The following is a 72,089-nucleotide window of genomic DNA, read 5'->3' on the forward strand; positions in this document are numbered from 1 at the left end:
AAGTAGAATTACTATAATGCACTATATGGGAGATGGCCTTCCTGTAATTCAGAGCTTTCCTGAAATCAGGTTTCTGGCTAAGGCTTCCCATACCTGTGCTATCATTTACTTATTTTAGGATTGGACCTCAGACAGAGCTGGCGTCGGCCTTTGCCATCCTCCAGTTGAGCCTATATACTGTATCTCTGTAATGTAACTGCTCGAGGGTTGCATTTAATCCACTAAACTCATCTGTAGTGTAATATAGTGATCAAGCAGGTACTGTTTTTGGTTCATACTGGTCACATTCTGTGTTTTTTCAAAATTTCAGTTTTTTGAGAATTGAGCTACGCACATATGGTTCTCAAACACAAATTGCTAGCTATAAAAACAAGTCAGCAGGTTTCTTTTTTTATGACTTCAGCAGAACAAGACAAGTATCAAAACAAACAATTACACTTTGCCAATAGTGTCTGGAGGTTTTCCCATTGTTTATTGGCTTTGTGTCATGTTAGGCATTCACAGGAATTGTCAGCTGGTATATTTCATTCTAATAAGTCAAATATCCAGGGCTTGGTACCAGCCACCTTCCAAAATTTTTTTTACAGATCAGTTGGTTTCAATTCACAAGAAATAAAGACTTTTTTCAATTACTTCTATTTGCTAATTGTGTTTTTCTAATATTTAAGTGTTACATTTTTCACTTTTTTATGTCTTTCTGAATCAGCTCTGGGGGGAGAGGGTACTGATTCTATAAACTCCTATGAATTAATAGATAAGTTGATACATTTCTTATTTTTGCCCCTGCTGAGGCAAATCCCTGATTAAAGAATACTTGTTGGAAAAATATATTTATCCCCAACCCCGCAACACTTTGCCAGGCGTAGATTTGCCAGGACAACGCTAATTCACTAAAATCCGAAGTTGCATCCAGGGCACCGAACGCTTGCGAAGTTGTGCCAGCGTTACTGCGCCAAGCGAAACAAAGTTGTGCTAGAATTGCCTAATTTGCATACGGCGGGAAGTTAAAGTTCAATGGACGTATATGTTGCAGCAAATACATTACACTACACAAGCCCGAGAAACATAAAATAAAGTTGTTATATTGCGCTACACATGAGCCCAGTGTATAGTTTATGTGCCATATGTTAGGAAATGTAGGGGGGAAGCCAATTACCCCAAAAAAAATGTACTCTGTTTTTCAGCCTATCACCCTGAAAAAGGAAAAGACACTAGTGTTTTTTAGGACTTAGAAAAATTCTCAACTATTTTTCAGGGACTTTGCCGATTTACTAACGGGCTCAGGCGTCACTTCGCTAGTGATGGAGATAAATGCTAGTGGTGATCAAACTCTAACACCAGGCAACTTTTCACTCTGGCGAATGGACGAAAAATTCGGATTTTACTGAACGTTACCTCTTTTGCCAGACTTTCCTTCTCCAGCTCAGACCAGGCGAAATGCAATGGAGTGTATAGATCTTCCTCAATCTTCAAGTAACTAACGTCATATTTTTTCCAAAACACGCTGGCATCTTTTCCTTTTTTCAGGGTGATAAGCTGCAAAAGTGTTTAATTTTTTTTTTTTTTGTGTAACTGGCTTCCCCCATACATTTTATAACATATGGGAACATTATTTTACACTGGGCTTTTGTGTAGGGCATTATAACAACTCAATTGACTTTATTAGGGTTCCCTTGGCACGTGTAGTTATCAGTGTAAATGTAATGTATTAGATGCAACATGTAACATAAAGAGGGCCATTCAACTTTAAATTCCCCGCGGTATGCAAATGAGCCTGAGCGCAAGACCTCTAGCAAAGTTGCGCTAGTCAGAAATGAACGCTTGCCAGCGTCCAACGCCCAGGACAATACTTCACATTTTAGTAAATAAAGGTGGCCATACACGTGCCGATAAAAGATGCAGACAGAGCGAGTCGGCAGCTTATTGGCCCGTGTATGGGGCTCCCCGACAGGCTTCCCCGATCGAGATCTGGCCGAAAGTCGGATGGGACTAAAAATCCCGTCGGATTGCGGCCGCATCTGTTCATTGATGTTAGGATCTGATCGTTGGGCCCTAGGGCCCACGATAGGATCAGCCCGATATTGCCCACCTCAAGGTGGGCATATCAGGGAGAGATCCGCTCATTTGGCGACATCGCCAAACGAGAGGATCTCTCCGTGTATGGCCACCTTTAGCATTGTCTGAGAGAATCTTTGCCTGGCGAAGTGTTGCGATGGCTGCAAAGCCGTCGCTTGCAAATTTTCGCCGGTTAGTGAATTTACCTCCTGGAGTACTGATTTTTTTTTTCATTCTTGTGCATTTTATTAATTATCATTATACTTTATGTCAGTTTGAGAAAATGTTTTTTGAGTTGTGCAAGGTTCCCATAAGTTTCTACTGAACTGATTTACGAACCCAGCTCAAGAATTCTCGAGAAAATAAAGTTAGAGATAGATTAATCACAGAAAATGTTTGATCTGTGTGAAAAACACTCCTTTTTGTTGAAATCAAGATAAGGGAGATGTCTCTACCTTTGATACACCTGCTCCTAGGTTAAAGGAAAAAAAAAATGTGAAAGGCTACATTCTTTTAAAGCTATGTATAGATCACTTTATTTATAAAGATGAAAAGCAACAGCCAAAAAAATGTCTTACTAAAAGGTATATAGTTCCTCATGCTACATATGTTATGTAAAATGCATATGTAGCTCATAGATACCTGTGCGATCCAGTTAGCTTGTTTACATTGCATTCCATAAAGACTCCCTCTATTTCTATTAAAGGATAACTACACCCTAAAAATGAATATGGCTAAAAATGCCATATTTTATATACTGAACTTATTGCACCAGCCTAAAGAGGTTGTCCTGTGATACAAGCTGACACTACAAGGCTGATTATTAAATTCTGATGCTAGTTGCACTGGTTTCTGTACTGACATGTAGTAATTATCTGTATTACTTACTAATCAGTCTTATATTGTGACATTTCTATTCTATGTGTACTGTATATTGTGAGTGGGTCCCTAAGCTCAGTAAGTGACAGCAGCACAGAGCATGTGCAGTGAATCAGCAGAAATGAAGAAGGGGAGCTACTGGGGCATCTTTGGAGACACAGATCTTTACTGCTAAAGGGCTGTGGTTGTCTGGGGCTGGTACAGAAGCACAAAACATAATGTTCAACATTTCTAGCTACTTCTTTAGTTAGCCTTTAGTTCTCCTTTAAAAGTCCATATATTACCCCTTGTCCCTTTCTATTAGTTCTAAAAGTATTGCTTGCCAGGATCTGATCCTTGGACTCTCTGTGGATTTCTAACTGCTTTATTCTAGTGAGACACTGGCTGAACCAGTCTGTTATCTTAACAGGCATCCTGTTTCCAATCCATTCTGCACAGATATCACCTTCATGTGTCAGTAATCATTCAAGTAAAGAATAATTAAACTTATGTATTTAAAAAAAAACGTTCTTTCTCCCAAAATGACTCCAGTGTCGTAACTAAGGGGCAGATTTAAAAAAAGGTTGAGGTGAAAATTCGAATTTCGAGCTAAGTTTTGTGTACTTCACCTAGGGAATAGTCCAAATTCGATTCGTATTTGAAAATTAGAATTTCGGAATTCATCATGTACTGTCTCTACTGTAAAAATTCAACTTCGGCCGAATTGCTGTTTTAGCCTATGGAGGACCTCCTTAAACATATTCAGAGTCAATTGGTGGACTTTGAAAAAATCTAAGTTTTTTTTTGGGAAAAACTTTGATTCGTACGATCCGAATTCGATCGAAAACTGACCTATTTGGCCAAAAAACCTTTTTTTTTTATGAATTTCGGTTCGTCTTTTTAATTTAGAAGTTATTTAAATTCGACCCTTGATAAATGTTACTAGGCCTCACAGCAAATTAATTTTAGGGCCCCTAGCATATCCAGAGGTCGTCCCTTTTAACCACTATATGTTGAAATTGCTCATTAATTAGGGCCTCATGGGCCCCCCATACCTCCTCTTCCTCTACGTGCCTGCTTCCTCTGTAGTTGTGCCTCTGCTTTCCTCGCAGCTTTAGTCCCCCTGCTGGAGCCAACCTGCTGTACTTCTGAACTTCTGTTATCCCCTGCCTGCTCTCAGACTAAATCTCTGCTAGTTCCCTTGTTCCTGTGCTCTGGTCCCTGTTCCTTGCCAAATCCTGTGGATCTCCTGGTCTGACCTCCATCCTGTTCCTGACTTGGCTTGCCTACTAGCTGCCCTAATGTCAGCCTGTCTTTGGACTTTGTATGCCTTCAGCCAGCCCTGACCCCGTGCCTGACGCTCACTTGAACCTCTGGCCTGTTTTTGAACTTGTTTTCTCAGCTTTTGCACCTGATGCCATTTCTGTAATGTTTGCCATCTTGTTTATTTCATCCTTGTTTTCTCCATATCATGACTTTCAGTTTCAGACAAGCTTTTTATGTGTGTATAAAAGGTTACCCAGCATAGTATGAAAGGTACACACAAAAAAGCACGGTGTGCCCAACCCTTTGTTCTCTGGTGCATTTTTTGGTGAATGGAGGATTTAACTGTCCCAAGAAACTTCTTTGGAATATGTTTTATGACAAAACAAGGTTACATTAGCCTTTATCCATTGTTGTTTCAAGCTGAGCCTTCTTTGTATGCCAAGAGATTGTAAGATAGATACAGTATTTAGTGCACTATTTAAATACACAGATTTGTGTCATTTGATTTTTGTCAAATTACATTACATACATTCTCTTTTTTGAAATTCTCGTTATTGAAACGAATAATGTCTGAAAAGTGTGTCTGAAAAGTCGGATTTCCAGTGAAGAATTCTAAAGTCAGCATGCAACAGATCTTAGATCTTTACAGACTTTCAGAAGAAATATTGTTTAGAGCAATCTTTTTAGAAGATAAAATGGTTATAAATATTCGTTCAACTTGTCAGGACCCCGTTACCTGAGATCCGGATAACATTTTTTTTAACCAGAGATCCAAAGTTTGGCAGTGAATCTGCAGAAAAATGAATGACCGTTTTATAGTGAATACAGGAAAAGACACAACAGCCTATACATTACTACCTACTAATGGGAGATTATAGTTTAGGGATGCACCGAATCCAGGATTCGGTTTGGGATTTGGCCTTTTTCAGCAGGATTCGGATTCGGCTAAATCCTTGTGGCTGGCTGAACCAAATCCAAATCCTAAATTGCATATGTAAATTAGGGGTGGGTAGGGAAATCGCTGACTTTTCATCACAAAAGAAGAATTATTTCCACTTTTTCCTTTACTGCCCCTAATTTAAATATGCAAATTAGGATTTGGTTCGGTATTCGGCCGAATCTTTCACCAAGGATTCGAGGATTCGGCTAAATCCCAAATAGTGGATTTGGTAAATCCCTATTATAGTTATCCACCAATATGCACTACAGTTATCCGTTTAATATGAAGGCAGTTGTGCAGAACAAGATTGCTGTTTTGCTGCAAATTATAAGAACATTAAGAAAACTATTCCATGCAGAAATGTTCTGCCTTGAAGCCCATGTGCATCTATTAAAAATGAGTTCCCTGACCAGTGGTGTAACTATATAGGAAGCAGACCCCACAGTCGCAGGGGGGCCTGGGGAAAAGGGGTGCTGGGACTGTGGGGTCTGCTTCCTCTATAGCCAACAAGAACTCCTCCCCCTTCTCTAGCCGTTGTCTAACCTGCGCCAGGGAAGCAGATCGTGTTGGCACGGGGCAGATAGTGGGTGGGTCTGTGCTGGGAGTGGGAGGAGTCTGGGTGGGGAGTGGGCGGAGGCAGAAAATGGGCAGGAGGATGGGGATCAGAGTGCGCTGGGCCCACTGAAGATTTTTTTGCAGGGGGGGCCTGGCACACTCTAGTTACGCCACTGTCCCTGACTTACCAATTAAGTATTCTCCCTAATTGCTAAAGGTGAGACAGGATATGGGTGTAAGCAATGGTTGCTCATTCAAGTGACTAACACTCATCTGCCGGTGAGATACAGGTACAATGATTCACATGGATGGACGCATAAATGATACTAAATCCAGTTTCCACTGTCAGCATTATTAAGATTTTCAACACTCTGCGTGATGTTCCCTATACTTGCTGTCCCAATACAACATTATGAATTAGACAAACCCCTCGGGCCATGGCATTGAACAAATGAATGCCTTATACAAGTAGGAGCAGCTGCGGCTACCCTAAGACAGGTATGACAAGCCTTTGTTTCTGTGTACTTTATGTAACCATTTATTTACACAGCCCTCGAAGTTAAACACCACTTTTTCTATTCAGTTGTCTCTTTATCTAAATAAACATTTCAAATGCATTTTAACTTCAATTATAGTCATTGCAGGGAGAAGAAACAAACTAATACCTCTTCATGTGAAATATACATACAAAAAAAAAGCTGAATGGCTCCTGATGCATCTCTATTAAAATACAAAGCACGCTCACAAGACAGATGTAAGCCTAGGGGGCATATTTATAAATGTGAGAATTTTACTGCAAAAAAAGCGAGAAATTTGGTGTTAAATTAAGCGACAGCTTTTGCACAGTGTCAATATCATTCAGAGAGAGAGAGTTATTCTACCAAAATTAACTATGCAACTACTTAGCCTGTTTGCCTGGGATTGTGGGTATAATTGGAATAGGGTAAGTACAATTTAATACACGTGATCCCACTAATATATAATGGATAATACATTTCCCTGAATTTACATTTTCTTGGATTTTATACCATTTTACAATTTTTTCCTGGATTTTATACAATTTTTTTTATGGTTCCCTAAAAAACATAAAATGGGGATTCTACTGTACTACATCTAAATATTAAGATGTATAGCATCTGTGGTTTTCGTATATTTTTTCTCTTGAAACCATTTTTAAATATTCTAACATAAATATAGAGTGGGTATTGTTAGGCAGAATATTAGCTGACTGTTCCCTCCCATTGCAGTTCCACAGGAATTAAATATATAGGTATGGGATCCGTTATCCGGAAACCCATTATACAGAAAGCTCCGAATTATTCATTTTTTCTGTGTAATACAGAACCTTGTACTTGATCCAAACTAAGATATAATTAATCCATAAAGCAGAACCAGCCTATTGGGTTTATTTAATGTTTACATGATTCTGCAGTAGACTTAAGGTGTAAAGATCCAAATTTGTATATATGTTATTATAAATGTAATAGACTATATCCTAATGTAAAAAAGGAATTACCCTCGCACACCCTTGCCATCCAATCAATCCGAATCCCCAGTGCTCGATGAAGGAGGAATTGGCAACCTCAAATTCAGTGTAGAAGAAAAGTAAATCACCGGCACAACTTGGGTGATGCTAGCAGGGAGAATCCCTTGCTCATTCATTGCGGATGCAACGTTACATCAGCAATAGACTATATCCTGCCATAGCACACTCTAAAATCCGAATATTTCTGATCATTTTATTTAAAAAAGTCAGAGCAAACTGGAATCCAAGATTTGACCTTATTTATTATTAACAAAGCACAATTTAATCGGATCGGGGAAAAACTCAATAAAATCGAGCGACAATCCAGAATCGATCAATTTCTTTCTTTCCCCGAAAAGGCTGAATTTTTCGAAAATTTTACCTGAAAAGCCCCAAATAGCCGAATGTGCTAATTCCAGCGCAGACCACAGAAACTTCCAAATAGGATAGGGACCTCTCCCATTGATTTATATACAACCTTGGCAGGTCTGAGATGGTGGATTTTCGGATTTGTACTTTTTCCATATTCGGGGTAAAATAAATCTTTCCACTAAAAAATTGGATTTTATTGTAGGGACCCTGAGCTTTGGGTATATTTTACCCAGTTTTTCCTGGGACCTTAACTCACTGTGAGGTATTACAGGTCCAGGTCTGCCAGTGGTAAAAGTTAAAGAGTAATCTAGAATAAGTAAGTTTCTGTCATAGTTGCTGTAGGAGCAAAAGAGAAGCTCAGGGTATGTAGTGAGCAGTTTCTGCTCCAACGAGGTAAGGACCCCGTGGTCCACCACTAGCAGAGGGAATCAGTGGGTGAGGTGAGGACCAGTGAGGGTGTCGAGATTCAAGACCTCAGGTAAGTACCCCTGTGCACACAGCTCTACTTTGTGGGAGGATTTGCTCCAGGAGCGTGGAAACCTATTCTTGCTATTTCACTTCAGAAAGGGGATTCTGCTATTATTATTCTGCTTGACATCAAAGTGCCTGTAAATTACTTCATTACAACTGTTCACTGCAAATAAACCAGTTATTTTGCTGCAAGAAATCATCTCTGTGACTAGATCCTCTGCAGCACGGAACTACACAATGTACCGGGAGTTGCAGGGAGTTGCACAGGTACATGTGGGTCATTGGCACAGTACAAGCATCAGTAGTCCTGTTCACAAGCTTACACACAGCGAAATGCACTCACGGGTGTGTACAATTTCCACTATGATAATATCATTACAAAATAGAGGGCATTCACAAGTACATAAATGAGAAATTACCCCATTCACCAGCCGCAACTATAATATAAAAACAGCCACTCTGAAAACTGTCATTTTGCAAGTCTCCTTAATGTTGCAATCCCGTGAATGAACTGACAAAGGAGGGAACGTTAGACTGACAATGACATGAGTTTTGTAATGACTCACGCGTTTACTCATCCATGAGCGGTGACAGAAATGCTACAGATCAATAGTACAATAAGTATTTCTCCCAGAGCATCACAAAGCTATTGGGGCTTTACTTTACAGTTCCAGTACCGTGAAAATGTGCAGTTCACATCATGGAGAGTAATTGTAGGCGTGACGTCAAGAAGCGACTGACTGCTGATTCCTTGCTGATCTTGTTCCAAACAGGTTCTGAGGCTTCTCAATCAAGTGACTAAAAAGCCAAAAAGGTGAGAACACCTGCGGAAGACTTTTATCTATCAAAGGTGTGTTTTCACCGACTGAAACAATTTGCTCTTTTGTATGCCTTCTAAGTGAATCTAGAGAATGTGAAAATACTATCTTTGCTTATGTTTTCTAAACATTTTCCTTGTCTTACATATTAAGACTAGCGGTGTGTGACCTGTAAAAATGCTCAGGGCCTGGGATTTTCCGGATAAGGGGTCTTTCCATATTTTGGCTCTCCTTACATTAAGGGGCACATTTATCACAGGGGTGCTTCACCTTTAAGGTAACTTTGCATATGTTATAGAATGGCCAATTCTACACAACTTTTCAATTGGTCTTCATTATTTATATTTTTATATTTTTATAATTATTTGCCTCCTTCTTCTAACTCTTTGCAGCTTTCAAATGGGCGTCGCTGACCCCTTCTAAACAGCAAATGAAATTATTGAGATGGGCCACACTGCTGATGATCATATGATATATCACCGTTACGTGGGGGTGGCAATCGGGTAATGGCACTTAAAAAGGCAGAAGTTTAAAGCTTTCCTAACAATTACCGGACTCTGTATTGCAACTTTTGTTATATGTCTGCTCTCATTTACGTCCCCTCATTATAACCGGAACAGATGGAGGGGAAAAAAAGCTGTGATATTAATGTATCCGTATCCTGTTTTTAAATTAAGCTAATAACAACAAAATTAGCTTGAAGTGGGCTAAAAGTTCAATACATGTGAATCCAGTTTGGGCTAGGGATGCACCGAATCCACTATTTTGGATTTGGGCGAAACCCCGAATACTTTGCTAAAGATTCGGCCGAATACCGAAACGAACCCTAATTTGCATATGCAAATTCGGATTCGGTTCGGCTGGGCAGAAGGATTCGGCCAAATCCGAATCCTGCTGAAAAAGGCCGAATCCTGGCAGAATCCCGAACCGAATCCTGAATTCGGCGCATCCCTAGTTTGGGCCAATACTTACCTCCAAGTTTTAACAGTAATGAATTTGGACTAATTAATTTACATGGGACTTTGTACAATATAATAACTTTATACTGAATTTAGATTGATAATGTAATGTGATTTCCTTTTTTTGATTTGATGAATTAATAATGAACTAAAAAACGTTTCCATCTGATTAATTTTTCTAAGGAAACAAATGCACTTTATATCAAATTAGAGTTATTTAATGAGTAATTCAATAGGCGTTATAATTATGTGATTGGTATTTATTCATTCTTTTAGGTCATGTGTATAATTGATTAATTGTGTGATCTCAAATTTATTCATCAATTAATAAAAGTTTAATATATTTGAAGTAAAATTACCGAGTGCGGAGATACTTTTTTTCATCGCTCCAATTATAATTTGTACATCTCACGCACCACCAAATAATAAGGGTAGTGTAAATCTTCAAAATTACTAGTTGCGTGCACCTCCATTTGTAAATGTAGAAACGAGAAAACTTAAACATCATGATAAACATAGCACCATTGCAAATAACATTCTTACTCTGAATTACAATGCATTGAGTACAATATGAATCAGCATTGCAAACCATTTATCTCACAAAGTTTAAGTCATAGATTAGTTCCGGGAAGATAAAATAATATATCTAAGTACGGAACAGCTCTAATAGGAAAATAAAACACTCATGGGTTTGACCAGGGGTCCCCAATGTTTTTTACCTATGAGTGACATTAAGATGTAAAAAGAGTTTGGGAGCAATGCAAGCATGAAATGTGTTCCTGTGTGGATCAAAATAAGGGCTGTGATTGGGTATTTGGTAGCCCCTATGTGGACTGGCAGCCTATAGGTGGCTCTTTTTGGCAGTACAACTGTTTTTTATGGAACCAAACATGCATCCAAGCCAGGAATTCAAAAATAAGCACGTGACACTGGTTGAGGATCACTGGGTTAGACAATTACAGATTGCAAATGTGGCAGTGATGGGGTACCTCTTCAATAAACCATTACCCCGACTTATCTTTCTTATGGGTCAAAGGTGTTCCAAGCATCATTGTACAGACTTCCTTATTTCTTCCTTCTGCTCAAATGCTCTGCTCCAGCTCAGGAGCCACACAATTTTCTTGCATTACAATTTTTTTTTAAAAATCTGTGTGAAAATAGTGAAAGCAGAGATATCAACTAACCCTATGTCATTAGGGTGATAATGATCCATTAATGATATCATGTCACCATTAAGCCTGAAGATGGTCAAAAAACCATGACTAGTTATTCCCCTGTTGACTTGAATTTAATTGACATCTGTGGGTTTGCACTTTAGTGGCAGATATCCAATAATATCCATAATTACTGTACCCTTAATTAATGATTATTGAAGAGTCATGAAACTATAAGCAATTAGTCTTTGCAAAAGTATTTCATTTGTAGATAAAAAGTAATAAATCTAAAAGTGGATAGATGACAGTTGGAGACAAGGAGGTTAAATGGGTATCATGCTTCATAAAAAGATATTGACAAAATAAACCATACATCAGAGTCTGATTGTCAGGCATTGCTGCGTAAAAATGGTGTATTTATAATGCAGCATAAAAAAACATCTTGTATTTTCTGTAATATTCTTCTTTACACTGTTATGCCACTGCTAATTGTAGTTTCTAATTGCACTCTTTTAAGGTGTAATCTTTTGGAGCGTACATAACTATTTCAGATATAAGTTCGAATACAGACACTACGCACTGGCACAAACTATAACATTCATTTCTTCCACTGTTAGAAGTGGTCACTAAACAGTTTCCGGGTTTGCAAAAAGCTACATTATATTTGTACACAGATTTCCATTTTCGCATTGTGAATATTTCCCTATTATCGACTTTAATTACATTCCCCCCAAGTGTAACTGTGACGAATATTTGCCTTGGCACATATATATTAGTAATGAACACTAGATGGCAGCGTCTTGTCTTTCTTTCTTGCACGACTATAATGTGGACATTGTCTCACCCTACTGCATGCTAATCACATTACCAATATAAAGTAATGACATCATTATAAATATGTTTAATATTTGCCCAGTGAATTATTAAATTAAAATTGGAAGTCAAATAATTTCCCTGCAGGTATCTTGCATTCTTGAAACACTGTCATACAATAATACATAAAAATTCAACAGTGATTCCGGAAACTGAATTACTGTTACCTATTTAATTTTCTCATTTTGGGCAACTTGTTGGAGTATTTGAATATCCCACTAAGTATAGGCACTGTGTTGGTCACAGTGTCAGAAAGGGGCATCGAGGGCACACTGGCGCAGGGACACCAAGGCACCCGCAAAAAAGCCATGCCACACACTCCGTACCTCCTTACTTCTTCTTGATGTTGTGAGGGCACGGGACAGTGAGTGTAGGCTGGCAGTTTACTCTCGATAGCAGCAGGTAGTTTGACCCTTATAGCAGAAATCCTATAAGACATTTATTCTGAATCAGAGTGGTATATTTAATAAACTCTTTTGCAACAAAGCTATAATAATAAGACAGCTAACCAAGTGGCAGTAGGGTGTACATGAGTATAGAGGGCACATAAGTCTATATGATTATCCTACCTAAAATTTGGGGAATGGGGGACAGTAACTAGTCTGCTTCTTGTATAAGACTGTACCTTAGGACAGGTGGGCCTGCTTTTTAATAGCTGTATATAAATACTACTATTGTAGTGTAGTAAAACCCTATATTACGGAGTCATTATGACATAATTGCCATTTATGAGGTCTCTGTTTAAAGGAGAAACAAACCCTTTTCAAAAAATCCCCTACCCCACGTACATAAGGGGGTATGTGTCCTAAAATATCTGGACATAGATTTATCCAACATCTTTTATTCCAAAATAAAGGGTGTTTATATTGAAGGGATACTGTTAGGGGAAGAAGTTTTTTTTTCCAAAACGCATCACCCAATAGTGCTGTTCCAGCAGACTTCTGCATTGAAATCCATTTCTCAAAAGAGCAAACAGATTTTTTTATATTTAATATTGAAATCTGACATGGGGCTAGACATATTGTCAGTTTTCCAGATGCCCCCAGTCATGTGACTTGTGCTCTGATAAACTTTCGTCACTCTTTACTGCTGTACTGCAATTTGGAGTGATGTCACTGTTAGAAAAATCTGCCAATGACCATTCAGGGTTCAGAGGAATGTGATAAGTTTTATACTCGCTGCGAGGGGACAAGCAATACAGAAGTAAGCTGCAGGTTGACCAGCTAATACAGAAAGTAGCTGGCTTTTTATAGATACTGTAAAATGTTACAATCTTTCTGCAGCTGATCTGGCCCCACGTTCACGTCATTTATTCAGGGGACAGTTAGCTGCGTACAAATGCACTGTTTCAAATTATCACAAAGACTTGTTATTGTTAAAGAAGCTACAATTATCACAAGGACATGTTATTGGTAAAAGAAGCTACATTTCACATTTCATGCTTTTTAAGTATTAACTCAAGAATTTCCTTACAGTCACCCTCCTCCCTTCCCCCCACCAGCAGCCAAACAACAGAACAATGGGAAGGTAACCAGATAACAGCTCCCTAGTACAAGATAACAGCTGCCTGGCAGATCTACGAACAACACTCAATAGTAAAATCCAGGTCCCACTGCAACACATTCAGTTACATTGAGTAGGAGAAAAAACAGCCTGCCAGAAAGCAGTTCCATTCTAAAGTGCTGGCTCTTTCTGAAAGCACATGACCAGGCAAAATTACTTGAGATGGCGCCTACACACCAATATTATAACTTTAAAAAATACACTTGCTGGTTCAGGAATGAGATTTTACATAGTAGAGTGAATTATTTGCAGTGTAAACAGTGTAATTTAGAAATAAAAACTACTCCATAAAAATCATGACAGAATTCCTTTAAGTTGGCACCCCCTTTGATGTTATATCAAATCCCTCCAACAATGTTCCAGAATCTAGTGGGAAACGTTCCTGGGCTTTCCACTGGAGCAGAGGTCCCCACCGTTTTTTTACCCATGAGCGACAAGATGTAAAAAGAGTTGGGGAGCAACACAAGCATTAAAAATGTTCCTGGGCAGTGCAAAATAAGTGCTGTGATTGGAAATTTGGTACCCCTTTGTGGACTGACAGCTTACAGGGGTTCTGTTTGGCAGAACACATAGTAGTTTTTATGCAACCAAAACTTGCATCCAATCCTGGAATCTAAAAATAAGTACCTGCTTTGAGGCCTCTAGGAGCAACACCCAAGGGGTTGGTGAACAACAAGATGTTCTCAAGCCACTGGTCGGAGATCACTGCACTAGATCATTACACCCATATATAATAAAAGGCACTATTTTTGCCAAGGAGCAGTAACTAATAACAACCAATAGCATATTTGATTTTAAACAGGTGACTAGTAAATGCTACCTGCTGACTGGTTGCTCTGGGTTACTTCACTTGGGCAAACTTAGTGGGGCTCATTTATCAACACTGGACAAATTTGCCCATGGGCAGTTACCCATAGCAACCAATCAGTGATTAGCTTTTTAAAGCCAGCTGCAAGTAGAACAATGAATGCAACAATCGGATTGATTGCCATGGGTTATTGCCCGTGGGAAAATTTGACTATTATTATTATTATTATTATTATTATTAACATGTATTTATATAGTGCCAACATATTGCGTAGCACTGTAAAGTAAATGTGATTATACAACTACATCACATTAATTACATATATAGAATATATGGAGTAACAAACATCACAATCAATACAGGTACAAAGAGGTGAGGAAGCCCCTATGCATAGGCATACAGTCTAAAGGGAAGGGAGTAATACACAAGGTGTGGGCAAAATCGAAGTAAGTGGGTGAGAAATGTGGTACTGTATGTGGTGTTGCGTTTGGTAGTTAAGCAGAGTGAGGGTAGGCTTCTCGAAAGAAGTGCGTTTTCAGAGATTTTTTGAAAGCAGAAAGGTTGGGAGAAAGTCGGACAGACCGTGGGAGAGCGTTCCAGAGGAGGGGTGCAGCCCTTCCAAAGTCTTGAATGCGAGCATGTGAGGAGGTAATGAGAGAAGAGTTGAGTAGCAGGTCAGTAGAGGAGCGTAGTAAGCGAGTAGGTGAGTATATAGAGATGAGTTCAGAGATGTAGGGTGGAGAAGAGTTGTGAAGTGCTTTGAAAGTCAGGGTCATTAATTTGAATTTGATTCTGAAAGGTAACGGAAGCCAGTGCAGGGATTGACAGAATGGTGAGGCAGAGGAGGAGCGGTTGCCGAGGTGTATGAGCCTCGCAGCAGTGTTCATTATGGACTGGAGAGGTGACAGTCTCTGGAGGGGGAGGCCAATTAAAAGAGAGTTGCTGTAGTCTAGACGCGATATGATGAGAGAGTGAATAAGAATTTTGGCAGCGTCTTGGGTGATAAATGATCGTATTTTGGATATGTTCCTTAGGTAGAAGTGACATGATTTAATAAGTGACTGGACATGAGGAGTGAATGACAGGGCAGAATCTAGGATAACCCCAAGGCACCGGGCCTGGGGAGAGGGGGTGATAGTGGAATTGTTAACTATGATGGATACTTCGGGGATGCTACTGGTGTTAATTGGAGGAAAGAGAACCATTTCAGTTTTAGAGAGGTTTAATTTAAGGTAGCGTTGCGACATCCAGGTAGAGATAGCGGACAGGCAGGAGGAGACGCGAGTTAGGAGTTCTGGGTTGAGATCAGGAGATGAGAGATAGATCTGAGTATCGTCAGCATAGAGGTGGTAGTGGAAACCATATGAATTTATTAATTTGCCAAGGGAGGAAGTATAGAGGGAGAATAGTAATGGTCCCAGGACAGAACCTTGAGGAACTCCAACGGAAAGAGGTAGGGGAGAAGATGATACTCCATTGTAGGAGACACTGAAGGAACGATTGGTGATGTAAGAAGAGAACCAGGACAGGGCTGTGTCACGAAGGCCAAGCGACTGGAGGGACTGGAGGAGGAGAGGGTGATCTACAATGTCAAATGCGGCTGAGAGGTCAAGCAGTATTAGTAGTGAGAAATGATTGTTGGCTTTAGCGGTTAAAAGGTCATTAGTTAGTCAAGTCAGGGCAGTTTCCGTGGAGTGTTGTAGCTTAAAACCAGATTGTAGGGGGTCCAGCAGGTTATTGTCAGAGAGGAATGAGGTAAGTCGGTTGTAGACTAGGCGCTCAAGTAGTTTAGAGATGAAAGGTAGCAGAGAGATAGGTCGGAGGTTGTCAAGATTGGAGGGATCAAGAGAGTGTTTTTTCAGAATGGGGGTGACAAGAGCATGTTTTAGTTGAGAAGGAAACAGTCCAGTTGAGAGCGAAAGATTAAATAGGTGAGTTAAGGCTTTGATTAGACAAGGAATGGTATTGCGGAGAAGTTTTGAGGGAATTGGATCAAGTGGGCAGGTGGTAAGGTGAGAAGAGGCCAGAAGCTTTGAGACTTCCTCATCAGTGACAGGGGTGAAGGAGCACAGGAGAGACTGGGGAGTGTGGAGGGAGGGTGGTGGAGGTCTAGGGGGGTTGAGTAGTGTAATGTCCCTTCTGATAGTGTCAATTTTGTTTTTGAAGTGCTCAGCAATATCTTGAGCAGAGACAGATGTGCATGGAGGGGGTGGAGAAGGGGAAAGGAGAGTGTTAAAGGTGGAGAAAAGTTGTGCTGGTTTTTTAGAAAGGGAGTTAATGAGTGAAGTAAAGTATGTTTGTTTGGCTTGGAAGAGGCTGGTGTTAAAGGAGCGCAGGGCAGATTTGTAGCTCCAAAAGTCTGATTCTGAACGGGATTTGCGCCAGCGACGCTCAAGTGCACGTGAGTGTCTTTGGAGCGCTTTTGTATGAGCAGTATGCCAAGGTTGAAGTGGTTTGGGTCGAGAACGTTTAGTTTTTATAGGAGCAAGCTCATTTAGGGCAGTGGTGAGAGTACTATAGTAGACAGAGGTAGCCACATTAGGACATGAGATGGCTGAGATATTAGAGTGAAGAGAGTCAAAGGAAGAAGAGAGATGTGACACGTCTACAGCTTGCAAGTCACGGTAAGTACGTGTTTGGGGAATATGTTCAACTAATGTTGATAAATGACCCCCAGTGCCATTCATTGCATAATCCCCTTAGTGTGATGGGGCACTGATGTTAGGCAATCAAGTCTGGCTTGTTTCAGGCCACAGGAGTGGCCTAAGGATTTGGTCAGGGTCCTGTGCAGCTCAGTCCAGATCCTCCACTCCCATGACAGCAAACCCATTCCGTACATTATTTACTATATCATAGTGATGCAGGAAAAAGTCTTCCCCAAAGTATTGCCATAAACTAGGGAGCGTGGAATATACATAAGGGCTCTTACTCACGAGCGTTTTTACCTGCGCTCCCCTCTGTTCCATTTTTTTTCATTCAGCCGCAGGGGAGCGCAGGAATAGACACATTACATTTTTTCCAATGGGGCTGTACTGACACAGGCGCGTGTAGGCGCCGAACGCAGGAAAAATGCAGCAATGCGTCTATTCCTGCGCTCCCCTGCGGCTGAACGCAGAAAGATGGAACGCAGGGGATCGCAGGTACAAACGCTCATCAGTAAGAACCCTTAGTGTGTGCTTATTTGTCTTTTTATTGTCTACACTGCCTAGATACTTTTTGCACCTATCCTGTCAAATGACTTAACATTTTTTAAATGTACTGCTCTTTAGGGTGCTGGGGCTTTTACCTCCAATGCCCCACAGATGAATATATTTGCAACTCCTGGAGCTTAGCAATGTACAGATAAATCTCACTGCAAATTAAATCTCTCTGCATATGTACAGCCCAGCCTGCTAGAGACTAATTGGAAACAGATGAACCAGTCACAATGAAATTCAAGTGTTTGTGTAATATTTCAAGTCCTTTGAGGTAAACTGCACCAGTATTTCTTAGAAATAGATTTTAACAGAATTCATGCGCCTGCTCATCATTAACCCTAAACATGCAGGAATTAAACCAGTGCCTCCTCCTAATTCCAGGCATTGTTCATAGAGGATCTGTGACACTGATTCACTTACAAACACAGCAAAGTCTAGTAAAAAACTTTAGTACATTTTACCCTGGATTAGTAACCCAAACTAATCATTATTTAACTGACCAGAGCTATCTGCTGGTTGCTTGCTATAAGTGTAAAATAACTGTAGATTTGATTCCCCTAGCAGAGCGCCATGATTATTTAGCAGATGGGTAATAAAATAAAATCTATGTCCCTTAGGAATGCTGCTTTTTAACCTGAAATAGGATTAGGAGAGTGTCTGTTGCCCAAAATGTCAACTATCATTATGATGTAATGTTGCAAACTGATGTCATTAGTCAGCTCTTAAGGCGGATATTTAGGACACATACCTCCTAACAATTTCAGAGGATCTATAAAAGGTTTAGAGACGTAGCTTTCCAAACCCCAAAGCACAAATTCCTCTTGTTTCTACTGAAACCTCTCAGTATGCTTATGTAGGAACCCATAGGTTTACTAATGCCCCTATGGCTTTAAATCACTACATCTCCCTTGTTGCTGGGCAGATGCCCATGTATCTAGTTATCTAATTTACATGTTTCAATCATTTGGCTCTGAGTTTGCTTATAGTAAAGGGACCACAGTTGGATAGGGAATCAGGATTTAGATATATTTCCCCTAATTGTTAAACTGTATGGGATCCGGACCACGCCTGGGCATTTCCTAGAGGTGCATCTTCAACTACTCTATGACTTCCACATAATGTGACCTTGCTGTCTCTACCTAACTGGCCTGGCATATTAACATCTGAAATACTCTGTGGATTTGAGTATTAACCCTGTGGATATATTGTCTGGGACAATTAAAGTTCTTTTGTTTGTTTGCTGCAAGAATCTCCTGGCATCCTTTCTTTACTTTATTGCACAGTAGTCTACAGTATGTGAGTTGTATTTCAACTACACCATTCCTTCCTAACTTCCACATAACGAAGGCCCTGCCTTGTGTATTAGTGTGCAACCCTCGCTCTACTGTAAATAGCCGGACATTGACCTTGTTGGACTAATATAGTCCCAAATAGCTTAAATTATTATTTTAATGGCAATTTTATTAATGTACCAGTGATTTCATTACACTGGAAAGATTTTTTGTCAACTAGGAAACAAGTATAGGGTTCTGAATGTTCACAGGAGGGCCTTGTAAAAGCAGTACAAATAAGAGGTATCATCTAAGGAGATGTCAATATCTCACCAGTGGACCACCCCTTTCAAGTTAGCATACCTTGAGCCCACCAGAGCACTAGAAGGGGACATAGTGAATTGTATGCAAAAAACATTATGGTTTGCAACTGTTCGGGTAGTTCTTACTACGCACACTCTTTGCTACTTATTTATATTTCCCATTTTTCTTATCTATATAACTGCCTTATCTTTTCTTTTCCTCCCTGATAACGCATTTCTGTAATGTGCTCCAAGTTTTTTCGTATTGTTTCATTCTGCCATTTTTTAAGGCTGTCAGTTCCTCCATTTTATTTGTTTCTTCTATTTCCCGTATCCAGTCGATTTTTTGTGGTGGTTTAAGGTTTTTCCAATATTTTGGTACAGTTATAGGATCCCTTATCCAGAAACCCGATATCCAGAAAGCTCCGAATTACGGAATGGCTGTCTCCCATAGACTCCAAATAATCCAAATTTTTAAAAATGATTTCCTTTTTTATGTAATAATAAAACAGTAGCTTATACTTGATCCCAACTAAAATATAATTAATCTTTATTGGAAGCAAAACCAGTTCATTGGGTTAATTTAATGTTTAAATGAATTTCTAGTAGACTTAAGGCATGAAGACCCAAATTACAGAAAAATCTGTTATCCGGAAAACCCAAGGTCCCGAGCATTCTGGATAACAGGTCCCATACCTGTATTACTATTCTAGCTGCTTGCAATAGGTGTATGATCAGCTTTTCTGTATTAACTCACTTGTAAATTGATTTAAAATGTCCTAGGTCTTAGTTTATCAATTACTTCAAATATGTCCAGTACTGTGTGAGTTTTACACATGTGTCCCATATATAGTGAATAAAGTACCCCCTTTTGTAAAATATAGGGATATTATAAGTTACCAAGGAGTTTCATGACCATATAAAAACACGAGGCCGAAGGCCGAGTGTTTTTATACAGGTCATGGAACTCCGAGGTAACTTCTAATATCCTCATATTTTACAACTGGGGGTACTTTATTTATTATAATACACAAATTTCAATGAGTCATGTGACAGAAATGACATCAGAACTCACCGTTTATAACTGATGACATCAGAACTCACCGTTTATAAGGATATAATTTACAGGATATTCATGGCTTTTGTGTATTATATGTTTATATGTGCCTGTTAATTCATTGCACCTCCAACACTTCTCAGATGTTGTATTGAATATCTTGTAGAGTTCACTTGGGGGGTTATTTATCAAAGTCTTAATTTATCTCAATATTTTCTGCTACAAACTCCGATCAAATCTTCGCTGTTTTTTTGCACTTATTTATTATTACATTTTCCCAAAAATTTGCTTTGTGGGAAAAAAAAACAGATGATTTTTTTTGATTTTTCATCAGATTTTCAAGATTATTGTCCCAAAACTCCTAAAACTTCGGGGTATTGCACAAAACCCAGTGCACATTAAAAAATCATTGTGTCTTCTCCCATTGATTTATATGCAACCTCGACAGGTCTGAGATGCTGGATTTTCTAATTTGGACTTTTCCATCCTCGGGGTTTAATAAATTACAAAAAAATTTCGTGATTTTTGCATTCGGAGTTTAGTAAATAACTGCCTAAGTGTTCTATACCACCTGCTTAGCAGTTTGAAATTAGCTTCTTGTATTCTCACTGATCTTGATGCCATTATGTTCTTCCATGTCCAGTCTTGTAGGTTTAGGGCTCAAGCACACGGACAGATTCAGGGAGATTTAGTTGCCTGGCGACTAATCGCCTCTTCTGCGGGGCGACAATCTCCCCGAACTGCCTTCCCCCTGCTGTAATGACAAAACGCCAGCACCAATACACTCGCGACGCTTATATTTCCAAAGTCGCCTGAAGTTTCCTCGTAAAGCAACTTTGGAAATCGAAGCGCCACGAGTGCATTGGCGCTGGGCGTTTTGTCATTATAGCAGGGGGAAGGCAGTTCGGGGAGATTGTCGCCCCGCAGAAGAGACAATTAGTCGCCAGGCGACTAAATCTCCCTGAATCTGCCCGTGTGCTTAAACCCTTGTATTAAGTTCTTTTTCCCATTGTGCCTTGAACCATATTTTATTTTTCTCTTGTTTGTTTTCGATTTTGGTTATTTTTGGTTGAAGTAACAGATTCTCCCAATCTGTCAGGGGTCTTGTTATTTTTGTTATTCCTATTGATTTTATATAGTTGGTGATCTGTATATAATTCCAAGAATTCCTCGGGTGGTTCCCCCATTTGGATTTCTTTAAGCTTTTTATGCATTGCTAGTTACTATTAGAGGAATAATTTCTACCACTTGAAAGCACAGATCAGTTTGACCTCACTGCCTGCAAACAAGTCAGGTTGTTCATTTTATTTAACAGCCTGCAGAAGACGTGAAAAAAATGACATGTGAGGCTTGGAAGAATGTGACCTTGAACATCATGCCTGGAAACTGGATTTTGTCCAGGCTTCGCTTTTGAAGCTTATATGTCCTACCTCAGTAATGAAATTCCTTCCAATGTGCAGAGTTTGGTTACCAATTGCTCCCTAGTTCAAGTGAACAGTAATAAGAAGCATGCATAGCTGCAAGACAGTAAAGATAAACATAATTTTAACCGTTACAGTATAATTCAGTTATACAGGACAATAGTGCAGCCAGAAAATGCAGTTAATGCTGAACAGCAGAGATCTGCCTGGCTAAGTTGCTTTTCAGTGGAACTCATGTATCTCTTGAAAGCATCTTCTAGCCATGCATGAGGCAAACAATCACAATAAATCTTCACTTCACTGGAACGTAAATAAAACAGCAAGAGGAGACAATGCTCTAAAAGCATTTATTGCTAGTATCTGTACATCCAGCATCTACAAATAAAAAAATGTTTGGCAGCAATGGCAGTGTTTTAATTTCTTCCATGGTTAACCACCTACCTGACTTCTTCTGTAGGGTACCCATGTACCACCCATTATTTTTAGTGATGGGCGAATTTATTCGCCAGGCGCGAATTCGCGAAACGCCCGTGAAAATTCGCGTCAAAAACGGGCGCTGGCGTCAAAAACGAGACGCCGGCGCCATTTTGCAAATTTTTCGGCGAAGCGGCGCAAATTCGCCCATCACTAATTATTTTTGCATTTGGACATTTACTGATTTATGGTTATTGTAGGACTCTACCACTGGATTCCAGCACTGCAAGTCCTAACCATCCTATTTCACGTTCTAAGCAAAAAAAAGAAATGTTTCTCTATGCTAATGTCTACACCAGGAAATGTGAAAGATTTTTATCACCCTCAAACCTCTAAATCTATAGAGTTCATCAATAAGAAGCAAGGTGATCCATCCACACATCAATTCCCATTACAATTGGATCAATCAGTTTGACTGCTTCAATTTCATACCAACAGCTGTGGCTGAGGTTTGAGAGTGATGGATGCTTCTCCATAATGCTGAATACATTGATGCATTTTGCATTGTATGACGCGTTTTTGGATAAAAGGACTCCTTTACTAACATTGAACAAAGCACAAAAAAATTGATCCGATTCCAAATCACGATGTTTCTTTGTCCACAATGGCCCCTTTTTTCCCAGCAGGCACTTGAGTTTGTGGCAACTATTTAAGGAGTGGGACATAGGCCTTCCCTTGCATGTTACATATTTGGCCTCATTCACTAAGCACTAGTGTGGATTCATGCTGGATTTATAAAAAGTCATGTTTTGATTAATGTATGGGGAGGTGCTGATGTGTCATTTTTTTCAATTGACTCTTTTCATTGCTCTAAATTTATTAATATTGGTATTGTTAACGACAATTAAGCAGTTGGTAAGTCAACTTTCAAATAGAAACACTTTATTATAGCACATTGGTATTAACAGCAATCATGAGCTAGTGCCTCATCTCCTGGGGCAATTCTCATACTCTTAAAGAGGATTCATGATTTAGGACTGTAATTTGGTGATACTCATTGGATTGCTGACCCCACTAACATTACTCATTAGCACTTTGGGATGTGTGGCTCACTTTTACAAGCAAAGCCTCATGACACTAATGGAGCTCTAGTTTGGAATCTAGCTCTCATGCTGGCTACTACCTTAATTATAGGCATACACCGAATCCAGGATCTGGCCGAATCCCAAAGCCTTTGTGAAAGATTCAGCTGAATACCGAACCGATCTGAGTCCTAATTTGCATATGCAAATAGTGCATATGCAAATTAGAGGAAGGAAAGATGAAAGAGAACCGCGTGTGTAGTGCACCGCTAGCTGATGCGGTACTTGATCGCAGGAAAAATCAAACCTGCCCAATCAATATCAGGCGGATTTTTGGCCTGATATCGATCAGGGAGACCCTTTCAGAAGCCCCCTCACACGCCCAGATAAGCTGCCGAATCAGTTTAAAGGACCGATATCGGCAACTGTAATCTGCCGGTGTATGGCCACCTTTAGACTAGACTAAGATTCTCCATGGGGCTCTAGTATCATTTCAGCACAAATCTTTACCCCTCTTATAGAGGGATTCAAAAGACTGAGTTTATAGATCCACTCATTAGACTTTTCTTACTTCCATATGATTGTATATCTCATTTGTCGGACTACCCTTGCTTTTCCCAACACCTTTCCCAGCACCTCTACTCAAAAGGGTATGCTGTACAAGTGTGTTTACAATTTCCTCATCTCTATGATTGCCTTAGAGCACATCTGAAGGAGAAACAAATTTGAGGGTCCTCTGGTCCCTAGTGGGTCATTTTCCAAATGATTGGAGTATTTCAGTTTAAACACAATCCCTACATACAGGCAGCTTCTAGAGTAAGATACTCTCATGCCCTGTTAACTTTGCATTTGTAGTAAATGCACTTCTGTTTATTATTTTTAGTCCCCCATGTTTTTCACAAAATATAGTTGCTGTTTCCAATAGCTTATACTCCTAGGATTAAACAAGTGGTAACAATATGTAAGATCAGCAGTGTTGCTCCCCAGTAAAAACCCACTGAGCTCATGATTATATAAGGATACCTTAACTGCACCAACAAAATTCATGGTCCTTACTTGTTAACATGTAATAGCAATGGGAGTAGGTTCCAATCTAATGAAATAATTATGACAAAAGCCACATGGGGCATGCAATAAACACAGTCACACATTTACACCAATGTGTACAGCAACTATATGAAAGTTTGGCTGCTGTGTCTGCTTACCTTGTTTAAGAAGACTTCTGGCCCTCAGCACCACAGAAGTTGCCTCTTATATACAAGATAAACTTTTCAATAAAAAACACAATCAGTCAAATAAAGCAAGGCATAGTAGTTTAAAAGTCTTACCAGCATCAATTAATGACAAATAATTTTTAGTAACGGTTATCCTATGTTCATTAAACACAGAAAGAAAACGCCAGCGCTCGGTCAAACTCATGCTGTGATGTTGACCAGCTGCTATAAACACCATTGTGCCAGAGCGTGGTCTAACCCACTCCAGAATGTAGCGATTTCTTTCCGTGTTTCGTATACATATTATAGCCAAATATTGCCTACAGCTTCCATTCAGCCCTTAAAACAGGGAATTACGTATAGATGTATGTTAATTGTCTGGGGCTTAAAAGCTCCTAACTTTTTCACTATTGCCCCTGAGGTAAGAGGAAGTGCATCATGGTCTTATTACTCGGTCACATGTTTACTGGGGGACTTGAGTTTAAATGCACTACAATGTTAAAATGCTAATAGATAGGTGTATGTTTGTTGGCTGGGGCTTAATAGCTCCTAAGCTAAGGGTAAGTGTGCAATGGTCTTACTACTCACATTGGTTGCTGGGGGGACTTGATTTTTAATGCACTACAGTCTTATAATGCTCATAAACAGCGTAGGACTCATGTAATGTGAGGGGCCTTGACATGGCACATGAGCTTGCATATTTTGGCCAAAGTGTGGTATTAACACCTCATCCTTTCCGCAAGCCATTTCTCCATAAATTACTTACATTATAGTTATTTGCATTTCATTGCATTGCAGGTGTTCCTTTAGCCCGAGAGATGACAACTCTGCTCTGATTTTTACAATAAAATTCTTAAAGGGATACTGTCATCAGAAAACATTTTTTTTCAAAACGCATCAGTTAATGGTGCTACTTCAGCAGACTTCTGCACTGAAATCCATTTCTCAAAAGAGCAAACAGATTTTTTTTATATTAAATTTTGAAATCTGACATGGTGCTAGACATTTTGTCAATTTCCCAGCTGCCCCTGGTCATGTGACTTGTGCCTGCACTTTAGGAGAGAAATGCTTTCTGGCTGGCTGCTGTTTTTCCCTTCTCAATGTAACTGAATGTGTCTCAGTGGGACATGGGTTTTTACTATTGAGTGTTGTTCTTAGATCTACCAGGCAGCTGTTATCTTGTGTTAGGGAGCTGCTATCTGGTTACCTTCCCATTGTTCTTTTGTTTGGCTGCTGGGGGGGATAGGGAGGGGGGTGATATCACTCCAACTTGCAGTACAGCAGTAGATTGAAGTTTGATTGAAGTTTATCAGAGCACAAGTCACATGACTTGGGGCAGCTGGGAAATTGACAATATGTCTAGCCCCATGTCAGATTTCAAAATTTAATATAAAAAAATCTGTTTGCTCTTTTGAGAAATGGATTTCAGTGCAGAATTCTGCTGGAGCAGCACTATTAACTGATGAGTTTTGAAAAAAAAATTTTTCCCATGACATTATCCCTTTAATAAAACCTCTTATTTGCCTGTTAATTAGAAAATATTCTATTGACAAAGGGTATAGCCTGAAACATGTTGTGTAACTCTGCTTCCCAATAAAGAATATTGCAGTCGAGTTTGCTGACCTGGATTTGTTCCACAACAATTTGCATTTCTGATACATTGATTTGGGATATCGAACACAGGATAACCCGTGGAATTAAACCAATAAGGACTTTTGGTGAGCCGCACTTATTCCCTTATTTGAATAGAAAATAAGGTCATACAGAAGTGTAGATTATGAACTAACACTATTTACAGAAGCATTTGTCAAATTCTAATCATAAAGTATCTTGCTACATTATCCCTATATAACTGATTGGCAGAAGTTATTTCTGGCGTGTGGCTAGGCCAGTACTGGTACCTGCACCTCTGCACAATTTATAGAATGTAAAAAAAAGTTGATTGATATTACACACCTTTCACCACTATGCTAGTTTACCTTGTGCTAACTCAGGCTATGCTTGGGACATTTGTTTTTTTTTTATATTTTCATTACAATATATGAATTGGAGTGCCATATTGCTTGTCCGGGCACAGGTCGTTTTCAGTTTAGCACCTTTGTTAGTACACCAGTTAAAATTATATCATAGAAGAATAGAGCGTGTTTACTGTGAATCTCTGAAGATAAACGACAGTGAAGATAGTTCTGGCCTGAGATTCCCACATTATCATTTTAAAGGAGTAAATAGAGTAAATCAGGAGACTCAAGTGATCCTACTACTTATAGCAAACAAAGTGAAGATGAGAAACCATTGGATAGAGATCTCCTAAATGAACAGGTCCAGCAGATTGCAGTCTCTTAGCCAGATAAAGAGACTAACTATCAATGCCAGATGTCTCTATAATAAAACAAGAGAGCGACCAGTAAAATGTGTTCTAGTTACCATATGCTGTAACAACACAAAGCAATAAGAATGTTTATGGTGGTCATCTAGATTTGGGGTGTATTGTGTGCTCTTACTAAATACTTTTCAGGCTTTGCTGGGCTTTGATCCTGACAGTTCTTGGTTACTGGCTGCATGCCCTAACCACCGGGCCAGAAAAGCAGCCAGCAAATTCTTATTTATGCTTTGGCTGGGTCTCAGGATTAGCCATCTCACTTCAGCATCCTAATTGGTGGGTTGAGGTCAGCCAATCAGGGCTGACCCTGTCCTATATAAGGCCAGCCCTCCTCACCACTAAGCACTGTGACACCTGCTCCAGACTTTTCCCTTAATCTTGTTCTTCCTTGCCTTCCCTGCCTAGTCTGTATCTTGCTTTGTCTTGCCCTTCTGTCCTGCTCCAGTCCTGTTCCTGCTCCAGTCCCGTTCCTGCTCTAGTCCTGTTCCTGTTCCAGTCCTGTTCCTGCTCCAGTTCTGTTCCTGCTCTACACGGCTCTGTCTTGTCCTGTCACTCCTCTCCATGTCCAGCCTTACAGCCCCTGCCTTAAGGACTCAACCTACATCCTCTGCCTCCACAGTGCCCCCTACCCAATTGTTGACAATACTTATGACTGGTACTGATATACTATAAATAGAGCCATGTTTGTAAATGTAGTGGTGACAAGGACCAAAAGTGTAGGCACTCCTTTTCATACTGAGCAATATACCCCCTTTTTAACATTGGTGTAATGAATATGGCTTGTTACTGAACATACTTTTTGCCAATTCTTATTTTTGCCACATTCTTCTTCCTCATCCTAAAGAACATCATAAAATCAGACTAATCAATAGCTCACTGAGAGGCCACTGTATATAAACTTCTTTATCTAAAAAGATAAAAACGTGTAGTTGGTGCAAGTGAAGACTTTATTTATACAGAAGCTTCTTAGTGGAATTCTAGCTTGTCTGATATTGCTTTTTGGGATCAGGAAGTAGAGTGTGGATTTAGTTTCATTTTGAAATGTTTCCCTGTTTAGAGAAAGAAATGACAAAAAACACTGATATTTGCCTTCTTAAAAGAATTCTTCTTAAAATGATGCCCTATTTATCAGGGTCAGGCCAGCTGGGCACTCCAAGCAACTTGGCTTGCCACATCGCCCCCCCACAAACACGCATACGTTAACGTGGAGGGCAGAACGTGCTCAACACTTGCTCAGCCAGACTAGGGGTAGGCAACAGGGAAGGAACATGCTTGATACCCCCCCCCCCAAGCTTTGAGCTGTATGCATGTGCCTCTTCTGGCTACACCTAGTTCCGACCCTGCTATTCATTGAACCTATGTTAGAAAAAGGGGGTATAAAGTCCCCGAAGACCACAAAAAGGCTACAATTATTGGAACAGCACAAATAAGTATTCTCAAGCTTCAGTCAACTTTAATGAATCTCCGATTACACTTAACAAGGTCACTACACAAATACCAAGAGGAGCTCTGTGCCACTAATGTGCTTGGCCTCAGAAGAAGCTCGTAAATATGTATGTGGTGCAACACAACCAAAAGGGCTTATGTCCTTAATAAAATAAGGGTGATCTTGGTAATTCGTGTTATAACGATCTGCCACACAGTTTAGATTGGAGCAATATCATTTTTAAATGCCTGTAACAATATTTGTTTATACTGCTGGATACCAAAAGAAGTATAAAAAGCCCCAACAATTACACAACCATACATATATTTGTTAGTTAGAGATTTTGTGATGGAATTTACATCACTGATGCGCTTATGTTTTTTTTAGTTTCTGTACAACTGCACTCACTTTAAGATGATTTACATTTCATTTATCTGTTGTCAAAAAGAAGGTTGAGTATGAGTAGAGATGCACCAAAATCAGAATTCTATTTGGGATTTGGCCTTTTTTTTTAGCAGGATTTGTATTCAGGAGGATCCAAGTACCTGGCTACTGGTCTTTTTAACCATTTCTTACTCTAATTTGTATATGCAAGTTGCCATGTTTTTTTTTTTTTACCTACAATGCAGCATATACCCCATAACTCAAGAATTAACTGAATTGGCTAAAGGGGTGCACTTATGTATGCACTTGGACCCAGTGGTGTAGACAAGCCCACCATAAAACATCTTCAGAGGGACCTGGTGGGCACAGCAACTCATACCCAGTCCCCCACCTTTTCACACCCAGGGCTCATGTGCATGCAACTATTGAGGGAGGAAAGTAGCTGAGGAGGGGGTTTTTATATACTGCAAACCCTGTGGTCTGTGCCACTTTATCTCTCAGACCCTGGGTCTACTTCCTCTGGCGTTAATTAATGAAGAAATGAACTTGTTTCTACGCATAAGGCACCTGTGTCCTGATGGGGCACAAATATTTAACATTAAAATGTAAAGTACATTTTAAAAAAGTATGTACAATTACATTACAATTACAATTTCCTCTCAGATAAAATGGCTTTGCAGCAGATCTAAGACTGTTATATTGTTATTGTTGTCAATGCATGTGTGGCGCTGAAGCCCCAAGCAGGACAGACAGTATTGGTTTATTTTCTTTAAACTTTTTGTGTAAACTCATGCCATAAACTCCTTGAAAAGCACCACTGTCTCAGCGGGTAGCAATCATGTATTCCTAAAGCAAATCATACAAATTAATGAAGCTGTCATGTAGGGGTAGAATTGAGGGAGAGCTGGGTGGGCAAGTGATGACATCATGTCTGCCAAGGAAGGAGATTAGTATATGAGTAGAATGGCCTACACACACTCACACAAAGGTGACAACTAAAATGAGAAACTGTTTTACCTTAAAAAATCAATATAATAGCTGACATTTTGTAAATATCCTGTTTATGTTTTTTCCTCTATAAAACAAGAACTTGTTTTAGGCATGGCAGGGCAATGGCATACCCAATAGAAATCAAATGAGCTATATAGGGCAACGAACACTAGTGTGTGCCAGTAGGTGTACTGTAAATAACAATGCCCGTTACTATGGAAGCCATTATTAATTACACTGAAGATTATAGGTTGTAAAGGTAGATTTTATGGGGTAACATGGCAAAAGAAATGAAAAGAGTTTCTAGTAAATCATAGAAACTGCCCCCTAGGCTGTTTGTGACTGGTCCATGTATAGTAAGCTTATGTCCCTGTATTGGCTATACCACAACACAATCTCATTCAACCAGTTTATAAATAGAAATAATAAACACTCCCCTATAAACAATTAATTTGCAGTAATTATCTTATCGTACTGCCTATTCTCAAGTCTTTTACCCATAGAATTGCTAAACCTCCATTAAAGCCCCTCAAAGCACAGTACATCACAAAAATACAAATTTTCCATGAAGTCACATGAAAAACAAACAGACCACATCAAATCTCCTACTCTTGGAAGCCACGCTACTCTCTCTTCTTTTCACTTCCCCTCCCCTATCCCAGAATCTCGAAAGAATCACATGCACATGTCATCATTTTGACACTAAGCACCGGAAAATGATGATGGAGCAATTGTATCCGATTCATATCAGAACACAAGTATAAGTGCACATCAGACAGTTCACCTAGCGCAGCCCCCTTATGCAGCCTAAATTACACTGGAATTGAAGTAGCATTTTTAGCATGGACTGAAGACAAGAGAATATTTTGAAGCACATTTAGAACCACACCTTTAATAGTAAAGGAATTCCTTGCATTAGGAATACAAGAATATATTCATCTTGTACATATTTACATTTAACAAAAAGTTAAAATAAAAAGTACAAGTGTTCGTTTCACCCTGGACAGACAACTAATACTTAGAACATCTAATAACCAAAGAAAGAATATAAGAGATAAATATATTTTGAAAACCAGACTGAAGCAAAGCTTTTTTATCCATATGTCTTCCAAATTAATGTGTGTTCTAATGCACGTCCATAACTGGAGGGCAGATATGTCACATTATACAATACATTATTTGAAAGAACAAAAACTTGCTAATGTTCATACATTAAGGACAACTTATACTCCCAGTGCAATTTCCTCAGGGTACTTTCTGTCTGGCAAAATGAAGGGGCATATGTGCTGGAATAAACATATGTATTTCCAGCACTCCCTTCTAAATGCGGCAATCACATACCTGCAATAAAAAGATTGTATCAGCCACTGGCCAGTGGGTTATTTCTTGTAAAATTAAGATAAGGATTTATTTCTATGGGAAGGTGATAATGATGAAAAGTGACAAAAAGTAGCACAGTCTTACCATACGTTTCATTTATTTGTGGATTCAAGGTCAGGCCTTGATTAATTCGGCAAGGGCAGCTTTGCCTGATATGTTATTTGGCATTACCAAAAGTATTGGCCTGTAAGTGTAGTATATTGGACAATGTCAGCGCTTGTAGCAGAAGCACTGGACCAGCTAGTAATATAATAGAAAGTACTGGAGATACCCACATAGGAGAGCACATGTTAGAAAAGCTCTGTAATAAAAATAAGTTCTGCATAGTCTTGTGTCGGTACAGCCACATTACACGAAGCACTGCAGGTAACTGTTTGTAGTTATTGACTTCTTATACTGTGCTGGGAGTCAAAAAGCATTGATGGCTGCTAAACCTGACTTCAAACTGCTCTTGGTGATTTTGCCTGAATTCAAATTAGCTGTGACTGGTAAATGCTATTTGAAGAAAAGGGAACATAGCATAGAAGGCAGTTTAGGCATCTGTCTAAGGATTCGGAAAGGTCCCACATGGGATTTGAACCCGGGACTACTTGGCCACAGACCAAGCATCATAGGCTTCTGTGCCACAGCATCTTAGCCCACCAGGCCTGCCTTCGAATGCCCATTACAACTGAACGTCCCTTTGTGCCATTAAATAGACAGGCGCTACCGGCAGGCAATCTTCCGCCTAACAGAGTCAGTGGTTAAGGCATCTGCCTACAGTGCCCAAGCTTGTGAGTTTGATTACTGCCTGTGGCCGGTGTAGCCTGCTGGGTTGAGGAAGTTGGTCAGATGGTGTGTTGACTAGTGGAAGTTGCTGCCTGGGACAGAGTTGTCCGTTGGATCAGCAGAAGTTGCTGACTAGCAACAGAGTCCCCAACGGATCATCAGTGGAAGATGCTGCCTGGGGGAAGAGAGCTGCGTGGAAATTGTTGAATAAGGTAGGGGAGAGCTGCCACCATGGTCAAGTTGCAGCCGGAGGTGGCCTGCTGGTGACGAAAGGAAGGGTCCTGCTGAAAAACATGGTGCTTGGCTCTTGCAGAATTAAAGTATATTTGGTTGGCTTTCGTCTTGCAGGGGTTGCCCCCTGCACACTTGCCACTGCATCAACTTGGAAGTTCTCCGTATGTCAAACACCCCTGTCACCCCCCTAATCCCACAACCTCCTGCCTTTTTTGGGGGCTTGCCTAGCATCAGCCCACAGTTAACCTTGGGAACTGCTTACTCAGAACAGTGTTCTGTACAGAGCTTGAAAATAATCCAGAGGTAGGCCCCGGGCCCCCCAGTCTGGCCGTGCTTGGGGCCCACCGGGGCTACTGCCCCAGGGCCCCCCTCCGGCCCTCCCTGCTGCTCCGGCGTGCCACAATTTTGAGTATGTGTGCGGCGCCGGGTCTGTTCGGCCCAGTCCGATGCTGGCCCCAGCCCCCCAGTCTGACCCTGCACACACTTAATTGAATGTCATGCTGACTAAATACAGATTTAAAGAAGAACTGTGAGGCTTTTCTTGCCAAGTACAACAGTGGTTTCCTCATGTTGGACAGGTGCTTAGATCAGACAGTATTGCTTAGTCAAAATAATGAGATTTGCAGCATAGTTTGGCCACTGTGGACAGAGTTTTATTTGACTTACTCAATTATATCTTACAATGAGCAAAATGGCAGATCTCGCTAATCTTAGTAAATCAAATTAAAATAGGAAATTAGACTTTATGTGCAGCATAATCCATGCTTAATGGTCTTATTAAATATTTATTTAAAATAAAAATACAAAGTGAAACATATTCTTACTTATAGATAAGGCACATTTTCCTATAAAATGGATACCTGCAGAAATGTTGCAATGTGAGCTGTTCCATTGTCAATGAGATTGTTATACCGCAGGTCAAGAAAAAAACACGAGATTTTTTACTTCTAGCTAGGGATGCACCGAATCCACTATTTTGGTATTCAGCCGAACCCCTTTGCGAAAATTTTGTCTGAAAACAGAATCCGAATCCTAATTTGCATATGCAAATTATGGGTGGGAAGAGGAAAACATTTTTTACTTCCTTGTTTTGTGATAAAAACTCACGCGATTTCCCTGCCTGCTCCTAATTTGATTATGCAAATAAATGATATAGCCCATACCATCTCATAGTATGTTGTGCAGCCTGTATTGTACTTTACAATAAAAATGTTTAAAAGGGGACAGTGCAGTACCAGTACTGGAGAAGAATATATACTACTGCACTGTTTTATTTGTCAATAACCATTTTATTGACACATTTTATTTAAAGGACTTTCTGATTGTATATTTAGCATTTGTACGTGCCTATTTTCTCAAAGGAGGTCTTCACCATGGACTAATCCGAACTGCTTCCCCCTGTCTTCTGCCTGCTAGAAAAAAAATCGCCTGCGGCATGGCACTTGCGTCGCTTCATTTTCCGAAGTCGCCCGAAGTTGCTACACAAGGAAACTACGGGCAACCTCGGAAAATGAAGCGCCGCGAGTGCCATGCCCCAGGCCATTTTTCATTCTAGCAGGTGGAAGGCAGGGGGAAGCAGTTTGGGGAGATTAGAAAATCTTCCGGGTCCTCGGTAAGCTGACTAGGAGATCAGTATGTCAGCGCATGCGCAGTTGGAGCAATTTGCCGGTTTGCGACAACTGCGAATGCGCCAAAATTGACAGAGATTGCCAATCTCCCAGTCAGGTTTCCTGAAGACCCGGGAGATTGATGTTGTGAAGTCCGCTGCCAGAATCTGCGACGAGGGCTAAGTATAAAGTATGGGGCATTTCTCCGGGGGGTAGTTAGCCTGGGGGGAGGGGTGTCTACGTGGGGTGGTGCTTAGGGGGTTTTTTTCTACAGGGTTTCCTTCTCCTTTAAAGAGTCTACCTTGACATGGTGGCAGGCTTAATAATCCTTTGGCCAAAAGTTACTGTTCAGCGCTCATGTCCAAGTGACCTTTGGTACTGAGTGGGGGAGTTGTGGGGACAGGGACATGGTTGACCCAACTTGCCCCTACCTTCCTTATTACCCCTCACAGTGTTGGCTGGCCTAGCAAACAACAGAGTGTGTCACTGTGGGGGCAAGAAGAAATGAAATACTCCTCCATCACTTTAGCAGGAACCCCCACCCCCACAAGGATGTCTCACAACCTGGACAGAGACATACCCAAAAACGAATCCAGCATAGTCATTCCCCCAATATCAATCACATTCATATACTAAATGTCTGGTATAGTATCAATAGGCTGGTGGGAAGTGGCTGGAATTCCCATATTAAGAAAGGGGACGCAGACTTAGAAATGCTATTGCATTGTGGCCTATGGAGTAAAGCAATATTGTAGTTCCTTCCAGTATGTGTCCCTAGGTCTTTAAGCCCCATCATGTACATATTAATCAATTAACCCTGCAGAAATATTAACCCATTCCCTTCTTCAACTAAACCCCTCTATCAGCACAACCACCCAGTTTTACCCCATGCCGCCTTTGCCCATTTTGAGCAGCCCCAGCAATATTAATTAGCCCGTCACACAACTGTCAGTCATCTTTAATAGAATGAGGCACAGGAGCCCCTTCCCTCAATATTCACCATAGGGATTAAAGAAAAACACAGAGACATATTTATGGGGAAACCAGGCATTGAGCACAGGATTTATTAAATTTAATAGCCAATTTATGTTTGGGCATCCCTAACGGCTGATGATCCAGAGGAAGGAGAAAAACCCTAAAGTGCTTGGGAATGATCTGCACTGAAGGTAAAATTCCTTCCTGACTCCAAACGGCAGTCGGTTTTACTCCCTGGACCATGGCTTTATAAGTTCATTAACAAACAATAATTTAACTACACACACAAACATCAAACCACCATCCTTCCCCTACACAGGCTCCCACCTACTCTTTCTACATAGACTTGCTACCCACACCTTATACTCATGTACCAACCCATCCCTCATACATACACCCTCGATCGTATACACATGCACCCACCCTCCCTCCTGCACACACACACGCACTCACCCTCTCACTCACATACAAACCCACCCCTCATACATACATCTTCCCTCCTACACACATGCACCAGCCACCCTCCCTCCTACACACACACACACACACACACACACACACACCCTCCATCTCTTCTACAGTCAAAAAACACAAACCCAACCTCCTACACACATGTGCCTACCCTCCCTCCCTGCTACACACAAACACCCACCCTCCTACACACATGTGCCTACCCTCCCTCCCTGCTACACAAAAGTACCCACCCTCCTACACACATGTACCTACCCTCCCTCCCTGCTACACAAAAGTACCCACCCTCCTACACACATGTACCTACCCTCCCTCCCTGCTACACACAAGCACCCACCCTCCTACACACACACCCACCATCCTATACAGACGCACTCACCTCCCTCCTACAGACAAAACACACCCACCCTCCTTCCAACACACATGTACCTGTCCTCCAATATACACAGTCACCCACCTTCCTTCCTACAGACAAACCCACTCTCCTACACACATGTACCTACCCTCCCTCCCTGCTACATACATGAACCCACCCTCGTACACACAAAAAACACCCACCCTCCTACACGCATGCACCAACCCTCCCACATACAGTACATACACACCCACCCTCACACACGCACACATGCCCCACCATCCTACACACAGCCATCTACCCCTCCTACACACATTTAACCACCCTCCCTCCTACACATGCACCCAGGTCATACACACACACACACACCCTACATCCCTCCTACAGACAAAACACACAAACCCACTCTCCTACACACATGTACCTACCCTCCCTCCCTGCTACACACATGCACCCACCCTCGTACACACAAAACACACTCACCAACGCTCCTACAAACACACACCCACCCTCCCTCCTACAGACAAAACACACACACTCCTCCACACACGCAACCTCCCTCCTACAGAAAACACACCCACCTACACTCCTACAAACATGCACCCACCCTCCTTCCTACACACATGTACCCGCACTCAAATATACACATGTGCCCACCTTCCTACAGACAAACTACAGATACCCACTCTCCTACACACATGTACCTACACTCCCTCCCTGCTACACACATGCACCCACCCTCATACACAATACAAAACACACTCACCCACCCTCCTACAGACATGCACCCACCCACCCTCCCACATACATACACACACACGCACGCACACATGCTCCTAAACACATGCACCCACCCTCCTATACAGATGCACCCACCCTCCCTCCTCCAGACAAAAAACACACACTCCTACACACACGCACCCTCCCTCCTACAGAAAACACACACACCCATGCTCCTACACACATGCACCCACCCTCCTTCCTACACACATGTACCCGCACTCCAATATACACACATACCCACCTTCCTACAGACAAACTACACATACCCACCCTCCTGCCCACACGCACCCACCCTCCTAAACACATGTACCCACCCTGCCTCATATACACGCACCCACCCTCTTTCCTACATACATGTACCCATCCTCCTAGACACGCACCCCCTAACATGCACCCAAGAAGCTAATGATCCAAAGGAAGGCAAAAAAACCAACCAAGTGCTTAACAGCCAATCTGCACTGAAGGTAAAAATTCCTTCCTGACTCCTAGAAATGGCAGTCAGTTCTACACCCTGGATCATGGCTAGACACACATATACACACACAGTTACATACTTGCAGGACAAGTAAAAAGGATTCAGGTGTTGTCGGTGGATCGATGACAGCAGGCGAGTTTTCTGGTGGAATGCTGAAAAGAAAATGTTTAGAAAGTGTTGAAATAAGAATAAATTACAGACAAATACTTGTTTATTTCTGATATAAAAGGCTTAGCCTGTCTTTAAGAGCATACTATTTGTTAGGCCTGTGGGGACTCTTTGGGTCTCTCTACATATACAATGCCAGGGCCTGTTATGAATCTCAGTTTTATCAATCTCAGTGAGCATGCACCATTTATTCTTTTATACTCTTTGATCACTTGGTGCCAGTTCATTACCCAGTGGCAACCCATTTCTAAAGATGGATATCCAGGCTAGATGCACAGCAGCCCTATAAGAGTTAACTACCTTCCCTCTTATTGGCCTACTATAAAATCAACACTTTATCTGCAGACTTAGATCTCAGCCTCTGTCAGCAACCTTTTACAAGCTTAAGGAAGTCATAAATTGGTCTATCATGTAAGCCCTCAAAGTGATCAGCCTGCGGGCTGAACAGACAGGGTGTATAACTTCAGTGTCGGACTGGGACTCCAGGGGCCACCCAAAAACCTTAGACCAGGGGCCCACCATAAAACCTTAGACCAGGGGCCCACTCTCAGTACTTAATCAACCTATATTCTCCTAGTCTGCTCTCTTTATACTATAATCAATTATTCCATCTATTTAGCCTCTTTTTTCTCATAGAAATAGGGAATGACCATGAAATAGGCCAAATGTTTAGCAGCACAAGGGCCCACTGACATCTGGGCCCACCGGGAGTTTTCCTGGTATCCTGGTGGGCCAGCCCGACACTGTATAACTTCCTTTCTATTGTTCTGATTGAAAATGATCAGAATGGCCGGAAGTAAAGTGGAACTGCACTGGACAACATGGGGCATCTCTAGATGAAGGGTAATTGACAGTAAATAGATACATTACCCAAACTCTCTGTAGCCTCTTCATGATGGCCTTCCTGACCCGTTTTCGGAGGGTCAGCCTTTCCCCCACCGGAGGATGAGCAGCTTCCTGCAGTTTCTTCTCCTTCTCCGAGAATGTCATGCCAAGCTGGAGAAGGTGAGATTGGACAGTCTGTGAGCGAAAGGGAAACACAAGGATAGGAAAGAAAGAAGACAGTTATGATTATGCCCAGGGCCGCCATTAGAAATCATGGGGCCCCGTACAACAAAACTTTTGGGGCCCCTGGCACCCAAGCCCCACCCCTGATCCCACCCACTCCACATCACAGTTAAAAGACCACACAGACATCAGCGCTAAAAAAGTAACCCCCCAAACATACAAGTTATAAAAAGCTATTGATGGTCAGGTCCCCCTTATAAGTTAAAAAAACAAAACGTTGGCACCAGGGCCCCCCATAAAAGTTTTTTTTTAAAAAAGTATTGGTGCCAGGGCCCCCCTTACAAGTAAAAAAAAAATTGGGCCCCAAAGAATATTTTTTTAAAAAAACATTGGCACCAGGGCCCCCCTTACAAGTTAAAAAAGATTGGGGCCCCAAAAAATATTTTTTTAAAAAGCATTGGTGGCAGGGGCCTATAGAATATTAAAATAATTCATTGGTGGCCAGGGGATTAACAAAAAAAACAAAAAAAAAACGAATTGAACTCATGGCTTCAGAAATTCAATTTCGCCTCCTTTCGTGACATAGGGGTCTTTTCGCCACTTCAGGACTTCAATTTCGGCTGTTTTCGTGACTTCGGTCTTTTCACCGCTTCGGGGCTTCGGCTTTGGCTATTTTCGTGGCTTCGGGGTCTTTCCGCCTCTTCAGGAGTTCGGCTTCGGCTGTTTTCATGGCTTCGGGTCTTTTCGCCGCTTCGGCTTTTCGGCACTTCCGCATTTCGGCTGTTCAGGACTTTGCATATGGCTGCACAGCTTAGCCGCTGTCAAGGGGGGCCCGCCCCTCTCAAAAGTGTAGCACTGCCAGGCCCCCCTTCAGGCCCGGGACACTTGTCCCCCCAGTCCCCCCTGAAGGCGACCCTGATTATGCCTGTATATGTGGTGCTAATAGTACTTTATATGCTGAGGCAGTGATGGTGTTGGATTCCCTGCCGGGTGATGTTGTGGTATTGTATTTATGACCATTAATATGCCTTTTCTCATCATAGGGAGAAAAAGACCAATCAAAGTTAATTATCTAGTGGTTGAATATCCAAGAAAAGCATCAGAGACAGTGATCACTTACATTCTGCAGCCGCAGATACTCCAGATGCTGCCTCCATATTTGCTGCTCTGTTGGTGTCTCCTGTGGAAGAAGAGAGTCAATGTTAAGCACTGCTTTGCACCAATGCCATTATTGTGCCCATGTGGCCCCTTGAAACAAAACTCTATGCAGTGTCTAATGACATTTTTGTTGCTGGTGAAGATGGCACTTAGGTGGGTGACTTTAGATACCCCCCAGGGGAGCAGGAGATACAACGAATAATAATGTTCCTCATTATTATAAAGACACACAGTGAACAATAACCTCTGTTATAATAATAATAATAGTGACACTTACAGGAGACAGCGACACATCAATGCAGAGGGTGGCATGCTCCCTCTTGAGCTCTTCCTGTAACATAAAGAAATTAACAGTGTGAGACAAGAGCTGGCAAATTAATATCATTTATTCCATATTTATCTAAATGTCTATTCTGCATTACTTACCAGATAGTAAATCATTATCCAGTAATGGATAATGTTCCCATTGATTGTGCTCGGGTCCAAAAAGTAGAGCAGTATAAACTGATCTCTGAAAAAGAGAAATCCCAGTGTTAATAAAACATTGCTATTTTCCACCCTTACTTCCCTTGCACTTACCCCTGGCGCAATAGCAAATTATTCACAACATTTAATAAGACCATTTTTGTTATACTTACAAGATGACGTTGCTCCCATATTGGACCCGGTAGTGATGTTCTGCAAAGAAAAACACATTTCCATTAAACACTGAGCTAAAGGGGAAAGGAATTGTCATATAATAAAACTAAAGCTGCAACCTCAGCAACTGATAAATAATATAGGATTTTACCGTAATAAGAGGCGAGGGCCTCAAAATCTGTATCCTCCACCCTGAAATCCTCCAGGACGGAGTACAGTGACTGTAAATGAAAGGGAAAAGCATTAGGGACATAATACTAAATGCGTCTAAATGCTACTCACAGTCAGTCTGGCAGGACCGGGCCAAGGTATTTTGGCACCCTAGGCAAGGGCTTCAATCAGTGCCCCCACCCGGTCCTGCATTACCATTTCCCACCTTACTATTCATGTTGCCTCCTGTACCTGTGCCAGCAGCCATTATGTTGCCCCCATTTGTACCAATGCCAGTCAATCAATCAGATTGCACCCAAGCCAAGCCCCCAATCTGTACCTGTGCCAGCATAGCCCAAAATATCCATCATATTGTTACCCCCAATCTGTGCTTGTGCCAGCAGCAGCCAAAAATCCACAATATGTCCCCCAAATATGTATTTGTGCCAGCAGGAGTAAAAATATCCACAATATTGCCCCAAACATCTGTGTACTGTGCCTATTGCCCCATGTACCTGAGCCAGCAGCAGCCAATCCCTCATATTGCCCCCAATCTGTACCTGCGCCAGCAGCAGCCTAAAAATCCAAAATAATGCCCTTAAATATGTACCTTTGCCAGCAGGAGCCAAGAGGGAGGTGGGGAGTACTTCTGCCTGCAGTACGAATAATGGGCAAGAGGGAGTTGGAACAGGCGGTCTATAAAGTTTAAAAACTATTAAAGTAGTTAAGTAGCTAAGCATACCAGAGTTAAAAAACAAGAAATTCCCCTTAAAAGTGCGCCCCCCCCCATGATTGCTCCCTAGGCATGCGCCTACTCTGCCTACCCCTAGTTCCGGGCCTGCAGTCTGGCTTTGAGGAGAATAGAGACAGAAAAGGGTTTCTATGGTATATACATTTTTTTTTTAAAAAGGAAATAAACGTAGTAATTCGATTCCCTCAATGTCGGCTCCCACCTATGTGGAAAAGGAAGCAGTGCAGACAGACAGCTGCTTAAGGGTTAGGGCACACGGACAGATTCAGGGAGATTTAGTAGCGTTGCTTCGTTTTCCGAAGTCGCCCGAAGTTTCCTCATGAGGCAATTTCGGGCGACTTCGGAAAACGAATCACCGCGAGTGGCATGCCGCAGGTGGTTTTTAATTTTAGCAGGCAGGGGGAAGCAGTTCGGGGAGATTAGTCGCCCCAAAGAAGAGACGATTAGTCGCCAGGCGACTAAATCTCCCCGAATCTGCCCGTGTGCCCCAACCCTAAGGAGAAGTTATATAGAAGAGTGATAGGGAAACAAAAGTTCAGATAAGAGAGAGGTTTTTTTTCACTGAGGCATTACCAGGAGTGATGGAATTCTCTCTGTCTTGTTCATCTTCAAAACCTAAAGATACAAATGGACATAGTCAGACAAAATGAAGTCACAGTTAAAGAGGCTGTTCACCTTTAAATAAAAATTTTGTATGATGTAGAGAATGATATTCTGAGATTATTTGCAAAGGGTTTTCAATTTTTCTAATTTGTCGTTTTTGAGTTATTTAGCTTTTTCTTCAGCAGCTCTACAGTTTGCAATTGCAGTAATATAGTTGCTAGGGTCCAAATTACCCCGGCAACCATGCACTGATTTGACAAATAGTAGCAATAACAATAAATGTGTAGCCTTAAAGAGCATTCGTCTTTTAGATGGGGTCAGTGACCCCCATTTGAAAGCTGGGAATAGTCAGAAGAAGGCAAATAATTCAAAATATTAAAAATAAACAATGAAGACCAATTAAAAAGTTGCTTAGCCCACTTTAAGGATAAACTCAATTGATAATGGTTAATGAAAGACTAACCAGTATACGTATAGATAAAAATGAGAAAACTAAGGAAATATGGTAACCGTGTTATCGATATTCCTTCCCAACTACAGAAATCCCAACAATCTTTTTGTAATCACTATATGATAGTAATATATGTTACACTTTATACTTTCTCAGATGTGGAATAACTAATACTTAACAGTTGTATTTCAGGTAATTCCTTCAGCCCATAGAATTATCTTCTATTATGATACTTAAGGGACCTCGTGAAAACCACTCTAGAGCATGCAACGCTCGATACAAATGTTTCATAATACATAATATGCCGTCAAAGTTAATTTCAGTTTATTTCTTTCTCTTTCTTTAATCAGCAGGTCCATTGGATTAAGAAAGGACCGACTCCATCTCTACTCTTCTCTCTCTCTCTTAACTCCTTTTCTCCAAGTAAATACTTGATGTTATTACATAACTGTTATAATTTCTCATTTTTCTTAAAATGTTAAAACTCAATAAAAACTATTGAAAAGAAAAGTTGCTCAGAATTTGCCATACTATAACATAATAAAAGTTAACTGAAAGGAGAACCACCCATTTATTTCCTTATCTATATTATCCTATTTGTATGAAACATTGTTCCACTCAATGACAAAAGCCCATTATTAATGCTGTTGATGGCAATGGATTGGCTTCTTATAAATACCATATACAGTAAACATATGGGCTGATATGGACAAAGCCACGTAGAACTCCAACAAGAGAATTTAGAGCAGACTTGCCGAAGAAGAATTCATGAACTGAATCAATTGTATTTGCAAGATTACCTGTTAAAGGAGCTTTTCAGATCTTGAAAAATGTAGGGGCCGGCTCAAGGCCGGGGTACCCCAAGGGGGTCTCCCTAAGGAGACCCTGGCTGTCTCTTACACTTGTTCAGACGAGATGGATTTATCTGAACAAAGGAGAAGCCAAAAAATAATAAACCCAGATGTTAAAAGGCAGGTGTAGCACCAAGTCGCAGTCCAAAAAGGCAGGAAAAGCACTGTAGCAATCTGTATAGAAAGAGAATATAAAGGCAGGTTAATGAATTTGCACTTAACATTTCCTATATAATACAGAGGGAGGCAGGCAGAGATCTATGTTACCCTAAACTTGAGCTTTGCATCACTTCCAGAAGGTAATGGGCCTCAGTTTATAGAATTAAGCATCGGTGCAGTTGGAATGAGCACACAGTACATTGGTGCCATTCACTCCATGTTTTTTTAAGTAAGGCCCAGTTATGCCCCTTGGGTGACTTGGCTAGAGAAGTGCAGAATTCATAGAAACCTCAAAGCAAATACTTCTGATTGATCTACAGATAGTGACTGGTTTGGTTGATATGGGGAATGACACACATGGCAGTAAATGATGCTTGTTGTCCCCAGTTCATGGAAAGACTCATTGATCTGTTAGATCTCAAACTATTTCATACACTATTCATAGCAGGAATGCACCCGATCTACAATTTCAACTGAACTTATTAACTCTGCAACACATGATTAATATCTAGTTGCTAGGCTCCATGGCGTTAGCAACCAGATGGAAAATATTGCCGTATTTACTAACATAGGTGCTTAAATGTAAAAGAGCACTTGCCAATAGCAACAGATCAGCGATTCGCTTTTATTTATCACCACCATTTTGGAACCACTGATTTAAATGTACCTCTTTCCAATAGTCAGAAATAGCAAAGGAGGCGAAACTCTAAGAAACCTGTCGGTACTGGCAGGAAAAATTAAGTATGTTATGGTGAGGTGCAGGGGTCCCAAAATGTTTCCTTTTTATGGGGCACTAGTGGAAATTAAGAGTAGATTTGCTGGCAGCCTGCATAACATCCAAATCCTGGGTCTGTGTTACCCAACCAGCACTAAGATGAAAGGCAAGCTCCAAAGCCCATTTTAGGGGAAAAATCTCCAAATTCACTAAGATCAGTGAGAGAAGCAACACCTGCTAGTCTGGGGAGGTGTCACTCAACTATTTCCCCTCTTTTTTCCACTAATATAAGGGTTATTTGGCAAAGAATCCATCAGAGGGAATATACACTTATCACAGTGTTAACCAACGGACAAAACCAACTGTCAAACCCTAGGTATGCTCACCTCCCTTATATGGGATCCTGCTATTTGTCCCCTACTCATTTGCTATCACCCACCCCCCAACTGTCCCAATGGCACGTGCCTCTGCTGCCAACTGTTGCTGTTGATACTGGGAACAAAAAGTAAGCACCTTATGGTTGGTACAGGGGTCCCCAAATGCTACCTATAGTAGGAAGTGGTCATATTTGCTGGCAGCCCTGCATAACTGACAAATCCTGGGTCTGTATCTCCCAAGCAGCGCTTAGATTAAATGCATCTCCAAAACCAATTTTAGGGGAAAAATCTCCAGATTCACTAAAATCAGTGAGAAAAGCAAAACCTGCTAGTCTGGGGGGGGCATCACCCAACTTTCCCCTCTTTTTTTGCACTAAAATAAGGGTTATTTGCCAAAAAATCTCTCAGAGGGAATATACATTTAACACAGTGCCAACCAACGGACAAAACCAACAGTCTAATCCCATGGGGTACAGTCACCTCTCTTACAGTATATGGGATCCTGCTATTTGTCCCCCAATCATTTGCTATCACCCCTTAACTGTCCCCATGGCACGTGCCTCTGCTGCCCTCCCTAGTTCCACACTTTTATAAAGGGAGCATGTATTTAGCTACAATGTTGGTAGAAAAGAGCAGGGCAGATACCCCAGGGCTGAGGGGCAAAACTCTAAGGAGCCTGTTAATACTGGGAACAAAAATTAAGCACCTCATGGTGTAGTACAGGGGTCCCCAAATGCTCCCTACAGTAGAAAATGTGTATATTTGCTGGCAGCCCTGCATAACATCCAAATCCTGGGTCTGTATCTCCCAAGCAGCGCTAAGATTAAAGGCATCTCCAAAGCCAATTTTAGGGGAAAAATCTCCAGATTCAGTGAGAAAAGCAACACCCACTAGTCTGGGGGGGGCATCACCCAATTTCCCCCTCTTTTTTTACCTTAAAATAAGGGTTATTTGGCAAAAAATCTCTCAGAGGGAAAGTTTACTTACCTCTCACCACAATGCCAACCAACGGACTGAACCAACTGTCGCATCCCCAGGTATGAAGTCACCTCTGTTCGCTGCTCTTAAAGGGGAAGTGTCCCCTGTTGTTGAGTGAGGTTTATATTTTGCCTTAGATGAGCAGTACATACACAGCTTATTATGTACACAGAGCATTGCTTTGTATGTGTGGCCTATTGAGTCAGTGCAGTTACTTTGCTGCCATATCTGTTGGATCCATTCATTTATCAGCCATGGTTCCAATCACTGCTGCTGCTGTTGCTAAGTCTGGTGGAACCGGGGGGTCCTTTGCTTGTAGGGGTTCCCCTCCTTAGCCTGAATAGTGGGTATAGATGGGGTTACACTCTGACCAAAGGATGGGCTTTGTCCTTAGTTGGGGAATATACAAGGTATGTATGGGGGGGGGGCATATTCTTCTAGTAAGGGACAGATGGGTGGGGCAGCAGCACAAATCATTCATTACTCTGGCAGTGACCAGGCCATTGCATGTTGGGAAACCGGAAGAGATGCTGCATATAGACTGATGTCAGTAACACAATATGACACTGGGTTGCCAGGTTGGTGGTTTTCCTGCCAAATTGGGCTACTAATTTAAAGCTCAGAGAGGTTTTTAAAGCCCAAACTAGCCAAGGTACGGATTTGGGTTACTTTTTGCAGCTTTTGGCAGGTTTGTGCCATATTTTTCCATATAAAAATATATGACCAATGTTGGGTTCATATATTCTCGCTCCTCTTCCCATAGGATTCTCGATTTGGGATATAGGTTTCTGGACCACAATGAGTAAGCCCCTCTTGGATTTGAATAAATACTTCCTCAAATTGAGCCAATGGTATCCAGTCATCAGGGGCGTAACTACAGAGGAAGCAGACCCTGCAATTGCTGGGGGGCCCAGGGGTATAGGGGGCCCCACAAGGCCCAAATAATGAGTAATTTCAATATCTATTGGTAGAACAGCACAACCTGTGGATATGCTTGGGGCCCTAAAATTAATTTGCTGTGGGGCCCAGTAACATCTAGTTAAGCCACTGCCAGTCATCATCCTTGTTTTAGTATAATTGTGCCCCTCTGTCCATCTAACATCAGCACAATAGCCAAATAAGGTGCATCTGCTGTATCAGCACAGTGTCCAGAATGGGATCTGTGCTGTCGGGATGTATTCCAATGTATTCTTTGTATTCATTTTATCCCCCTGCCCTTGATTCATGATTACTGACAGTGTCGGACTGGGCCGGCGAGACACCGGGAAATAACCCGGTGGGCCCCGGTCCTCATGGGCCCCCGTCGGCCCAGACCCGCTGCCCCAGCTGCCCCAGACTCGCTCCCCAGACCTCTGCGCGCACGCACACGGCGTGTTCATGGATGTGGGCAGGGGACTGGAAGTTAGGGCCCTGGGTTGCTTCTTTTGATCGCACACATCGCGTTCATGAAAGCGGGCTGGAGGTCAGGAGGGGTCCTTGGGCACTGCCGGGAGGGGGGGGCCCTGTGACAGCAGCCCCGGTGGGCCCCAGGCCCCCCAGTCCGACCCTGCATAGGGCGCACAGGGCACTTTCCCACGTATTGGTCAGTGCTAGTCAGTGTTAGTGAGTGCAGAAGGTCGCGCCTTCCTCCGCTCACAGCAGGGCAGGCGACACCGGCACTTCACTTCTCTGTGGACAGAAGAGTGCGCTTGCAGGTGCTGCTTTTGAAGCGCTGAAGCGCCTGTCTTTCCGTTTTTTGCGAATGCGCATAGCACAATAATATTGACAAATGGCTCACAAATGAGACGGGTGTTTGTGTGAGTACAGGCAATGTGTGAGGTTGTTGTGCATGAAAAAAGAGTTGACAGTAATTAAATTTTCAACTTGCAAAAACTGTTTTTTTTTAAATTTTTCACCAAAGTTGTGGCATAACTCAAACGCATAAATATTTGCAACATTCGCAGTGTGAATAAAAATTTGTAATTCAGTTTGCACATTAAATACACCACTCGTATCCAGCTTTATAAATATAACCATGCACATGGCAAATATAGTCACTGCGTGAATTATTCTGAACTGCCCAAACTTTATAAATGAGCCCCAGTATGTATTAAAAGATCTACTAGTCCATCAATAGTGATTCAGTGTATATGACTAAAATTAAATACCAATTAAAGGCAAAAACAAGTTTGCTTTATGTGTAAATGAGTAAAGTATTGGCAGGTGTTTTTCTGCTATGTGCAAAACACAAAAAAGTGAATAGCAGGCAGAAGAGGGGTTTTCCATGCTTCTTCACTAGCCAAAATATTTCAGTGGAAGAAAACTATATATATATATATATGTATGTATATGTATATATATATATATATATATATATAAAATGCCATATATGGTGCACTCCAACATATAGTCAGCACATGCCTGGTTGCTCTCATACACATGCCTGGGGTCTCATACATCATAGGTAAAGTTTCTCAACAATAGACACACTCCAGGACTTCATAATTCAGTGAAAATAAAGAAAAATATATTGGCAACGCTTCGGTACCATTTTGGACTTTTCTCAAGGCATTACAAACCACAACGTTGCCAATCAGTTTTCCTTTATTTTCACAGCAATATCAATTCCTAGGGGCAAATTTACTAAAGGACGAAGTGACTAATGCTGGCGAAAATTCGCCAGCGTGACATCATTTCGGAACTTCGCCAATTTAGTAATAGTCACTGGCATAACTTCGCTAGCGAAGGAGATAGACTCTTGCGGTACTTCGCTCCCTAACGCCTGGCGAATACGTGCTGTGGCGAATGGATGTAACTATGCAAATTCACTAAGATGCGGATTTTACTGAACGTTACGCCTTTCGCCAGACTTGGCTTCGCCACCTCAGACCAGGCGAAGTGCAATAGAGTAGATAGGAGTTCCTAAAAAAAATAGTTGAAAATTTTTCAAGTCCCAAAAAACGCTAGCGTCTTTTCCTTTTTTCAGGGTGATAGGCTGCAAAAGAGCGTACATTCTTTTTGGGATAACCGGCTTCCCCCCTACATTTCCTAACATATGGCACATAAACTATACACTGGGCTCATGTGTAGGGCAATATAACAACTCTATTTTCTTTTATTTAAGTTTCCCGGGCTTGTGTAATGTAATGTATTTGCTGCAACATATACGTCCATTGAAATTTAACCTCCTGCAGTTTGCAAATTAGCCAACACTGGCACAACTTAGTTTCACTTGGCGCAGTAACGCTAGCAACTTCGCCAGCGTTCAACGCCCTGGACGCGACTTTGGATTTTAGTGAATTAGCATTTTCCTGGCGAATCTCTGCTTGGTGAAGTGTTGTGATGTGAGCGAAGACGTCGCTGGCGATTTTTTCGGAGGTTAGTAAATTTGCCCCCTAGAGTGCGTCTATTGTTGGAAAACTTTATATAGTGAATAAATACCCCTATTGGTCTGCTGGCAGGTTTTTTTCAGCCCATGTATAGCCTTTAATTAATTACTAACTCTTTGTCCCTGAAAGGATTGTTTACATACTGTAGTTGTTAGTGTGTACAAAACTGTACATGGGTAGGTCTTGTAACCAAAAGCAACCAATCAGATGTTAAACAGATGACCAGTAAATTCCACCTGGTAATTTGTTGCTATTTTTTACGAGACCTAAAAATGATTCTCTCATATCAAATTCATATTGCAAGGGAATTTCTAATAACAATGACTTGCATTTCCCTTGGGCACATAGATGGCCCATGGACTAAATGAAACTAAGCTAGTCTTAGACATACAGTATGTAGACATAACATATTGCAAGAAATATTCCTTCAATACTATGGTAGCATGGTATGGTAGGTTGTCTGGTTGCTTTAGGCAGGAGGAGGATGATATGTGGCTTAAAACATCCATTCTGTTTCAGATCCAGGCATGGTGGCGAGGCCTAATGGTATGTAAAGGGCTTGGGCCATTTCAGTGTCTCCTACAGTCTGGGAAACTAAACTAACCTTCAAGGTAACACCTAGAATTACTATTTGATTTAGATTACAGTTTATGCAGTTATTTAATACATACATTGTTTTTTTTAATCAGACAGATATCAATGCAATGTTTAATAGCATATTCAAGTTTCTCAAAATATTGATAGTGAAAGAGCACCCAAAGGCCATCTTGTGCTATTTCGTTTATGTTTATGATTATAGTACAGTGAACTGTAGAGAAAATTGTCCTATCAGTCAAAAAGAATGCTGATGTTCTTCTCTGTCATAATGTAGCTGAGCTGCTGTTTCTCTGCTGCTGTCAGCAACCAGCGCTGCATTCCAAGCTCTCGGAGTCCTGGTAGTTTCACCAAGATGGACAATAAATGAATGAACCAGGGCCCACAGCTTCGGTTTGAAGAAGGCCGCAGGCTAACGTCTAATTCAGTAATGTTCTTAAGAGCATGTGCACTTTCAAAGAAAAGCATCCATCCTTCATCCACGACTGTGTCATTGTAAGCAATGTCCAGCTGCTGCAAACTGTCCAAGTGTCCTGCTTGTGCTGCCGATGCTGAAATGAGAAGGTATCTTCAGGAGAATACAAAGTTTGCTTTAAATGTATTTATATGTAACATCATGGAGAAGAAGAGCATCATGGAACTTTCATATAGGCCCCCATCACACCACAACAGAGCTAATAAATAGCGACTGTCTATGTCATCTTACAGCAGTCCATCTGCCACTTGCCTGAATCCACAGATTGTTAGAGTTAGTTAAAGGGGAACTCCGGCTTCCAAACCAAAATTTGATAACGAGGCCCACATAACACAGACACCCCTAATATATCCATCACAGTTACCTGTTTCTTTAAAAAGTATGAATACATGCAATTTTCTATGCTGAAATCCAGCTGTTTAGCAGTTCTTCTCTTTCTGCATCATTTGAAATCCTGGAAGGGAAGGAGGGACTAAACACTGATGTTACAAAGTGTAACAACTTCTCCACAGCTTACAGACAGCATGCAGGAACTACATAACCCACAATGCATTGCACTGTGATGTTCTGTTCCTTATTGAAATCACGTGTGCAGGGAATTGTGGGGTTTGGAGGATGCAGGCTGAGGACAGATGGCTGTTGATACAAAGTAACAGTAGTCAGCCAGCTCAACAAAGTTATCAGAGAGATCAGCAGGAGAGCAGGGGGCTAGGCTTAGGGTACAGTCAGAAACCATTAAAAATCATGAAACATCTTCATATTTTTTAATTGATGTATATTGCAAAGTTGCTTGAAATTATGTTTACTTTTCAAAAAGTTTAAGTTATGTTTTTGTGGAGTTTCCCTTTAAAATCATTGTGTAGGTATCAGAGAGTCTTATTCTTTACTTTGCGTTAGCTCGGGGCATGTTGCTCTCATCCCTTTCCCTTTTTTTTTTTGCTGACATAAATGGCAAGATATTGGGGGACTGACAAGAAACCTAATTTGGGAGCTCTGGTCAGATACATGCACAGACCTCATGATCAGCACAGACCTCATGATCAAGTGGTGCCTATGCAGGGGTGCTCCACCAATAAGGCAAGTTGAGCAACTCACGTCAGGCACGTCAGAGCGCAACACTAGGTACCAGGGGCAGCAATAATTCTACTCCTGGTACTCCCTCCGCCGCCCTCGTCATCCCCCTGGACCAAAAGGTGAGCGCACCGGGGAGGGGGGGCGGCAGCAACACCAAGCTGCCTCAGGCGGCGGAGGGGCCAGGATTGCCCCTGTGCCCATGGTATTGTTCATTGAAACAAAACACTTTGTTCCCTTGTCTGTGCATTAAGTAAATTGGTTGGTTCAATACGATCAGATAAAGTATATAGAACGACTCATCTACCAGCCCTTTGTTGCTTCATCAGCTTCATACTGAGTCACATAGCTTTATACTGGGGCAATGGCTTCATCTTTAATAATGCTAGGCCTTCCCAGAAGGTGTGACAATTAAGCCTGTTCATATTTTGTTTTTCTCCTTTTTTGCATTGGTGTTTGATGGGTTTTGAGACATAACTGAGTTTTTTGAGTTTATTGTTGTGTATTTCAAAGGCCCAAAGCCAAGTTACCATTGTGGGTAGTCATAGGACCTTTCAGTAAAAAGCAGTTATTTACTTCTGTTGTCCCGTACTTACCACTGTGTATGGTAAAGGCCATTTTACATGAAATAATGTTTACTTATCAATATTAGAACTGAGTTTAGTGTGTAGTATTTTAAGTGCAAGCTTTATACATACAGTACATACCTAATACTGCCAAATCCTGGGTCACCAGGTTGCAGCTACTCAGTACCATGCTTTGCAGAGCTGTTGCAGTTTTAAGGGTATCTAAAAGCAACTTCAGCTTCCCTCCGACACACTTATTCCAAGAAAGGTCTAGAACTCTCAGGTCCAATAGGTAATGGGAAGCTTCAGCTAGGAAGAAGAGATAACAATGTCCCATATATACAGCATTACATACATAACAACTGCTAGCCCAGTGGCCATAAATACAAAAGTGTCCAACCAGGCAACCATTGGTTGTAGTGTTGGGGTGCAAGTTGTTTAAAACACTTTTGCTGAGGGTAAGTAATTTGCAGAATTAAATAAATTCAACTCTGAATGAGTCGGATGGTACTAGAATACATATCAGATAAGCTGAAACTGCATGTGTTGTGGGACTGCAATTTTTATGCAAGTTTCAGAGGTACAAAGTGCCACCATACCAGGTTCAGGTATATACAAATAAAATCATATCCATACCTAGTGCTGCAAAGGATTCCTCCTTCAAGCTGCAGTTGTTGACAAGAACAGATTTCAGTCTTGGCAAAAATCTGAGTCTGCTGAACAGATATTCAGGACTCACTCCGACTGCTTTGTTAGATGAAATATCCAGCACCTCAAGGTTGGACAGCAAAGGTATGACCTGGGCTTCACAAGGACAAAGGTGTTTCATATCATTATTCATGTCACAAGCTTACTTATAATCTGTGTTATCAAACATAAAGGTATTTTGACATAATTTCCTGTTAGTCCCAGCACCCTGGCAAAGGAAGAAATGTATTATCCATACACAATGGTGAATTCATTGGTATAATGGGCACAGAGCTCCTTATATGTAAAGGGTCACTATACCCTAATCACTCTTCAGGGCAATAATACATGTTTTGTTTCCCACGTGTTGCCACCACAGCAAAATTCCTTGCCATTGTGGATGCTGAGAATCAATGCAGGTAAATTAGTCAAATTATGTTACCATATAAAAACACACATGAAGGCATTTTTCATGATTACAAGATTTGATTGCTTCAACTGCATTCTCATTGACCAAGGAATTTTCTGGAGACAAAACTCCACTTGTGTCATTGCCCATTTATGTTTGTGTTGTACCGAAGGTTTTTTTTTATTATTTTTAACAGACAGTGATCATAAGGGTATAACCCCCTAATTTACATTTATTTTATATAAAGTAAATAGGCAATTAGACTTAATTAGATTAAATGAAAGAATAGGTTTTCCCCAGACAGATATGTTGGAGACCTTTTCTAAGGAATCATAACTAGAATGTTATTATAGATTAAAAAGATATAGTGCCCCAATGAATAGGTGACTGTTGTGACCAATCACACGATGAGAACTGCTCACTGCAAAACGGATTAGAAGTGGGTGTAAAAAGTTTACAAGCGTTTTTTGGCCTATCATAGAATCAGAATGAACCCACCCTTTCTACTGCTGGGCTTGAAATCCTATAAAATATCTAAATTAAATATTTCTGAAACACAGAAAAAAATCGCCAACGATTGGTCTAACCCATGCTGTGGCGTTGACCAGCTGCTAGAAGCACCCCTAACCCACAATCTGGAGTTGACCATCTGCTATAAACGATAAAAAGCCAATATTTGTACACAAAGAGAAAAATTGCCAGCACACGGGTGGCCTTTAAAAATAAGTATTACAAAAAATGTAAGCTCACATATTTTAACCAAAGTGTGGCACGTGAGCTTACATATTTTGGTGTGCTACTAACACCTCATTTTTTGTAGTAATTATTTTAGGCATACCAAGCGCTGGCAATTTTTCTCTTTGTGTATACATGTTTCTGAAGTTTTTCTATGCACAGAAATTAGTTAAATAGATGAGGCAGTTAAAGTGGACCTGTCACCCAGACGCAAAAAACTGTATAATTAAAGTCTTTTTCAAATTAAACATGAAATTCTAACTATTTTTTTTATTAAAGCATTCATAGCTGTTGTAAACTCATTTAATAATCTCAGCTGTCAATCAAAAATTACTTTCACTTTCCACTCAGCACTTCCTAGATGTCACTGCTCTCCTCTCATTCCCCCAGTTCTTTTAAACATTTAATTGTGTAGCCAGGGCATGAGGATGGACATCAGGTCCCCCATTCTGGTGCACAAACAGGATTCTGAGATGATGGAAGGCTTATCTTAATAACAGTGTCCACAAAATGGCTCCTGCCTGCTTGCTATAATAATGAATTCCCAGACGGAAGGACACAAGATTCAAATAATTTATACAGTGTAATTAAAGTTCATTTTGCTTGACTAATATGATAAAATAGGATTTGGAATAATTTTTTTTGGTGACGGGTCCCCTTTAAGTGACTCGTTGCCATAAGGATCTAGCATGTGTTTTTATCTGAATAAAGTCTTCAGTGATATGTTACTCTCCCACTTTGACAAGCATTACAGTGATTGTATGGTACAAATAGAGATTCATTGCAGCATATTCTTACTTAATTACTTCCTATTCTTACTTAATGCATTGACATCATCCTGTGACAGGCAACACTGGTGAATATCCAGCCGCTCAAGGTGTTTGAAAGCTGTGAGTCGTGCTGCAGCTTCTCGGAATCCACCCCCAGCTTCCTTATTGCTGGACAGGTCCAAAACTCTTAAATTCGGCCAGTAGTGAAATATTGCACCTGTAAAGGGCAAAACATGTTTTAAGTGATAGCCATGGCACCAAGGAGCATGTGTGACACAGAATGTCAGCAACCATAAACTGCAAACAGAAACAGAACAGAGAATTAAAATAAAACAAAGCATTCTTGATGCTTTTGAAAGAATTACTGTAAGATAGGTCTGGGTGTGTGTGAACATCACCTGAAGGGACAATCTTCCTACACCATTGCTACTAGTCATGTTATTTCATCTGACAAGCTGATTGTGTTTTTCCAGTGCAGATTCGTTAATCAATTTTGGTTGGGAGAAGAGTAAATATGAGAAAGCTTTTTCAAGCAAGCAGCACTGGGAGGGTATTTAATAAATGATAACTGTATTTGTAAATGATGGACTTGCTCTTTATCTAGTCTAGGGATGTGCAAGCTGCCCTTAAATTAAACCTCTATATACTGTTGCACTGCGACTGTTAACATTATGTGTGCCACAATTTGACGCCAACACTAAAGCATTTGTATAGACTGCTAAGATTCAAGTGATTGCAAGGCAAGTGCATTCCAGTTGGATGCTGTGACTTTGATCTGCCTCACTTGAATCACACTGGATTGTGGAACTAGAGTCCTGCATAAATCCAGTTAGACAGACCTGTACCTGACCCAAAACCCAATACCCACCACCCCACAATGTCCCCTTTCCCAGACCCACTACTCAACCTGACCTCCCGACCTCCCGACCCAGGACACACAAAACAGAAGTAACATTACCAAGAGTCAGAAGTGACGTCACTCCAGATCAAATGGGTAGGGAGAAAATTGCTGTTTCCACAGGGGAGGGCGGGAGAGTTATCAAGGAATGCCCAATCAGGGTATATATGTCCTAAACCCTACCGCTTTGCAAACATTCCATAGGTATCGAAACCGATGCAGGGCTCTTTATGGAACATTAGCATAGAAAGCACCAACCTAGGCACACACACCATAGACCATCATAACTGATTCAAAGCAGGCAGGATTCATCTCAGTCTGCCTAAATAAAAACATATGAAACCTGACATAGATAGAGCCCTGAAGATAACATCACACCTTGCTGTTAGTAAATTTTCTGGTAGAGATAAAATGCTGTCACACAAAGTGCAATATATAGCTCCTGAAGGCACACAGGTGAATGAATGAAACCCAAGGCACACAGGTGAATAAATGAAACACAAGGTACACAGGAGAATGAATGAAACATAAGACACACAGGAGAATGAATGAAACACAAGGCACACAGGTAAATGAATGAAACATAAGGCACACAGGAGAATGAATGAAACTTAAAGCAGGCAGGAGAATGAATGAAACATAAGGCACACAGGTGACGGACTGTGTCAGAGATCCTCTCATAGATAACATGCAATGAGTTGCTTATATATCAGACATTCTCATTTCTACAGTGTGAAGAATGTGAACTTGCCTACTCCTCCCTTCTTTTGTGTAATAACATAGCAATACATGGCACTGCCAAGGTTATGAAAAAACATTGGCGGGGAGCCCTGGCATAGTAACCCATAGCAACCAATCTGATGTCTGGTGTCCTTATTCCAAAACCAACAATGAAAACTGTGGTTGCAGATTATTTGCTATGAGTTCAGGGTTGGGTCACACTTGGCTGTACATTAATGCTGGGAGCATGTACATTCTTCTGTTTTTATGCAAAATGAAATTATATTTACTGACTCAGATATTGGATGTTGTCCTGGTGTAGTCCCGTGGCATGTAAGTTTAACACCCTCAGAGAAGAGCAGCTTTTAAGTTCCACAACAAGACTGTTCATTATGGAGCCAATGTATTTATTTAAAGACAGGTCCAGTGCTTCCAGGTGTGGCATTTTTCCAATAGCTGTGGCTAAGAGATAAGGATAAATAAATATATATATTTGACACAAAAAACTAGTACCCATTGATTGCGGTCAGGCACCCCAGTATAGTCTTGGTGGCATGATTCTAAAAGGTAGAGGGGGGGCAGATGGAGAGGGGGCAGCAGACAAAAGGCTATGGTTACTTCTCTGTACACAGATGGAAAGAAAGCAGTGGATAAAGTGGCAGAGAGAGGCCAGATAGAGAAAGGAAAGGGAGGCAGAACTAAAGGATTAAGCTACACCTATTTATGGGAGGTTCCAGTTTGAGCTCCTTTGACCAAATAGCTCAAGTCACAACCTACATTGTCGGATTATCTGGCAGAATGGTTGGATATAGTGACTGAAATATATTGGATAGAATAGTCAATATATGTTGGATAAAACAGCTACACTATGTAATATAGAGTAAAACAGGACAGGTCCAAGCAGAGAGCATATGCACCTGTCTACTATATGCAAAGTCTACTTTACAGTAGTAATGGTATACTTATTTAAGAAAGTGTTGCTCGTTGGCATTGTTTCAACAGATAAACAACTACTAAGCATGGCCCTAATGAAACTAACCCCTGATTTCTCTTACCTAGTGCTTCCCCATCTGTTTCACCCAGGCCACATTCTGTTAGATTCAGCACCTTTAGCTCAAACTGGACTGGGATGTGTTGGGTGACTTTAGAAAGATTGCCTCCTATGTCACTGTTCCAAGATAGATCCAATGCTTCTAAATGAGGAATGTACTCAAGTGCTTCTCCTGTAATAGAGAGAAAAGGTTAATAAAGAATAATCATTAAAAATATCAAAATAAACATGCCTTTAACTCAAGTACCATACTTATGCCCATGATACACTTTGCTCCAATAGTTTTGTTTGTGCATCTCCCATACTGGCACCTGATATTGTGGCAGGCACAACTTTGCCTGTAAAACAAGGACAGCATGTAGGCATCCATGTATATCAACTTGTAGGATCCTAGCCTTGGAGCGGAACACCTGTTTGCACAGAGCAGGCAGGTATTAGGTACACCCCTCTTTTGTGATATAGAGTGCACCTTTCTCCTTATTGTTTCCAGGCCCAGATGCTGATGGTGCCCTGTTTGAACATAAATGAGCTTTTCAATCTTTAGCATCTCTAGGACTGACCTAAGTATAAAAATACTTCAAATCCCTTTTCAGTTGAAGTAAATTGAGGGGATTTCTTTGTAAACAATTTATCCCTCAGCATTTCCATGGAAAGAGCAGATGCAAATGAGACTTAAGAAGTAAACTCTCCCCAAAGGCATTTTAATATGGTACAAGTTCAAGCCTAATGGGGTTCTTAAAGGGATACTGTCATGGGAAAAAAGTTTTTTTTCAAAATGAATCAGTTAATAGTGCTGCTCCAGCGGAATTCTGCGCTGAAATCCATTTCTCAAAAGAGCAAACAGATTTTTTTATATTCAATTTTGAAATCTGACATGGGGCTAGACATTTTGTCATTTCCCAGCTGCCCCTGGTCATGTGACTTGTGCCTGCACTTTAGGAGAGAAATGCTTTCTGGCAGGCTGCTGTTTTTCCTTCTCAATGTAACTGAATGTGTCTCAGTGGGACATGGGTTTTTACTATTGAGTGTTGTTCTTAGATCTACTAGGCAGCTGTTATCTTGTGTTAGGGAGCTGCTATCTGGTTACCTTCCCATTGTTCTTTTGTTTGGCTGCTGGGGGAAAAAGGGAGGGGGTGATATCACTCCAACTTGCAGTACAGCAGTAAAGAGTGATTGAAGTTTATCAGAGCACAAGTCACATGACTTGGGGCAGCTGGGAAATTGACAATATGTCTAGCCCCATGTCAGATTTCAAAATTGAATATAAAAAAAATCTGTTTGCTCTTTTGAAAAATGAATTTCAGTGCAAAATTCTGCTACAGCAGCACTATTAATTGATTCATTTTGAAAAAAATGTTTTTTCCCATGACAGTATCCCTTTAACACCACAATATTTCTCATGCTTCCGTCTTATTTGCCAGATTTATTAGATGAAAATAACATGAGGATAATGTTATCAATTGAGTCCACAGTTAATCATCTGTATTTTTTGGCTGAGTAGATGTGTATGCCATGATGACGTTCATATTCCAGATTTCCTCACCACAGGTGCCAACAAGATGACAATGGCATCTGAGTCAGAAACAATAGTTTTTGCATTGATGCTGCCTCATCTTTCTTAAGGAGCTTTGATGGAAATTCCTTGGATTGTAGAGGATTACTTGGGATAGGCTAATTTTATCCTGATTCCTATAATCCCAAAAGTCTTCACCTTAAAGTATCCCACTATCCAATGCAGCTACACATCAGTGCTCTCATTCATGCAACAACATGCGGTCTGTTTCTGTACACTGCACAAATGCATGTATGTGTGCCAATTTAAATATGTTTTTTTAGTATGAGCTGGGACCAATGACTGTCACAAATATCTCTAAAGATATAAAAGGAATATATCTTTGCTTTATCATTATGTGTGGCCTTTTTAAAATATGGACAAGGCTTCATAAGAGTGATCAAAAGAGGTTGACTCTAGTGGGACATTCACTAAGATTCGTGGTTGCGCTGGCGTCCGCTTCGCCGCGCTTCGCCGCACTTCGCCAGGCGTATTTTCGCCAGCGCTCCGCAAATTCACTAAAATCCGAAGTTGCGCTCAGGGGTAGTGTAAGGTTGCGAAGTTGCGCTAGAGTTAATTCGCCAAGCAAATCGAAGTTATGCTAGCGATGGTTCATTTGCATATGGCTCCAAATTGAAGTTACAGTGGAGGTATATGTAGCAGCACTACACAAGCCTGGGAAACCTTCAAAACAGCAAATACATTTTTTATTTTGCCCTACACATGTGCCCACTGTATAGTTAAGTTGCCATGAGTTAGGAAATGTAGGGGGGAAGGAGGGGAGCCCCAAAAAAATTTTCGATCTTTTTCAGCCCATCACCCATAATAATGAAAAAACGCCTGCGTTTTTTGGGACTTAGAAAAATGTTTAACTTTTTTTGAAGCAATCCCTATCTACTCTATTGCGCTTCGCCTGGTCTGAGGTGGCGAAGGAAGTCTGGCGTAAAAGGTAGCGTTCAGAACAATGCACACGTTAGTGAATTTGCGTAGTTACGTCCTTTGCGCAAATTCGCCAGGCGTAAGGGTGCAAAGTAACACTAGCGAAGTTACGCCAGCGTCCGTTAGTGAATCTGGCAAATTCACGCTAGCGTTAGGCGCTTCGGCGCTTAGTGAATTTGCCCCTAAGGACAAACAGGGAGGAACTGCTACATTGAAGTAACCAAGAAGTTCATTCCCTGCCTGTTTTTAGGTAAATACTACCAGGGTATACTTTTATATTTTCCCAGCTAGTCTTAGCCTATGTTTTATTTATGATGATTGAATAGAATACAGTTGTATAGCTTGCCGTATTGACTAACTGCATCATTTAATATGTTACTATAAGTACAGCTGCATGTCTTCAGGACAGTTAAAGCACTGCGTATCTTGTCGGCGCTATATAGTGCGCTATATAAATTGATGATGATGACATTTTCTCCTTTAAAAGAGAATGAAAGCTTAATTAAAGAAGTATGGTCAAAATGTTGTACATTATGTTATGGGTTTCTATACTGGCCGAAGGCAACTGCAGCTCTTTAAGATGAGGGCACACATGCATTACCTCTGCTTTTCTCCTCCTAATGAATCTTTATGGAATGAAGAAAAGTGGATGGGATGTAATCAGCGCTACATTTAAAAGAACAGCTTCCTCTTGAGTGCAGATACACAGAGCTGAGGGAAGTTAAGATCGGCTTCAAATTGCCTGCTTTGACGTTTTTCAGGCCTATCTCTGCTCGGCTCTGTGTATCCGCACACAGGTGGATACTGTTATTTTAAATGCAGATAAAGGAAGTGCTAATTTCAGTGCATACACTTTTCTCCGTATTATTAATATTAATGAAGTAGAGAGAAGTGTAGCAACTGCATGTGTGTCCTCAGCCTTAGCAGTAAAGATCTGTGTCTCCAAAGATATCCCTTGAGCTCCCCATCTTTTCTGCTGATTTACTGCACATGCTCTGTGCTGCTGTCACTTACTGAACTTAGGGATCAAACAAACAATATACTGGATGTAGATACTGTATTAAATAAATATCACAATATAAGGCTGAGCGCTTATAAGTAAAGTGCATGGCAGTTTGGAAACCAGGACAATTAACATTAGAATTTAATAATCAGCCCCACAGCATCAGCTTATATGACAAATGGCAAATTTAATTTTCTGCTTGATGATTTATGATAACCCCTAAGCTTAGCTTCTCAACAGCTGCTTAGAGTGCACTAAGCATTTGTGTGTCGCAGACACTCCTAACAGAATTCAAGATGGGAAACTCCTGTGACAACTTTGAAGGCCTGAATCATTACTACTATAGAGATGCTGAATCAGTAGGCTGATTCTATGGGGTAAATTTACTTACCTCCAAAAATCCGCCAGCGCTGGCTTCACCCACATCGCAACACTTCGCCAGGCGTAAATTCGCCTGGACAACGCTAATTCACGAAGATCCGAAGTTGCGCACAGGGTACCGAATGATTGCGAAGTTAAAGTACAATGGATGTATATGTTGCAGCAAATACATTACACTACTCAAGACCAGGGAACCTTAATAAAATAGAGTTGTTATATTGCCCTACACATGAACCCAGTGTATAGTTTATGTGCCATATGCAAGGAAATGTAGGGGGAAAGCCGGGTACCCTAAAAAAAATTATGCACTTTTGCAGGCTATCACCCTGAAAAAAGGAAAAGACGCCAGCGTTTTTTGGGACTTAGAAACATTTTCAACAAATTTTCAAGTAAGTCCTATCTACTCCATTGCACTTCGCCTGGTCTGAGGTGGCGAAGGCAAGTCTGGCGATAGAGGTAACGGTCAGTAAAATCAGAAACTTAGTGAATTTGCGTAGTAACTCTCTTGCACGAGACCGAAAATTAGCCTGGCGGTAGAGTGCAAGAAGCGCCAGAGTCTATCTCCTTGGCAAAATTACGCCAGCTACCGTTAGTAAATCGGCGAAGTGTTGAAATGACGTCATCCACTTTGCCACTTTGCCCTTTAGTAAATTTCCCCCTATGTGAGATGACCTTTCTGTAATTCAGAGCTTTCTGCATAACGGATCCCATAGCTGTATATGAATTTGACATATGATTCTAAACCTCAGCTCAAATGTAAACAAACAACGTTTTATTCCTGTACTCCATTAACTCTTGATGACTCTTCACACATGGGATGAAAAAAGACCCAGTGCCGACAGCCTTAATGACCTCCAAAGCTGGTTATCCAAGGACATCTGAATAACTAGGGAAAAATCATAGGATTCAGTCTCTCTAATTTTAACAACTGTTGGCAAATCAAGGGCTATCACACTGGCCCACAAACCAGAGCCCTTATAAAAGTGCAATATATCACAGTTTCTCCCAGCAAGTGCCACTGTTAAATAGCTGTACTGCTAATCACTGTCAATGGTTCAGTTGTATTTGGATTAGTCACAGAACAGAAAACCTCTGTGCGGCGGCCAGCAGAATTCTCACACCTTTTCCATGTGCAAATCTTCTATATAGAGATATGAAGTCAGTGATACAGCAGCTTCCTCTTGGCTGCTCCTGTTAAACACTGAGTGTTCCATGGAGAAAGAATACAAATCAGTCCCTGTTATGAAACCAATACCAATGGGTTTATCAGATCACAATGAATTTACTAGATGACTTGGTATAAGTGAAGTTTATAAAAATGCACTATAATTAATACCTTTCTTTATAGAAAGTGATTGTTTTTTCTTTTTTTTTCCTCAGACCTCTTCTAATAAGAGCCAAAGCTACAGTATTTTGCAGAGTGGACTCCCTGGCACAACTTATGTAGTAGATGAAATCACTTTGATTCTCACAGAGAAGACAGCATGTCAATTATAAAGCCAAAATATACTCAACATTATTCTTCTATTCCCTGCCATGCCTTACTACTACCTTTTCATGCATAGCACCAATGCAAATCATCTACAGTACTGCACAGGAAATCAATCTCTCTCTCAGATCCGCACTTCTTAGGGTATAAATTAGGGATGTGCCGAATCCAGGATTCTGCCTTTTTCAGCAGGATTCGGCCGAATGCAAATTAGGGTTCGGGTTCGGTATTCGGCCGAATCTTTCACAAAGGATTCGGGGGTTCGGCCAAATCCAAAATAGTGGATTCGGTGCATCCCTAGAATAAATTTATATGCTTACCCATATATGCTTACTGGGGAAATGTCCATACACGCAAATAAAGTGGTGCACTCCTGGGATCTTTGTTTTTCAGCTCTTGTGTACCATGATGAAATAAAACTTTTCATATATTTAAAAAAAAAAAAAAAAAAGCGGAGTGCACTGCTATATTTGCTGTATTAAAGGAACATGTTATAAATTTTAAAAAAGGCCAGTGTGCCCTGTCACATTATAGGATGCTACGTGAAACACTCTGGTTGGATGAACATTCTGCAGAGACATGGATATAGTAATACCATTGCTTCCTAGCCTTGTGCCTTTTATTTGGCCGGTTTCAACAGCACAGCTAATCTTTTTCCCACTGGGGCTTTGTTGTTAGTAATGTGTAGCTGGGATATCATCTGAGTCATGTCAAATGGATTTAGCAACTATATACTGTAGAAGCAAGGGGGATGGCTATAGTCGTTCTTAAAGAGATCTTGGCATTAGAATAAAGCATATTTAATATAAAAAATAAATATTACATTATATATCTTATCGCTTTTACATTTTTTAGCAGGATTTGTGCTTGCATGGGGAATCTATTTCCTGGTACTAAACAGGAGTCACAAAAAAAAAACCCAAATCAGGATTAAATACCTTTAAAGGGGTTGCTCGCCTTTAAATGAACTTTTTGTATCATGTGTAGAGAATGATATTCTGAGACAATTTGCAATTGGTTTTCATGTTTTATTAATTGTAGTTGTTGAGTTATTTAGCTTGTTATTCAGCAGCTCTCCAGTTTGCAATTTCAGCAATCTGGTTGCTAGGACTCTAATTACCCTAGCAACTGTGCATCGATTTGAATGAGAGACTGGGATATGAATAGGAGAAGCCTGAATAGAAAGATGAATGATACAAATTATCAATAGCAATACATTTGCAGCCTTACAGAGCATTTATTTTTAGATGGGGGTCAGTGACCGCCATTTTAAAGCTGGAAAGAATCAGAAGGCAAATAATTCAACAACTAAAAAAAATGAAGGCTAATTAAAAAGTTGCTTAGAATTAGCTGTTCTATAAGTTACTTTAACCACACACTTTAATCCAATCTACTGCACTACTGCCTGGACTGCCTGTGTCTTTGTGTCACACAATTAGAGTGGATGAGATAATGAAGATCCATTGCAGCTATACATTATATACATGTATGAAATATGAACCTCTAAAGCAATATTTCCCATCCTTTTGTTACCCATGAACCGCATTCAAATGTAAAGAAAGTTGTAGAGCAACATAAGCATGCAAAAAGTTACTGGGGTACTAAATTTGGCAGTACACCTGGTCTTTATGCAACTAAAAAAATCGTAAAATGTACGATCGTTCAATTCCCACTAACTTCACGATAATTTGACGGATTGGTCGGATTTTGCTAAAATCTGTCGTTCACCAAAGAAAAATCTTTGGGGCAAATTCACGAAACGATGAAGCGCCTAACGCTAGCGTGAATGCGCCAGCGTAGCGCATTTTCGTTAATTCGCCGATTCACTAACGGACTAGTGTTACTTTGCACCCTTACGCCTGGCGAATTTGCGCAACGGACGTAACTACGCAAATTCACTGACGCGTAAATTAATGTGAATGCTACCTTTTACGCCACCTCAGACCAGGCGAAGTGCAATAGAGTAGATAGGGATTGCTTCAAAAAAAGTTAAAAATTTTTCTAAGTCCCAAAAAATTTTTTGGGGCTCCCCTCCTTCCCCCCTACATTTCCTAACTCATGGCACCTTAACTATACAGTGGGCACATGTGTAGGGCAAAATAAAAATTTTATTTGCTGTTTTGAAGGTTTCCCAGGCTTGTGTAGTGCTGCTACATATACCTCCATTGTAACTTCAATTTGGCGCCGTATGCAAATTAAGCATCGCTAGCGTAACTTTGCTTGCTTGGCGAATTAACGCTAGCGCAACTTCGCAACCTTACGCTTCCCCAGAGCGCAACTTCGGATTTTAGTGGATTTTTTCGTAGTGCTGTCGAAAATATGCCTGGTGAAGTGCGGCGAATCGAGGCGAAACGGACGCTGGCGCAACAACGAATCTTAGTGAATGTCCCACTTTGCGTCTATGGGGACCTTAAGATATAAAGAATCCTTATTAGAGGCAAAACAATCCTATTAGGTTTATTTACTATTTAAATTAATTTTAAATAGACTTATTGTCGGAAGATCCAAACTACGGAAAGATCCCTTATCCAGAAAGCCCCAGGTCCCAAGCATTCTGTATAATAGGTACTACATAGCAGTAGGAACAATGGCTAAGGGTTGAGCAACTACATGGCTTGAGGCATTTCCCAGGAGAACATAAAGCTGGAACCACCACTATAACCTCCTGGCTACTAGTGTTGTAAAATAAATAATATGCACCAATATTTAACTCTAATGCTAAGTACCTTATTGGGCATGGAGTATGTTAAAAGAGCTGTAAATAATTACTACTTACTACTTTACTACTTATGTCTATAACCAAAATCAAATGGCATTTTATCCATCCGTGAATCAAAAGGGAAGCTGCTTATTTGTATGCCTGTATAAACCAAGTCACATACAAACTCAGAGAGGAAAAGCTGCACCTGTAGTTTATTCTTTTCTTTTAACAATCATTTCTCTCCAGCTGCAAAGATGTTAAATAATGGTGGCTTTATTATCTTGGCTGGCATCCCAACAGTTATTATTGCGAATTAGCTGCTCTGAACAAATTCTTAAATCAGCTCATTCTGTTCTTGGAACCTTTTCGTTTGTTCTGTTTGGAAAATGGGCCCACACCGCCAGATAGTTTCCTCAGCAGTGCTATGAATTATTCCTATTTAAGCTGTCAAATAATAGTATATAATTTGCTTCTATGATACACACAAATGTCTTATTCCAGCAGGCATTCTAAGAAACAAACATGTTTAGTTTTAGTGAGACAGTTTAGCCTACTGTACGAATGGAGGCAAATGTATGAAACACTCTTAATGGCTTGTTAGAGGCTGGGTACTATTCCTTCATTTAATCCTGTGAGAAACTATTATATCTATGGGTATGTCAGTTAAATCTCTTCACCCTCAGGCACCGAAAGTAGATCATCATAAGAGGAGGTGAGTGCGTTATCTATGTTTCATGAGAATAATGAATTGCTTTCTCCAGAAGAGCTTATAGTGTATAGTGTATATAGTAGCCCCTCATATTCATTTTACTACCTTCCTTGAATGCAAACTTGTCTTGCAACACTATCCTTGTAATTAGAATCAGAGATACCATTATCTCTGAAGTGAGTGAAGTGTGGTTATGGCGTGGGGGGGGGGTTAATTGATTGAAACATAGACTGTCATCATTTTTAAGATGAATATTATGTTTATGTCTTCTAAATTGCCCTGTAATCCTATTTAGTATCTTTACATTGCACTATAACCTAATATTGCTTCCTGCAGCATTGTGCTTAGTATGGAGAACCCTACAACTGCATAGTTTTATATTATCGCTCCTTATATAATATTAGAATAAGATTCTTCCTGTTATGGACTAGTCTATATCAGGAACAACCCTTTTAGCTTTCTCATTTTCATCAATTTTGTTATATTATGCAAAGCCGTATTAGTATTACATTCTTATGTTGAGAGTTGCCATCTTTAGTGGTGATATGGATTTTGGCAAAAAGATTTTGCCCATTACTTATATAATGTAAGACAGTCTGGCCTATGGCCTATCAGGGGTTGTTGAACTATACCTGGCAGAACCTTCATTTCTCAAGGTTCAGGTGAAAGGCCACAGGTTGGGAAACACTGGCATAATCCTTTACTGCTGTAGTCTTGGCTGTTATACATGTTAATCCCCACTGTTTCTATCTACAACTTCTGAATTAAAAGATGTGTGAGGTCCAGGGCTGTTGCCAGTGTTTGGAACTCTAAAAAAGGCTCAAAAGTTCTAAAATGTCAAAAACCATTGACCTGTGAGGCAGAATGAAGGAGAGCAGTTCAAGCTGTTCACAGAAGGCAGCTTTCTGAGCAACTCTTGTAGTTGCTGGCATTGATTAAAGCAATTATTTATTCACCTGCCCATGTTGTGCCACCATCTGCTTTTGTTTAAAAGTGCTGCGGTATGAATGCTTTGCTCCTTGACATATATGCTCTTATGAAATATGAAGGGCTGGGCAGAGCTAACAATAGGTGTATAGAAACCAATGCATTATAGATGACTTGAAAAGATAACAGAAGGGAATTGTCTGGTCCCAGTTTGCAATATTATCTTTACCTGATATATTTATATGATTTGATTTAATTTAGAACCTAGTTCTCTCAGTGGCCTGTGTGTACCAGAGATATGGAAAATGAAGTGAAGAAAGGTTATTACAAGTATGTGGTCCATTATCTGGAAACCCTTTATAGTCAAACACGTTAGCCAGAAAGCTCCAAATTATGTGAATGCCATCTCCCATAGACTCCATTTGAAGCAAATAATGTACTTTTTTTAAATTGTTTATTTTTGCTTTGTAATAAGTACCTTGTACTAAGTCCTAACTAAGATATAATTAATCCTTTTTGAAGGCAAATTCAAACTGATTACTGCAAACGACAGGAATTTCATTTGTACTTCCATCTTAAGTTCATCCATTGCTTTTGTAACAAGTGGGACACTCTTTGCTGGTATTACCTGACTGGAGGTAAACACCATGGGGCAGAGTTATCAAGGGTCGAAATGAATTCGAGGTAATTTTCGAAGTAAAAAATTTCGAAATTCAAATACATTTTTTGGATACTACGACTTCGAGTAAAATTGTTCGAATATTCAACCATTCGATACTAAAGGTACTGTCTCTTTAAAAAAAATTTGATTTCAATACTTCAAATATGCCAAATTATAACTGCCGAAGTGCTATGTAAGCCTATGGGGACCTTCGAGAGCATTTTTCTAAGTTTTTGGAATTCGAAGTAAAATCATTCGATCGATCGCTGAAATCCTTCGAATCGTTTGATTTGAAGGATTTATCGTTCGACCAAGCGATTTTACTTCAACCGCAGGTTACCCAAATTTTCTGAAAAAAGCTTTAGTTTCGATATTCAAAGTCGAAGTATTTCAATTCGATGGCCGAGTATTTTTAACTTCAAAATTCAACCCTTCATAAATATGCCCCCATTTGTTTAATATACAAACATATCTGCTCAATTCCCAAGTACGGTTGCCAGTAACAGCCAATTAGCAATTGTTTTGAGCAGTCTAGTTTGAAGGAGAAATAAATCCCCCAATAAGAAAAGCCCCTACTTACTACCCAAGGTAGTCCACCCTCCTTGCTTTCCCCCTGCATAATAACTACACCATTCCCCTGCCCCAAGAGTAGCCCAATCGACCCCTCTTGTCTTCTTCAGGAAACACAAGCAACCTGTCTCTTTCCACTCTACCCTTGGGGAAATATAATACAGGTGGTATAATATATTTTGCAAGACTACCCTGAAAGTCAGATGCTGTAGTTAAAACAATCAGTGACTAGTGCATGGTTTTATGAGGTGCACATTAATTGGAATTCACCGATTACAGAAGGACAGTGCATTATAGTTATGGGACCTGTTATGCAGAATGCTCGGGACCTGGCGTTTTATGGATAACATATATTTTCGTAATTTGGATTTTCATACTACTAGAAAATCATTTACACATTAAATAAACCCAATAGGCTGGTTTTGCTTCCATTAAGGATTAATTATATCTTAGTTGGGATCAAGTACAAGGTCCTGTTTTATAATTACAGAGAAAATGGGAATACTTTTAAAAAAAATGTGGATTATTTGGATAAAATGGGGTCTATGGGAGATGGTTTTTCCGTAATTCTGAGCTTTCTGGATAAAGGGTTTCCGGAAAACGGCATTTTTAGAAAATTGGTGTAAAGGTGTAAAATCCAGGGAAGTCACTTGACATGTATTAAAACTCACGGGACAGCAAAAAACATTAAAAAATGTAAAAGCTGGAAAATATATAACGTAGGAAGGTAAAATCGAGGTTTGGCTACAACTCAAAATACTATAAGGAAAAATAATCAGTAAAATAACAAAGATAACAGAGTCCTTTTCAATGTACTTTGCTTCCAGCTAGAATAAAGGAGGAAAATAAATCCATGCAAATATTATCTCTCAATGTCACAACACAACTTTGTAATTTATACTCCACAGTATGTATTGTCCTCATTTACCCTTTTAGTAATGTGAAAGCTTAAAATAGACATTGGGCTCATTCTACTGTTAATAGAAAACAATGTACTTTTTTTAATTGAGTTCCAGACATAGAGGACCACTAACGTCTGATGTTTCTGACACTTCCCCACAATCTCTCCGTGGGGGTTGATATGAATAAACGTGTACATTATGGTGTTTTGTGCTTAAATAATTGTATCTTACTTCAGTACTTTGCAGCATCTGCCATCTGAAATTCAGATTGCAACAACAAATGTTCTGCAAATTGCAACCAAATGTACTCACCATATATATGAGTAAAATGAGCAAATATATTAATGAATTATTTTATACTGAATTTAGTTTGTCACTTTCGCTACAGTAAAAGTAATTGAAGACAAAATGCAATATGATAGATACTGTATGTATAACAAATAAAGAATCATTTATCAATGCCAGGTGCAAAGGTTATGTGCAGTCCAATTGCAGTTATCCGCATGAAATTCCCAAAGGGATTGATCCTGAAACTTGCAGCTGCACCCTTGAATCAGTCACATATTTAATTCTGCATGCACAAGGGACTCCTTCCCTGTGCCGGACTCCAATTTCAGTCAATAGGTTGTATCATGTACTTACTCTGCAGCAAAAATAATGATTTCTGCAAAGGCAGAATTATGCATTATCATATGAATAACTGCCATTGAATAGCAATTCTTGGGATGCAACAAGTAGACAAAATTTTTGGCTGAATACCCAACTGAATGTAAACCCTAATTTGAAGATTCAAATTTGCATCAATGATCTCCTGTTCAGTTGTCCAGTGTTTCAAAGTCAAAACTTTAAGGGGGTTATTTACTAAACTCAGAATGCAAAAATCACGAAAAATTGGTGATCTTCTTTTATAAAATCTGACTTTTAAAAAATCTTGAATTTTTCGGAATTTATTAAACCATGAAAATCAGATGAAAAATCCGAAAAAAACTTTAACATCTAATTTTTTTTCCTGCAAAGCAAATTTTCAGGAAAATGTAATAATAAATAAGCGCAAAAAACCCTAGCAGATTTGATTGGAGTTTGTCGCAGAAAATATTGAGATAAATTCGGACTTTAATAAATAACCCCTAAGGGTTGAATTTTGTGATGGGTAAATTTCTCCTGTTTCACTTCGCTGAAAAATTCGTGGATTTCCCTCAAAATTCTCGGAACGACGAAAAATTCATGATACTCGAAAACTGCATCAATTTTGGATGCGGTCCGAAAAGACAATCGTGTCAATTTCAACGCAGGCATTAAGGTCAATGGGCATCTGAATAGTGTTGAAAAAAATTTTAGACAAATTTTCCCCCTGAGATTCTCTAATTTATTCGCCAGTGGCGAAACCAAAAATTCTCCGCTAATTCGCACTGGGCAAATTTATTCGCCCATCACTAGTTGAATTCAGTTCAGCTGAATCCAAATCCTGTGAAAAGTGGTAGGATTCGACTGAATCCTGGGTCTACCTGCTTATATTGTAAGCTTTACACAAGGAAGGGGCTTTTTTTTTCTGCCTATATTTTAACATTTTACAGAGTCTTTTCATTATTAACTTTAAACCCTGTGCCCTGAGCTAGTGATGCAGATCATGAAAGTCCAACACTGTCCACAAAAAAATCCATTACAGCCTCTTATGGCTACTCCTATTAAACAGCTTTGAATATGGTTGTTATTGATGAATACACAACTACAATCTGTGGTTTCTTTCAGTGTAATACACCATCACATACGGAGGGGACTTGTAGCTGGACACTTAGAGGATAATAAACTATGTTTCCATGCAGTCTTGCAGATGAACACAGGAACAACTTTATTCAATAAGTTGAGGAACAAATAGACGGCACTTCTGGAGAAGATTTATTACTGCTGTATGTCCTGACGCGTTTCGGGAAATGATCCCTTAGTCATATGACTAAGGGATCATTTCCCGAAACGCGTCAGGACATACAGCAGTAATAAATCTTCTCCAGAAGTGCCGTCTATTTGTTCCTCAACTTATTGTATCTTAGCAGTCGGATACTGCTTGACAGAGCACCTGGAAAAGTACTTGTGGGGAGCAGTAGCGGTCCTTTCTTGTTTCCTATCTTCAACAACTTTATTCACACATTTATCACTAGTATAGCTACTCCAATAGTTAGTATCGTACAAGTCCCACAATTAACTTCATTAAGAAAGAACCATGATTTCCAGCCCACTGGGCACACCTGTTCCTGCTTCTCTTTTCAGGTCAGTAGCTCTGTCCTGTACAGACTGCCGGCACTGCGGGCACTAATGCCTTTTTAACCTAGGTTGCTTTTTCTCTGAATTCCTGTCAGGAGAGGTACCGCCAGGGCTATGGTCCCTTCCATACTCTGCATTAGAGCCTTAACTGTTAGAATAACAGGCCAAATACTATCTCTCAAAACCTACAGTGAGCTCCACAAACTCCTCTAACTTATGACTATCTACCCTAAGGGGCCGATTCACTAAGGGTCGAATTTCGAAGTTAAAAATACTTCGAAATTCGACCCTCGAATTGAAATCCTTCGACTTCGAATATCGAAGTCGAAGGATTTAGCGCTAAACGTTCGTTCGATCGATCGAAGGATTTTTCGTTCGATTAAATCCTTCGAAGCGAACGATTCGAAGGATTTGAATCCAACGATCGAAGGAAAATCCTTCGATCAAAAAAAGTTTAGCAAGCCTATGGGGACCTTCCCTATAGGCTAACATTGACTTCGGTAGGTTTTATCTGCCGAAGTAGGGGGTCGAAGTTTTTTTTAAAGGGAAAGTACTTCGACTATCGAATGGTCGAATAGTCGAACGATTTTTAGTTCGAATCGTTCGAATCGAAGTCGAAGGTCGTAGTCGAAGGTCGAAGTAGCCCATTCGATGGTCGAAGTACCCAAAAAATACTTCGAAATTCGAAGTATTTTTCATTCGAATCCTTCACTCGAGCTTAGTGAATCGGCCCCTGTATTGGCTCCCTATGGTATATCACGCTGTGTATGTTGGTCATCCCAGCCTCATATTGTTCAGCTATTTTATTATGAATTAATTACTCCCATATTGCAGATACTTGCCGTGCATTTGCTTGTGAGGAATTATGCCCCATTGATGTTAAAGGGATCCTGTCTTTGGAAAACATGTTTTTTTCAAAACACATCAGTTAATAGTGCTACTCCAGCAAAATTCTGCACGGAAATCCATTTCTCAAAAGAGCAAACAGATTTTTTTATATTTAATTTTGAAATCTGACAAGATTCGTAGTTGCGCCAGGCGTAACTTCGCCGCACTTCGCCAGGCGTAGTTTCACCAGCGCTCCGCAAATTCACTAAAATCCGAAGTTGCGCTCAGGGGTAGCATAAGGTTGCGAAGTTGCGCTAGCGTTGATTTACTAAGCGAACGAAGTTACGCTAGCGATGGTTAATTTGCATACGCCGCCAAATTCAAATTTCAATGGAGGAATATGTAGCAGCACTACAAATGCCTGGGAAACCTTCAAAACATCAAATAAAATTTTAATTTTGCCCTACACATGTGCCCACTGTATAGTTAAGTTGCCATGAGTTAGGAAATGTAGGGGGGGAGGAGGGGAGCCGCAAAAAAAATTTCGATCTTTTTCAGCCTATCACCCTTAATATAGAAAAAACACCAGCGTTTTTTGGGACTTAGAAATTTTTTTTACTTTTTTTGAAGCAATCCCTATCTACTCTATTGTGCTTCGCCTGGTCTGAGGTGGCGAAGGAAGTCTAGCGTAAAAGGTAGAGTTCAATACAATGTGCGTGTTAGTGAATTTGCGTAGTTACCGTTGCGCAAATTCGCCAGGCGTAAGTGTGCGAAGTAACGCTAGCAAAGTTACGCCAGTGTTCATTAGTGAATTTGCGAAGTAACGAAAATGCCCAACGCTAGCGAATTGACGCTAGCGTTAGGCGCTTCGGCGCTTAGTGAATTTGCCCCTAGGAGAGAAATGCTTTCTGGCAGGCTGCTGTTTTTCCTTCTCAATGTAACTGAATGTGTCTCAGTGGGACATGGGTTTTTACTATTGAGTGTTGTTCTTAGATCTACCAGGCAGCTGTTATCTTGTGTTAGGGAGCTGTAATCTGGTTACCTTCCCATTGTTCTGTTGTTTGGCTGCTGGGGGGGTGATACCACTCAAACTTGCAGTACAGCAGTAAAAAGTGATTGAAGTTTATCAGAGCACAAGTCACATGACTTGGGGCAGCTGGGAAATTGACAATATGTCTAGCCCCATGTCAGATTTCAAAATTGAATATAAAAAAAATTGTTTGCTCTTTTGAGAAATGGATTTCAGTGCAGAATTCTGCAGGAGCAGCACTATTAACTGATTCATTTTGAAAAAAAATTTCTCCCATGACAGTATCCCTTTAAGAATGAATGCTTTGTTTGGCAAACCTCACAAAAGATCTCTGCCAGAGCTCTATTTGTAGGTCTTGATTAAACTGCTGATCCTGCTTCCTT

General features: G+C 40.5%; 2 protein-coding genes across 3 annotated transcripts; both read right to left on the reverse strand.

The window, feature by feature from the left end:
- Positions 1-36,404: 36,404 nt before the first annotated feature.
- Positions 36,405-42,352, reverse strand: LOC108718068. Of its 2 annotated transcripts, XM_041564947.1 has the most exons (9): positions 42,132-42,352; positions 40,851-40,892; positions 39,528-39,597; positions 39,376-39,415; positions 39,164-39,248; positions 39,015-39,068; positions 38,700-38,759; positions 37,442-37,591; positions 36,405-36,555 (listed from the first exon to the last, which is right to left on the reverse strand). In XM_041564947.1, the coding sequence occupies exons 2-9, from the start codon at positions 40,881-40,883 to the stop codon at positions 36,505-36,507; spliced, it is 543 nt and encodes a 180-aa protein (XP_041420881.1). In that variant the 5' UTR covers positions 40,884-40,892; positions 42,132-42,352; the 3' UTR covers positions 36,405-36,504. The 2 variants fall into 2 exon arrangements, with proteins under 2 accessions (XP_041420881.1, XP_041420880.1); XM_041564946.1 differs by lacking the exon at positions 36,405-36,555 and having other exon boundaries at positions 37,291-37,591.
- Positions 42,353-48,144: 5,792 nt separating this feature from the next.
- LOC108705378 (leucine-rich repeat-containing protein 31-like) lies at positions 48,145-55,937 on the reverse strand (the record flags this gene model as incomplete). Its single annotated transcript, XM_041564948.1, has 6 exons — positions 48,145-48,924; positions 50,627-50,794; positions 51,122-51,289; positions 53,136-53,303; positions 54,999-55,166; positions 55,760-55,937. Coding segments are annotated over 6 exons (1,167 nt in total), but the record flags the coding sequence as incomplete, so codon positions are not given.
- Positions 55,938-72,089: the final 16,152 nt, after the last annotated feature.

The sequence above is a fragment of the Xenopus laevis genome, chromosome 5S, assembly GCF_017654675.1.
Source record: "Xenopus laevis strain J_2021 chromosome 5S, Xenopus_laevis_v10.1, whole genome shotgun sequence".
NCBI classification, from domain to species: Eukaryota; Metazoa; Chordata; class Amphibia; order Anura; family Pipidae; genus Xenopus; species Xenopus laevis.

Coding starts and splice junctions, on each gene's coding strand:
- LOC108718068 (XM_041564946.1), bottom strand. CDS start 40,883: ATGAACAAGACAGAGAGAATTCCATCACTCCTG. Junction 39,598..40,850: donor AGAGAATTCCATCACTCCTG/GTAATGCCTCAG, acceptor TTTCATTTACAG/TCACTGTACTCCGTCCTGGA. Junction 39,249..39,375: donor TATGGGAGCAACGTCATCTT/GTAAGTATAACA, acceptor TCTCTTTTTCAG/AGATCAGTTTATACTGCTCT.